This window comes from Microcebus murinus, chromosome 14 (assembly GCF_040939455.1).
Source record: "Microcebus murinus isolate Inina chromosome 14, M.murinus_Inina_mat1.0, whole genome shotgun sequence".
In the NCBI taxonomy this organism is placed as follows: Eukaryota; Metazoa; Chordata; class Mammalia; order Primates; family Cheirogaleidae; genus Microcebus; species Microcebus murinus.
Window position 1 is genome coordinate 53155786 of NC_134117.1, and position 59141 is coordinate 53214926.

Genomic DNA, 59141 nt, shown 5'->3' on the forward strand with positions numbered 1-59141 from the left:
TAGGGTAGCACTGTCACCGGACACCTGTAGGTTCTGGTCTCATTTTGGGGGTGGGGTGTGGAGGAGAGGATGTGGATGGTATTTTCATTAAGTGAGTTTTCATATCCCCTTCCTTCAGGCTCCACGGACCTTGATGGAGAAATCAAGTTTCCGACCCAGGAAAGAGCCAAGGGGCAAATAAGTTTTAAGGGTCACCCAATAAAATCTCAAATCCCGCCTCTGGAGACACATCTCTGTGGTTTGTACAACGATCTGCAGGCCGACTCTCTCAGGGGCTCCAAGTGACCAAATGTGACCAGAAAGTTGGTTTTGCAAAAGGTAACCTGAAAGAGAGGTTGGTGACCTGGCGCGGACTGCGGCCCAACACCGGGCAGGATGAGACACTTACAAGGGGGCCTGGGTGCCGCCCCCGGCCCGGCCAGTAGGCGGCGCGCACGCGCCGTGGGGCTCGGTCGGGCCGTGCGCGCGGCCGGCGCCAGCGGGGCCGCGCACGCCGGGGTTCGGGAGCCAGGCCGGCGCCGCCCGGAGCCATTTCCGGGAGGGGCGGGGCCGCCGGCGGCGGGGCCTCCAATCTCGGCGGCGGCGGCAGGAGGAACCCGAGCCCTGCGGCCGGCGAGTCGGGCGCGCGCGGAGGAAGGGGCGCCGGAGGTGGAGCAGGGCCGGCGAGGCCGAGTGCCTGAGGGAAGGAGCGGGGAGCTGGTTCCGGCGTGAGGAGGTGGAAGGGCCGCGGCGGGCTCCGGAGGAGCGGGGAGGGCCGGAGCTGGGGAGCGGAGGCGAAGAAGGGTCGGGGACCGGGAGGGTCGGGGGTCGGCGCCCCGGGGCGAGGGGAGCGCGAGGGCCGGGCGGGGTCGGGCGCGCAGACGCGGCCGGCCGAGCGGCCTGGGGCGGGCGCGGGCTGAGGTCGGAGGAGCGCGAGGCTCGCCGGTGCGCGGAGGGAGGCGCGGGCCGAGCGGGGGGCGGGTCTGGACGCCCACTGCCCCGCGGGGCCGGAGTGGCGCGGTCGGCGGGATTCGCTGGTCCTTCCGACGCTAGGGCGGCGTCCTGAGGAGGGAGCGGCGGAGACGGGAGCCGGGCCGGTCTCCTTCGGGAGGGAGTCCGCTGGAGGCCGGACGCGGGTTAGGTTGAATGGGCTGCGCCGGGGGCTCGGACCCGGCTCCGGGCGGGCGGGCTGGGCGTTCCCCCAGTGTCTCCCGGGCTGGAATGCTTTGTGGGAGTCCGGGTCTGGATTCGTGTCCTCAGCTGTGGGAGGGATACCTCGTTGCAGCCGGGTTCTGATTCGCTGGGTTGGGGTTGAGTGTGATAGCTGCGAGTGAAATCTGAGTCTTCAGAGGAGGCAGAGAACCATAACTCGGCCGCCCTGGCGAGCCGAGGCGGGCGGGCGAGACTGTTGGAAGCTCTGGAAGTAAACAGACCTGGTTGCCTTTCACAGACACTGAAAAAGGGGAGCGCCGAAGGGACACGGCTGGAAGAGCAAGATGCCTAGTACAGACCTTCTGACGCTGGTGAGCTTTTGCAGACATCCTCCTGGCTAGATGGCACTTGTCCCCTAAGTTTTATTTTTAGTCCAAAGATGAGAATGAGTAGATTTCACCTCTGATGCTTGCTTTTGGTAGCTTTGCACGTCTGCCACCATTTATTTTGGATCAGAATGAATAAATGACTGAATTAAATATATGAATACGGTATATACAAGACTTAAACATTATTGAAGAAACCTTTTCAAAAATTTTTTATTTATTTTTTGTCCTCACTCTGAGTGCAGTGTCGTCATCATAGCACACTGCAGCCTTTAACTCCCTGCCTCCACCTCTGGAGTAGCTAGGACTACACAGGAGCACCTGGCCTGGCTTTCTTTTTCAAAATTCTTGCAGTTGGTTTTAATTTCTCCTTTCCCATACTACCAGAGCACTGTTAAAAAACCTCTGTTATTATCTTTTATCAGGGTCTTCATTAAGTGCTGGTCTCCCAGACTAGAGTATGATTCCCTGGAAGGCAGATATCATGTCTTATTTGTTTAGAGATGAGTAAACACCTATCATGGTGCTCTGAATATAGTAAATGATTAACAAATGCTTGTTGGATTGAACTAGTCTGCATTTAAGTTCTTTTGTTGGGCTGACAAGTATGCCTGCTTTGGTAGAGGCTGTTTTCTCTTCCCCTCCTGAGCTCTTTCTGTGCTGTTTGTTCACTGAGCAGGGAGAATAGCATTTCCAAATGAGCGTTTACCAAAATGACATTTTATTCTTCAGACGTTTGTGATTCTGTATTGGCTCTTTAGTGTGAGAATTGTGGAGAACCTGTAGCTTTCAAATAGCAATATGGAAGAAGTGTTTGTATTTAGTTTTTATTTAATAAGTTACTTCTGTGAGTCTGATATGTCTCTTTGTGCAAACATCAGTGATTAAAAAACAATTCCTTTCTCTATCCTTTTTTTTTTTCTTTTTTCTTTTGGCATATTATGGGGGTACAGATTTTAAGGTTTCAGTAAATGCCCATTTCCCCCCCTCCCCCCAAAAGTCTGAGTCTCCATCATGACCATCCCCTAGATGGTGTGCATCTCACTCATTATGTATGTATATACCCACCCCCCTCCCACCTGCCCAATACCCTATTACTGTAGTACCTATGTGTCCACTTAGGTGCTACTCAGTTAATACCAGTTTGCTGGAGAATATATCTGGTGCTTGTTTTTCCATTCTTGGGATACTTCACTTAGTAGTATGGGTTCCAGCTCTAACCAGGAAAATATAAGATGTGCTATATCACCATTGTTTCTTAGAGCTGAATAGTACTCCATGGTATACATATACCACATTTTATTAATCCATTCTTGGATTGATGGGCACTTGGGCTGTTTCCACAGCCTTGCAATTATGAATTGTGCTGCTATAAACATTCGAGTGCAGGTGTCTTTTTTGTAGAGTGTCATTGGACTTTCTCTATCTTTATCTTACTATCCCGAGACTTTGTTGTTGTCACTGGGAAATTGGCAAAAATTGGTAGTGATATTTTCTCATGCTTGGTGCTGACTTCTTATAGTGGCAAAACCTGTCAAGGCTGCAGGAGGAATAAAGGAGAGGAAAACTAAGCTGTAATCCATTCTGATTTGAGGTGGGCAACAAGAATGATTTTAGGTTGTATGTGAGAAACATAGATAAATACTTGGTTTATCCACAGATCCCAATGAAAAGTTTACTTAAAATAGTTTCTTGCCTCAAATTTGATGGATTTCCAGTGCCTAAATAGCCTTATATAATTTAAAATTATTGTTACAAGAGCACTATGATAGAAACATTGGAGATTATGAATAAACAAAAGAAACAAATTCCCCAACCCCACTCCAATAATTCTATCACCCAGAGGTAATAGATACTCCTAGTATCTTGGAGGGTTAATGCAGAACGACTTATAACAATTGGAAGTTTCTGGTTTTCCTCTTACAGCTCAGTTTATTTAGGTAAATTATAGATTCTTATATGTGAGTTGGATTTTTCTTCATGCACAGAGATGTGCTTATTCTTGGGCTCATGGGTTTACTTGAATACTCTGAGCAGTGATTACTTTTATTCAGAATATAAACTTTGAAATCAGTTTTGTTTTGAGGTATTTCTCTAGCTGTTGCTACTACCTTTCACTTCTCACTTGATAATCTAGAATATTTAGGGGTGTTACTTTGCCTGTGCTGTAAGGAATTAATTCACATACATATGAGTGGCCCTCGGCAATTATTTCTGAAGATGACATTATATGTTACATGAAGTGCTTTCACTAGAAAAGTTGTCATCCCTTCCTTGACTGTAATGTGCTATTTGGGGCTAAATGGTAAAGAACCAATGACCAGGGCTGGGTTTTCAGTAGGATACCAATCATCATGATCTGAATTCAAGATGTTTCTGTAACTGTTTTATGTGGTGTGTAAGAGGAGTTCTTGATGTTCCATTGAGAAGAACGAACCCAAGGGAAAGAAAAAATAATCTCAGTGCAGTGTAACATTTCATAGAGTCAGAATCAGAAATAATCTTAGAAATCATATGCTGCAACTTCTTATGTTGTACACACGTTGTTAAAAATGTTTCTGATACATGAGTATCCAGTCACGCATCCTTTCTGCTAGTGGAGTAAGATGAACAAAAGCTAGGAAATAACTCAGAGTAGACTCAGGAATAATAATTTAACTCTGGTAGCTAACATTGAGTGTATTTTACATGTTAGGTGTAGGAATAGATACTCTACATACTCAGTTGTCACAAAAACTCTTTGGAAAATATGCTAGTATCTTCCTTTTTTACATAAAAAACTAGACTTATAGAGGGTAATCACAGCAATTAAGTGGTGAAGCCCTCCCTTTTACCTGCTTTGTGACACTGCCTCTGGCAAGGGACAGAGGTTGCTGACCATTGCAATTGATGAGACAGGGTTTGTATGGAGCAGGAGGGGTAGGGTAGCCCCTCACTTAAGGTGCATTTGGAAAGTGGGGGAGAGAAATCGTTTGTCTTCTAGTATAGCCTTGTCTGAAAATACATGTTTTATTAGAAAATGTTCTTATTTTCCCTTACATTACATTTAGGGAATTATATTGAAATTAAGAAAAATTTGTCTATAGGTATAATGTGATAATGTTTTAATTTCACTTCGGCATAGTAAAAGGGCATTACAAGATATTTGTAACAAGAAGGCAGCATTGGATCATAGAGTTGAAAACCACCTGTGTGCCATGAGGGAAAACTTGAAGATCACCTGGAGTCTTTTTATAACAAATTTCAAATCTAGACTGAGAAGCTTGGGCTGTCAGCCCTCAGTGCATTCCTGCTCTTAATTTTGTCCTCATTTGGTTAGGGTATTTAGCTGGCCTTTTTTCCCTTTGCTCCTGTCTGACATGTCATGGACTGTAATACTTTCCACTTAGGTCTCACAGAGAATAAAATGAGTACATGTGTTCATCTATTGAGAGTTGAGATGCTTTCAGAGGGAATTCAAGTCCAAGGATTTTGTAGCCAGCCTTCTCCACTGTGGCAACTATTCATTTTATCCATGTTGTCCTCCTCAGTGCCAGGGCGTGGGATCACTTTACAAGTTGCCAAATACTTGTAGTTTTTAAGGAAAAGGTGCTTTATAAAGCCAAGTCTACCCCCTAGGTGTCTTTTCTCTTTTCCCATCAAAGGTTATGAATAAATTAACTGGTATTCATAGATGAATCAAAGTTAGCATATATAGGCTAGTAGTGCTGAATGGAGTTTGAGTGATACTTGTTTATCTAGGGCAGTGTTTCTCAATCAGGGGTGATTTTGCCCCACAGGGATATTAGGCAATGGCTAGAGACATTTTTGGTTGTCACACCTGAGGAGTGCTGCTGCTATCCAGCTAACATCCTGTGATGCACATAGTCCTCCCCAACCAAGAGTTATCTGGCCTAGAACATCAGTAGTGCTGAGGTTGAGAAACCCTGGTCTAAAGTTCTTTAACTTAGATAATTGGGTATCTGTGTAGTCTATGCTTTCATATGGGTGGGGGAATGAGTCATTCCTTGCAGTTTAATGGTTCTCTTGCAGTGTTACTTGGGGTTATTTTGCCCAGGGGTTAAGCCCTGCCGCTCTAGAATATGTGTTAGGGAGTAGATAGCATGCCCTTCTGCTGCAGAGCAAAATTCTTAAGAAATGCTTTGCTTTGCAGTATTTCTATGGTCCTCTTTTCATGTTTTGAAAGCAGCAGGCCTTTCTCAGTTTTGTTTTTTGGGTTCAAAAATCTAATCTTTCCAGATCTTTGAGCTTTGTCTTTGATCCTGGAATCTTTCTCAATAAACTGAAATACTGACATTAAAAGCTCATTTCTATTATTTCAACTTTTGTCTTGTTTGTAGGATTAGCTAGAAGAAAGGGAAAATTCATTGGGACTGAGAGATAGGACATTTAAAATTTTGTTGACATTTGAGTGACCATTATAGGATGAGCACTGTATTTGGCATTCTCCCAATCTTATAAATGATAAAATAATTTCTCTAGCCTTTGATCTAATGAAAAGGGGAGTTATTAATAGATAAAATCTAAATCCTAGTATTTGGCTTAGTTTTGTAATCTTTGTCAGGAACTTTTAGTAACATTTACCTTTTTAATTAGGTTTTGCCCAATCTAATATTACATACAGTTTGTACACATTGGTGGCAGAATTGAGAATCAGCCAGGGCTTAAGAATTTTCCATAGAGAATTGATTTGTAGTGAGTCATTCTGTATGTGTAAATATACGGAATCCAATTACCATGTGGTGTGGTGAGGGAAGCCATCTGGGAGGATGGAATAGTGAAGGCTGAAAGTAATTTGCTGGATATGTCAGTCATTTCCTGGCACACTTCAGCAGTGCAGTTGAGGAGATCTAGGGCCTATTTACAAAGTCTGAGCAGGGCTAAGGAAAACCAACAGGGGATGGTGAAACATCTCAGGGCTGGCCACAGGGGAGTTGTTATTACTCTTAGGCCTGAGAGGGCAGCGGTGGGAGTGGATTCTGGAATGCTGAGAGAGTTCTGCCAAAACAGGGGGTACCCTGTAGGAATGCAGTCACTGCCTACCAGTGGCCAGCAGGAAGGGAATCAAAGGGAATGAATACCTCAGACTCTTTTTCCACCCTCTCATCTCCGGCTGGAGCCTTCCCTTGGTCCAGCCTAACTGGAGATGAGAAGTTAAGGAAGCGTGGTTGATTTAATTCATAGAGGGCAGCCTCCTGAGGCACATTGCAGAGTTGGGGAAGGCTGGATAGAGGATCTGGAGAAGAAAGGGAGAATACCCAGCATGCCAAAGTAGAGGTCAAGTTAATTTTAAAAGGCACAAGTGAAGAGAGCATTCAAGCAGAATCTTGAAGACAGATAGGGTATTGATTATTATAGAAAAGGAATGTTCTCACTGATACAATAACAGAAGGATAGATTCAGAGGCAAAGAGTTGCTGTAGCTTTGGCAAGCCCAGAGCTGCTTTGTGCCAGTAGTAGCCTTAGAATCTTAATTGCTTGAAGGGCATTTAGAAGCCCTGTAGTCTAGCTTTCTTGCTGCCTAGGAATCCCTGCCACAGTGCCCTGTCAGGAGTGCATGCTGAATACTTTCTCAGGGAGTTCTTTCCACTGTTGGACCACTTGAACTTTTAGAAAGCGTTTCATTTGTCCAAATCCATGAATGGATCAGTTAGAATTAGATTTGACTGTATGTAATGGAAAAACTAAAGTAATAGAGATTTTTAAAAGATATAAATGTATTTCTTTCTTTGTTTTTTTGCTTTTTTGAGACAGGGTCTTACCCCATCGCCTAGGCTGGTCTCAAACTCCTGGCCTCAAGCAGTTCTCCTGTCTTGGCTTTCCAAAGTGCTAGGATTAGATCACAGGTGTAAGCCATATTTCTGTCCATATTTCTTTAAGAGAAATGTGGAGTAGGCAGTTCCTGACCACCTATCAGGTTCATGTTTCATTCAGCAGGAAGAGGGAAGGGAAGAAAAAGGGCTTGCCTTCCTTTTTAATTAAAATGCTTTTGGAAGTTATATATACAGAAGAGTATATAAAGCACATATCTACATTTTAAAGGATCATAATAATGCAAACAACCATAGCAGGTTAGGAAATGGAACATTTACCCTCAAACCCATATACCCTATCCTGTTACAGACAATCCCCTTCCCTCTTCTCTGGGGATAAGCACTCTCCTGATTTTTAGAATAGTTATTTCTTTGCTGTTTTTCCCTTTTTTTTCAATAATGTTACTACTTGCGTATGCATCCCAAGTTTTGTTTTTTAACTTGATGTAAATGGATTTATATGTATTTTTGTGATTTTTCCTTTGTTGCTCAGTATTTGTGAGATTCGTCCTTGTTGCATGTAGTTTAGTTCTTTCATTTTGATTGCTGTGTGGTAGTTCATTGTATTACTAAACTGCAATTTATTTATCCATTTTACTTATAAGAGACATTTGGGGCCGGGCGCTGTGGCTCACGCCTGTAATCCTAGCTCTTGGGAGGCCGAGGCGGGCGGATTGCTCAAGGTCAGGAGTTCAAAACCAGCCTGAGCAAGAGCGAGACCCCGTCTCTACTATAAATAGAAAGAAATTAATTGGCCAACTGATATATATATAAAAAATTAGCCGGGCATGGTGGCGCATGCCTGTAGTCCCAGCTACCCGGGAGGCTGAGGCAGAAGGATCACTCGAGCCCAGGAGTTTGAGGTTGCTGTGAGCTAGGCTGACGCCACGGCACTCACTCTAGCCTGGGCAACAAAGCGAGACTCTGTCTCCAAAAAAAAAAAAAAAGAGACATTTGGGTTGTTTCCAAGTCAGGGCTTTTTTGAACATTAGCATTACAAAATTTCTTGTATATAACAAGTGATAACAGGTGCAAGAGTTTTTCTGGGATTTATACCTAGGAGTAGAATTTCTGGATTGTAAAGCGCATATATCCATCCCTACCTTCACCAGACAATACCAAACTTTTCTAAAGAGGCCTGTACAATTTAGGCTACAATCAACAGTATATGAGAGTTCTTGTTTCTACCCAACTTGACAGATATGATATTTATAAGGCTTTTTGTATTTTGCCAATCTGCCAATTTAGGTAGGTGAATCTAATTGTGATTTCCATGTGCATTCTCTCTGATTACTAATGAGGTTAAATACTCTTTTTAAATGTTTAATGACCATTACCATCCTGTTTTGTGGCTGCCTCTTCAAGTCATATGCCTTATCGATTTTTTAGCTTTTTCTCCTTGTTCTGTTAGATTGTGTTGTATATTTGCTGAGATTTTGTTACTAGGTGCATACATATTTAAAATTGTTACATCTTGGCACTCTAGCCCCCCACTCCCAATAGAGTGAAACTCTGTCTCAAAAAAAAACAAACAACCAAAAAAAAAACCAAACAAAAAAATTGTTACATCTTATTCAGTAGGTTGAGCTTTTTATCTAATGCTTTTTAACTTAATACAATATAGCTACTTTAACTTTTTGTCATTAAATAGGCAAACCATAAATGTTTGATGAATGAATTGACAGTTATATAGGCAGAAACTGCAGAACAGTCCTCCTAGTCCATTATTCTGGCACAGTCATTTATACATCAGTGATTTGTTCTGTTCTACCATGAAGTGAATAAATCACTTTTTTAAATAAATCAGTTTTGAATAAAAAATACCATAGGGCTTTCCTTTTAGAGGCATAATTTGCATACAGTAAAAGGCACAAATCTTAATTATACAGGTCAATAAATATTTGTATATGGGTACACTGTGCTCACTACCTAGATCAAGATATAAGAAATTTCCAGCATTCCAGCAAATTTCTCATGTTCCTTCCCAGTTGATACATGCCAAAGGTAATCATTCTTTTCACCATAGATTTGTTTTGATTTTAAACTATATAAATGGAAACGTACAGTATATCTTTTGTGAGTGGCCTTTTTGCTTAACATTGTCTGTGAGATTCAGTCATGCTCTTATGTAGCAGTAGCTTTTTTCTTTTTTGCTTTGTAGTAGTATAATACAATTGTTTAAATATATTTCAATTGATTTGTTCTATAGTTGGTGAACATTTATGTTTCTAGTTTTTTGGCTATTATGTGACATAGCTACATTCTTGAACATACCTTTTGGTAAACATAAAACATAAATAAATCCGGTGTAAGGCAGGAGGATCATTTGAGTCCAGGAATTTGAATCCAGCCTGGGTAACTTTGCAAGACCCCATATCTAAAAACAAAAGACAAAACATAAATACAATTGCTGTGTCGTAATGTTTTCTGTCAAACAGGTTTCCAAAGTGGTTGTACCAATTTATACTCCTATTGGGTTTTCATAATAGATAACTTGTGGATTTAGCTTTGGGCAGCAAATATTAAATTTCTTTTATATGCACACTACACATTGGCAAGAGCACTGAGATATCTTTCCTGAAGCTGTGTAGGCACTTTAAAAATGTGAAATGCCCTTCCTTTTCTGTTATTTCTTCAGAGAGTATAGCTTACTGCATTCTTTTTTCTCTCTAGTCTATAAATATTGATAAATATTTCATGGAAACAAAGTTTTGTTCTTTTTGAGTATTAAAAGGGCCCTGTTAAAGGCAGAATTTAGTTATAAAACAATATTTATAAGTTAATTCTGAGGCTAAAATCATAATCCTCTGTACCTCTTTAGAATCTAAGTAGCTGTTGTGATATATCACACTTTAGGCTCAGTATTTGGGAGACTATGTTCTCTGGAGGCTTTCTCTGGAGGATTTAAGTTCATTCTTTTGAACTGCATTTTGGCAGATGGGTCTAAAAAGGAATAGATCAATCCTGTATTGAATTCCAGTCTAAATGGCACAGAGTCTTTGAGAGAATTATGGTAAATAGAAAATTCTGTTTTCAAACTCTATTAGAAAGGGATTTAGGGCAAATATGAGAATTCCATGGTAGGCCTGCTGCTTGTCTGGCTATTGAGCCAGGGTAGAAGAAAGCCTAGGACTATGTAACACAGCCCTTTTTGAAATCATTTTCAAATGCCTTCCTAAGAGTCATCACCATAGCAGTCAACAGCAGTCTATTTGGAGGACTGAAAATATATAAGTTTATGATCTGTAAACACAGTAGGTAACTGATTTAATCCTGTTCTGTAGGTAGGTAAGAGGGCACTGCAATCTTCTGATTGATATAGTAGATTGTTGAAGGTTAAGAGTTGACTTAACATCTTTCTTACAAAACTGAGGAGCAGCTCATTACAAGATGTATTTTATTTCTACTGTCTATAAGAAAATACAACATAGGCATGGAAATCAAACAACTTATAGCCTCTCCCATCTCCTTTGTGACTTTGCTTGGACTCTGGGAAGGTTGCTCTTCCTTGCTATTTAGTCAAGAGGAAAGAAAAATGTTTATCTTCACAGAATTCAAATTCACTAAATGTTCATTATCTGAATTAATTTTCTATTACTTTATTTCATTTACTATTCACAACAACCCTGTGAGTGGATAGTGTTATCTTTTTTCCTTGAAAAACTTTTTGTTGTATAAGAATGGCATCTATAATATTTTTGCAAATGAGCAAAATCCAGTTGCATAGAGGTTCACTGAAGTGCCAAAGGTCACACAGCTTCTAAGTGAAAGCTGAAATTACAGTCGAAGCTTTTGATTACCAGTCTCGACTTTCTAGAACACCACAGCTGCCTTTCTGTAGATACATTAACATGACTCTCAGACCACAGGAGTGGTGATGATGTGTCAGTTTATGGCAATTCTCAGAGGTGATGGTCTTTTTTGATATCTGGGTAGTTGCTGTAGTATATGCTTAGGAATTGCCAAAGAAAAATAGTGGTTTTTAAGAGTTTCATCATTTACTAGTTAGTAATTCTGTTTATAAATTCTTTAAAGATATACCTTTAGACAAGTTATTCTTAGATATTTACGGTTGCTTTCATTTGGAGTCCAGAGCTTTACTCTCCGATTCTGGAATTGAAGTTGCTGCTATCTTTGGCCCATTTAGAAGCTAGAAGCTTTTTCAGAAGGCCTTTTTTTTTAAGCCTGTAAATCCAAAGAATCTTAGGTGATTGGTCTTAGCTGAGAAAACATTTGGTGAACACAAATGGAATTGCTGGGTCATGATGCACTTTTAAGTGTATAACACATTGTTTTTTTGTATGTTAAGAATTGTGCAGCCATCACCACAATCAATTTTAGAACATTTTCCAAAGAAACACAGTGCTTAGCAGTCACTTCCTTATTTCCCTCCAGTCTTTAGTTCTAGACAACTCTCAGTCTTCTCTCTGTAGATTTGTTTAGGATAGTAAATGAAATCATACAATACATGGTCTTTCATGATTGACTTTTTTCACTTATCATAATGTTTTTCAAGGTTCATCCCTGTTGTAGCATGGGTCAGGACTGCACTTTTTATTGGAGTTATAGGGCCTTTCCTACAGAATCTTAAGTAATGGATATATCCAATAGTGTCTCTTTTGTTCTCGCCTACGGGAGACATAGGAATCTTGGGTTTACTTCACATATAATGGGACCCTTTGTCAATGCTAAGACCACTTCTATGATTCATTGTAGAGCAGAGGGTATTAACTAGGCAATGTGGACCCCAGTGACTGGCTTTGAGGATGTCTTGAACTCTTCAACTCTTTGTAGTTATTTACTAAACTTTATGTTTGCACCCATTTTTGGGGTTGGAGGGAGTTTGGGGAACTGTGAAGATCTCTAGCTTTTGTTAAAAGGTAATTTTAACAAAATAAAATCCTGACTCTTGTACAGATAGAAAATGAACACACATTAAAGATCATAATGAGGAAACCAGGCAGCTATTATAACTGGTTCAAAGGTAAAGTCCAAAGAACAGACATGTGTATAGATCAGGAATATTGAAATTAATGTACGAGTGGAGGCAAAACTTTTTTCTTTCCTAGGGAGAGGGAAGTCAGTTCAACCTTTACTGGACCTCACAGAATTTGCATAGTTATAGATGAAGATTAGTTTGCATTGCTCATTGCTATCTACTTTTAGATATATAAACAGCTTCCTTATAATCAGAATCAGGTAACCTGGAGGGATGTCCTAGATAATGTATAATTTTCTATTGTAAGCACATTTCCCTCTGCACTTTAAACATATTATCAAAAAGGCTGAAACTCTTCTAATTATTAATTTTAAATTAAATTCGCTCAACTGTTTACTTCAATTTTTAAAAGCAGCTCTGTGGTGATTTTGAAGGTAGACTTTCCAAAGGGTGTTTATGTAGGTTAAGGGTCAGTCGGGGACCCAGGCATAAACTGGTCCCTGTTTTATTCTTTATGTGAGAAATCTCCAGAGAAATAGCTTTTGCAATTTAGTTAAGCCGAGTTGCCAGCCATGAGAAGGGAGGTCAAACATGCCCAAGTATGCCCTATTCCTTTTGGAGTTATTTTTTGTAACAATAAGACACAAAGTCATTAATAAGCCTAAGGCCATGTAAGACAAAGGTTAAGCCATACCTGCAGGTCATCAATTTACTTAACAGATCATGTAAGTCTTAGAATATGTGCTGTATACATCCAGTGACTTGTCTCTGATTAACAGACTTCCTTAACTTAAAACATTCCAAGCCTGTAGACAAAGCTTCATTTCTTTAACCAATTACAAATCAAAGAATCTTTGACCTACCTATAACCTGTAATCCCCCGCTTTGAGTATCCTGCCTTTTGGGGCCAAACCAGTGGATGCCTACTTATGCGTAATTTCTGTCTCCCTAAAATGTATAAAACCAAACCACGGCAAGACCACTTGATCAAGACTTTTTGGGCATGGCTCTCTGGGCTATGGTTGCATATATTCTGCTCAGGATAAACCTCTTTAAATTATTTTACAGAGTTTGGGTTCTTTTCTGTTGGCAGGTTATACTTCTCAGCATATATTCAATATTTCTCATCTCTTATAGCAGTGTGACTATTGTAGGGAAAGGATTTCTATAAATGGTTATAAATTTGGAAAGTCTAGGTGTCTTAACTCCATGACAATGATAGATAATCCTATTATCATAGTGAGATAAGTATGAGAAGGGAGAACCTCAGATAACTTCTTCTCCAATTGTGATATACTTAGAGAAGTCAAGACTTCTCCTTTCTGTGTGAAGAATATGGAATTATTTGACTAGATCTTATTCAAGAAATTCTTATTTCTAGTCTTCAAAGGATGATGATCTTCATTTATACTTTGAAATACCTTTGTGCATGTGCACAGTAAGTTATTTAGCTAGTTATTGTCAGAGACTCCAGAAGTTCATAGCAAATTTAGCAACATACCATGTACAGATTTGCATAGAAGTTTTCTTCCCTTACCTCCTTGCCTTATTCTGAGAGTATATTTGCCTACAAAACCTATAATTGCTCTTTTACCTCTATCCCTCAGCATGTTCCTCTGCTTATTAGACTTAGGTTTATATGTTTTACCTTTCTCTTCTATTTTAAGCTCCCCCTCCTACTTTCTTTTGATGTATTTCAGAAACGAAGTGCTCAGAATTGTTACATGACAGAATCAGCACCTGTCTTTATATGATGCCTTGTCCTGACCACAAGTAAATAAAATGACCATTTAGCTGAGGGCTGTCATCTTTTATGAGCTTAGAAGCTTTGATTCATCTGTGAATGCACTCCTTGTGATTTGGGAACATTTCATGTATGTCTCATTTTTGTGGCCAGGATTGTTTTGCACCTCTGGAAAGGTGCTTTGCCTGAATACTCCAGTGCTAAGTCTAGAGCAGTTCGACTTAGTACTGCTGTGGAATAGTACTAAGCATACATATCTGACTCTTGACAAGGCGTGGCTGGAAGGGAAAATGTACAGTGTTAAGCTTTTGAAGTGAACTTAAGATGTAGATTGCTCGACTCACCCATAGTGGCATTTTGGGTGAAGTATATGTGGTTTGCTCTATATCTTCTAAGAAATGATGATTCAGTCTCTTCAAACAATTCTGTATCACAGTCACTACTGGCTACTTGGAATGTCTGTTTGGTCTTGTTGCTCAATTCTTACTTCTTCTTTAATGACCCAGGGGACTTTTCCCTTTGGGATTGTGATCTGGTTTTGATGATAAACTTTAGTGCCTTTTGAGGCTCCGAGGACAATAGTGTTTTCTTACCTTTTTACTTTGCACTTTGAAGTTCTGCAGAATGTGATATGAAAGAGAATCAGATTCAGTTAGCTTTGTTTTCTGTTTTTAGGGCAGAAATGAAGTAAGAATAAATATACTAACCTTTTGGGTCTCTCTGTATTTTAACTTCACTCCCTAACCTGAGTCTCAGTCCTTAGAGTACCCTTTGATTTTAAGACTCTAAGGCAGTGGGTGAACTGGATAAAACCAGTTTTTCTTTTCCTCAACAGCCCATTCCTGCTTTAAAGCTCAGATTTCTGGTTCTTCTGGAAAAAGTATTGGGTGCAGTTATATTAAAGGTGAAGGAAGGAAGAGGAAAACAAATACTTTTTTCTTTGCAGGGTTGCAGGGTGGAAGATTTTGATTTTCATTAATGTCTGGCCAAAGAATAAATATTAACCAAGAACAATTAGTTGATTTCTAGTGTATTGACATGACTGGGCCCTGACTTTAATGCTTCCCAGGAAAGCTTGGTGGATACCTTTTTCCACCTGTCTGAATGCTGGGAAGCCACTAAGTTTGGTGACTAGGTCTCAGTAGTATGTTAAGTCAGCTATTGGGTAATTCTTTTGTAAAAGAAAGGGATGGGAAGAGAAGAGATTCTTAACCAGAGATGCCTGTCAGAATCACCTGGGGGAGGTTTTACAAAATACACATTTCGGGGCTCTATCTGTACCAAATGAACTTCTGAGTGGCATATTCTGAAACATAATACTTGGGTGATGTTGATGTACCCCACTGGTTTAATGGAAAGAGTATTGAACAAGAACTTTGATTCTCTTTGCCTTTAGTTTGACCCTGGGGAAGGCACATTTTGATATTAGTCTTTGTGCCTCAGTTTCTTCATCATTGAAATGGGGTTGGACAAGGTGTTCTCTAATGTTCCTTCGAACAGTAACATTTTGTGATTTTGAAGACAACTCTTTGAAGTACTTTTCAAAATAATTTCTTTCAGTCTTTCTTTTGGAAGCAGATTAAGTAATGTGAGTGTAAGTCTCTAGCTGAGAGAAGAATGAAGTTTGCAGTTTGCGAAAGTCACTTAATAGCAGTCCACATCCTAAAAGTACGTAGCCTTTGTAGGACATTGTTCAGGTAATTTGGCAGTGTTGTTTGTCTTAGTTGGAAGAGTAGTGATTAATCACTTCTATGAGAACTGTCTATTTAGAACCTGTTTATCTTATGATTTGTACCACTGGTAGTTTGGTTCTGGAAAACTGGGCAGTGGAAAATATGGAAAAAAGAATGTATTTTGAGCAAGAAGATTTGAATCCTGGCTCTGCCAGTTCTGAGTTGTGTGATCTTTGGGCCTCAGTGTCTTCATCTGTGAAGGATGGATTCAGCTCTGATAGCCTGCTATGTAGCATATCTTGTGAGTTTGTCATAAGAGTGCTAGTGTGTGCAGAGTCTGGTTACAGATAACCAGCCATTCCCCTCTGCAGATTCAGTCCACTGCCACTGTGTCTTGTTAAGCTTGAATGGGAGAGATGTGGGAGACAGGACGCAGAAACTTCCTAGGAGCTTGCAAAACAAAACTGTCAAAAGTATATACAGTATTGTAATTATTTCACTTTATTTAAATAAATGTTGATGTCCTACTAGGGTGGAGAAACCTGTTTTAGGCAGCATAGGAGATATAGATAAGAGGGAGGTATGCTCCCTCTTATTTGTATTCTTTTCAGCTCATGGTACCATAAGAGAGTTCATATATTACAGTTGGATTATTCTCCCTTACCAGGGTTGAATGCTTTGCCTCTGGGACAAGTTAACTCACCATACAATTGGCTAATGCAGTTTGGCCCTGATTGACTTTTGAGAAATAACCTGAATTGAGGCCTACTGGATATTTGTCACATTAGAGATACAAAAAAGACATTGTATTATGGTGTGAAAGTGAACCTTCTGTAGGAAAGTAGCTTTCCCAGAACCTGATTTTACAACGAATCTCCAGAGAGCAATAAAATCGTTAAGGCATTGCTGTTTTGAATGCTTCCGGTTCCAGGCGTCTGTTGTGGCCAGTAATGCACATTCAGACAAGCAGGCAGTTTCAGAGTACAAGTTGTTATAGGAGCTGAAGAAAAGTAGCTTGTGTTTACTTTACTTTTGACCATATAACAGTCACTTACTTGGTGCTGTAATAATCCACTGAGCAAAATTGCTACATTTTCCTTGGCAGGAACTGTCTCTGTGGCAGTCCAGAATTGATTAGTGGAGTGAATCAGCCTGACAGTGGGGATGTTTTTCTTTGATCTTCAGCCTGATTTTCTTTAATGTGAGCAGAGCAGTAAGGAGAAAATACATTAGAATATCTTGTTGGTTTCTCTACTGTATAACTCTTTAGTTTTCTTTGGTACTCTTCTTTTAGGTCATACTTTTCTGGTTAATGTTCAGATATTAACATTGTTTTGAAGCCCTGAGAGATAGTCCCAGGCATCTCTTGGAATTCAACTCAGAGTGTCCCGACTCTGCTGCTTTCTGTCAGTTTGACAGAGCAAATCACTTAACCTTTCTTGACTTCAGTTTTCCCAGTCTATAAAGTGATACTGTGTGTCCTTAATCTAAGAGCCTTGTGAGACTATAAAATGCAAATAAAATAGCATGAAAGCCATTTAAAGTTTTAAGTTGTGTAAATATTACCATGTATTCTCTCCAAGTAAGTTAATGCTTTTGAAGTGCTTCACCCTTTTCTGTGCATGTTGTCATGGCCCGTTTGAGCCTTCTCTTTCTAAATTAGTTTTAGTCTCTCTCTAGTCAGGTGGTCACCTAATCTTTGAGTTTTAAAGAGAAAAGAAAGTTTTCAGTGAAACAAATGGCTGAACTCTCTGATCCTTGTAAAATAGTGTCTGCACAGAGTAGGCACTTAGGAAATAATTGTCAAATGACTCAAACTCCTAAATAGCAGTAGGCATGTCTATACCAGTGACAGTATTGCGGGGTAGAGCTCTTTCTAGGTTGGCATGTCTGAGGGGCTGCCTGAATGGAGATGCCATTGCTTTTGAATAAAACAAATACAGGTGGTGTCTTAGCCCATTTTCTGTTGCAATAACACAATACCACAGACTGGGTAATTAAGTTTATTTGGCTCACGGTTCTAGAGACTGGAAAGTCCAAGAGCATGGCACTGGTGTCTGATGAGGGTGTTCTTACTGCATAATAACATGGCAGAAGGACAGATGAGCATGTGAGCCAGAGAGGATAGGGCCAGAACGTCATCCTTTATCATTAGGACCCCACTCCCATGATAATGGTGTTAATCCATTCATGAGGCCAGAGCCTTCCTGATCTAAACACCTCTTAAAGGTCCCATCTCTTAGCACTGTTACCATGGCAGTTAAATTTCAACATGAGTTTTGGAGGGGCTATTTAAACCAAAGTGAGTAGTTAGCCCTATTGCTTAATGGAGAAAAGACTGTATTAGCTCCAAGGAAAGACACATCATCCAGTGTGGGTCTGGAAATGTTTGCCAAGATGGCTTTTCTCTTTTAGTCATATTCATTTGTAGAATGTCTCTTTAGGCATTACTTGGTAATCAAGAAATTTAATGAGGAAGAAATATCACTGCCTAATTTTTAGTTGATCAAGAGCTACATCTGTTGTCAAAGAAGGTTTTTAGGAGGGGTGGGAGAAGGGGGTGGAGAGTGTTATAGTGGGATGTTTCCTTTAGGAATCTTTTGCTCTTTTGAAGTGATATGGGGACTTGGGTATAGCTGTGGGATAGTATCGATAGGAAAGTAACTCAAGACTGGTTGGAATGAATTATCTCCTGGGCTTATTACTGCATATCATAATCCTGGCCTCACAAAAATGTTAAGAGAGTAAGTCATAAGTGCAAAATGCACTGAAATTGTGTAGAGTGGAAAATAACGTTTGTATTATCTTCCTTACAGCATTACACAGTCACATTTTAAATTTAAGGAAGCCAGAAGTGAAATCACTCTGAGGCACTCACTGGTTTTAAGAGTGCAGGTCATGATCCATTTAGAGGGACACAAAATCAATTTAGTGGGCGAAGCATTGAAAAGGAGGAGGAAATAGAACAGAAATGTGAATGTATCACAAGTAATAAGATGTTAGGTATTATTTTGGTTTTATATTTTTCTGTTTCTGTGTGTCCTGGGTTATGTTGTAAATACATTTCTATGGGGCTGTATTGGAATAATTTGAAACTCAGTGGTCTAACAAGTGTCATGCCCTAGATTTACAATATTTGTAGACTTCTGCTATTGTGTACATTCATGAAAGTGTCTTGCTCCCTTGAAGTAATTTGGGGGCTGAAAGAGTTCCTTATCATTGAGTCTCATAAATTCTAGCAACTGCTTTTTATCTAATAATGACTAGGATTATTGAGTACTATTTCCATGTGTTTTAGGCATGAGTTGAAACCTAATCATTAGATTGGAAATAGAAATAACAAGAGAAAGGCTGGTTAGTTTATTTATCATTTGACAGTATCTTCTTAAAGTAGTTAATATTTTGAATCTTTATACTACGAAGGTTATCAGAAGTTTTTTTTTCATTTAATATTATACTTTTAAAAAGATTTATGATATTCTGTACTGTCATTCATCAGACAAGATGTTTTTTGTTTTTTTGTTCTAGTGGCACATTTCTAGTTTTGTAACAGTGAAGGATGAAATGCTTTACTTGTGGAAGCTTTACCAAAAATACTGTTCTATTAAATAGGGGCTGGACATAATACGCCACCCCCCAGGACAGGCATACACAGACACAATTTATTTGTTTTGTGACTGTATTTTTCTTGTGTTTCCTCTTCTAAATAAAGAAATAGAAGCACAAACTGGTGACATAATTTGCCTGGAGTTACACAATATGCTAGTGGCCTTTGTGGATGACTATTTATATTTCTTATATCTCCAGAGACACACATAGATTAAGTTGAAATAAACATAAGTCTAAGAATTATAATTATATGTGCAGTATATACAGACAAAAAATGTGTTGTTATAAGCAAAAAGACATGGTGAGAAGCAGTAATTATAATCATATTATGTGTCATCTCTATGTGTTATCTCTATCTAGCTGTTTATCTGTAGTCATGACCTGCTGTACAATTTTAGTTTGTTATGAACAGTACCATGTATCCAAGGTCAATTCTGCCAGGAACATAAATTGAACAGAAAACTTGTGGGATGCTGCTGGATTGTAATATGTTAAATGATCCTGTGCCCATGAATACTAAGAATCAGGAATTGAAACAGAGTACTTAGTACTGAGTCAGGAGGCTTTGGTTTTTAGTCACCACTCTGTCACATGCATGTCTGTATGAGCTTAGACACGCCATTTCACTTTGGATCCTCTGCTTATAAAGTGGAAATGTTGATTTTGACCTTCTAGGTTCCCTTTAGCTCCTGGATTCTGTGTTTCCCAAGGGCTGGAGTATTGCATCAGGACCCAGCCTGGGGTTTGTGCTGTTTTCAAGGCCCAGAGGAGCTGCCTCATCCTTTTTTTCCAAAGAGATAGGATACATTACCCCACAGAGCCTAATAATGCATAAGCTTCCAGTGTTGTGAGATGCTTCTTCATCAGGGACTGAGCCTAGGTTGTTTGTAGTAACCCAGAAGGACTTTAGGATGATGCCAGGAGATGTAATTTCTGTGATCAGGCAGTTGCCTACTCAGAAAGTTTGTTGGAACCCATACAACTACAGTGTTGTTCTGTCTTTGGAGGTGGAGAATTTATAGATAATATATTTTCTCTTAAAGTATCCTCTTTGAATCCAAAGATTCCCATTATCTTCTTAAGAAACAAAGCAATTACCAAGAAAATATATTCTTGCTGAATACAATTTTATAAATGTTAGTGAGGAATGTCTTTATATTTTAATTTTAAGGCTTTAAAAAAAATTAGTTTATATTTTCTGGGGTTTTTTCTGTCTCCTGATACTAGTTACATTACTTTTTGTTCAGTGCTGTGAAGAGTTGGTACTACCTGTAGACATCTTTTGACATTTATATCCTCTATTTTCTGGGTAAATTAGGAATTAGTATTACCAGAAGACAAGCTGATCTGAATGATTGTTCTTTCATCATCCCATTCATTATACACCATTTAACCATATGGTTTGACCACAGTTGTAACACTAGAAGATTCTTTTAAAAATTTTTTTTAATAAGAGACATGGCCTTGCTTTGTCTCCCAGGCTGGTGTGCAGTGGCACAGTCATAGCACCCTGTTACCTCGAACTCCTGGTCTCAAGCAATCTTCCTGCCTCAGCCTCCCAAGTAGCTAGGACTATAGGTGTTTACCACCACACCCAGACAATTTTTAAATTTATCTTTGGAGGTGCGGTCTTGCTATGTTGCCCAGGTTGGTCATGAACTCCTGGCCTCAAGCGATCCTCCTACCTCAGCCTCCCAAATTGCTGGGATTACAGGTATGAGCTAGAAGATTCTTTATATGATGGAAATAATGACATATCTCTGATGATAGACTCCTAGTCTTTCACAGGTTTTGACTGGTACTGCGACTGCTTTGTAGGATTGAAGTTGTTGATGCAACAGTGGACTCTGGGGAATTGCCACCAAGAACTATTGGAGGGGTTGCAGATAAACTGTTTCCATGGATAGTCCTCTAGGGAACCCAATGTTAATCACCTTATACCACAGTCTAATTACTAAGGGTATTATCTTAATCTGTTCAGGCTGCTGTAACAAAATGCCTAAACTGAGTGGCTCATAAACAACAGAAATTTATTTCTCAGTTCACAGAGGAATCTGGGAAGCCCCTGATCAAGGCAGCAGCAGATTTAGTGTCTGATGAGGCTCACTTCCTAAAAGGTGGACCTCATAGAAGTTGCTCATAGTCAGTGCATTCTCACCATGTCCTCAAGTGGTGGAAGGGATGAATTAGCCCTCTGGGGGGGTCTCTTTAATAAGGGCTCTAATCCTACTCCTGAGGGCTATGCTTTCATGGTCTAATCACCTCCCAAAGGCTTCCACCTCCTAATAAGATCAGCTTACAAGTCAGGTTTTAACATAGGAATTTTGGGGGGACATAAACATTCACTCCATTGCAGGTATAAATGTTTTCAACAAACATTTGTTGAGTATCTATCTTCCTTCTTAAGCTTTCACACTGCTACTATAACATTTCATATGGATATCCAATAGGGCATAACTCAAACCAATGTCATTATCTTTTTCTCAAAGTATCTACTACCATTTTTAGCTTCCCTTTGTCTTCTAGTCTTACCATGGTTAATGGTGGCACTATTTAACCAGTCTCTCAAACTTGAACTTGAAAATCTGGAATTATCTATACTTCTCCCACTCCGTATTTCCCATATCTATTAATAATAAGTTACCAAATCCTGTTTGCTCCACCTCCAGAAATGTCTTTCAAATCTATAGTACTTTTTTATCCCCAGTGTTGTATTGCTTAAGGTCAAACTCAATTTATTTCTCCCCTGGACGTTTGCAGCAATCTCTTAAGTAAAATTTTTGTCTCTAATCTCTGACTTCCTCCTGTTTATCTCTCACAAGTTATCTTAAAAAAAAAAATTACTCTCATGCTCAACAGTTCATGCCTTTTATTTTACTATTTTTCCTTTTTTTTACTCAATATTATGTTCTGGAAAATTTTCCATGTAGTTCATGTAAATCTATCTTTTTAATATTTCATAGTATGGGTACATAAAATGTGTGTATTATAGTTTAACCATTCCTTTATGGATGGATATTTATGTTATTTATATTTTTTCTTTTGCTGTTACAAAGAATACTGAAATGAATGCTCTTGGACATGTCTCTTTGTACACATGAATAAGTATGTAGATATCAAAAAGTGGAACTTCTAGGTCAACATGAGTAAGAATTTAAAATGTTAATAGATTCCAACAAATTACTTTACAAAATGTTCCTATCACTTTATACTTCTACTTTCCATGCTTTTCTCTCCCCAAGTCCATTTTTAATATGGACTAAGTGTACTTCTCCCAGACTCAGTCCTCTGATCGACTTGTTCACTCATTTACTTGGGCACTGTCAGCCACTGTCCAAGTGTGTATTCAGTACAGATTGTGCGCCAGGCACTCTGTTGGGGAATTAGCACTGGATAAGACAGATGTGGTCTCTGCCATCAAGTGGCTTATACTCATAACACATAGAACTGTGGCTATCCCCAGATCGTTTTTATGTATTTGCAGCTACTATTTTTTTCTTCTTGGTGTGACTTTTTTTCCTTTTAACTTTTCTGCCCAGAGAATTTTCTTTTACCATTTAAACCAGGGATCCTCAAACTATGGCCCGCATGTGACCTGCTGAGGACAATTTGTTCCAGTTTTGTTTTTTTTCTTCAAAATAAGATATGTGCAGTGTGCATAGGAATTTGTTCATAGTTTCTATAGTCCGGCCCTCAAACGGTCTGAGGGACAGTGAACTGGCCCCCTGTTTAAAAAGTTTGAGGACTCCTGGTTTAAACTATCTTACATTTTATCCTGTCATTGTCATTCCCTCAGACAGAGTTAGATGGGCCTTCCTCAGTACTCTCTCTTAGCATGCATTTTTTTATAGCTATTTCCCTGAAGAGTTTGAATTATTTATTTATATATGTATGTGCCTGTGTATCTATGAATAGACACACATACATCACTCCCGTTAGACTGTAAGCTCAGTGAGGACAAGGAAATACATTTACCTGAATACTTTCCCAACTTAATGCCTTAAACATTGGAGGTGTTTTAATTTTGTCACAGCCATTTTCATTGGAGATGCTTAATAAATGTTGAATAAGTGAACAAATAAACTATCAGATGACCTTCTTTTATGCAGGGCACTATGTGGCATCATTAATATGACTTTGAACTACTCTGTCTTTGAGGACCTAACCATGTAGTCAGGGCGATAAGAAACAGATGAGTAGACTGCAAGGCAGGTTGAGATAAGCTCTTAGCAGGGCTTATCACAAATGAATACTGGAGTAGAATTTAAAGGGAGAGATGAATTCTCATGAATGAGGTACTGTGGTGTGTTTATAGATGAGAAGATTTTTTTCTTGCTTATGCCCTTGTATTTTGAAGGATATACATGATGACAAGGTATGATCCCTGACTTTAAGAGATTTATAGTCAAGTAGGGCCTTGGAGTAGGGATTGGCAAACAAACCCCATGGCCTATAGGCCAGATATGGCCCTATGCCTGCTTTTGTATGGTCCATGAGCTAAGAATAATTTTTGCATTTTTTAAATTAAAAAATAAGAATATGTTGCAACACATGGAAATTATATGAAATTCAGATTTCAGGGTTCATAATTAAATTGTGTTGTAACACATCCATTTTCATTTGTTTACACACTATGACTGCATTTGCAGCACAGTTGAGTAGTTGTAATAGGATGGTTACATAACCAGTTTGCTGACCACTGGGTTAGATGAGGGGAAAGATTAAAATAAAGTAGAGAAGAAGAGAAATGCCATTCATATTGGGAGGATTCGTTTGTGTTAAAGAGAATAGGACAGTGAATACTGGCAGTCATATAGAAGCTTTAGGGCTGGAATGATGATCTAGCTTAGCTCTCATTGTATAAAATAGGCAGATCAGAGGTCTCATCAAAGTGCACATGACTCGTAAATGGCAGTATTACACTGGAATGACTGGTGTACAAGTTCTGAGGGCTATGGAGGATGATAGGATTGTTGCTGAGATGGGGCCAGATTTGGAATGAACCTGCCCTTGAAAAATGAGAGTTATAGAACAAACTAAGAATAGACTTCCTTTTTCTCACTGAATGTAATGTTTCTATTTTTCTCTTATATTTCTAGAAGGCCTTTGAGCCCTACTTAGAGATTTTGGAAGTATACTCTACAAAAGCCAAGAATTATGTAAATGGACATTGCACCAAGTATGAGCCCTGGCAGCTAATTGCATGGAGTGTCTTGTGGACCCTGCTGATTGTCTGGGTATATGACTTTGTCTTCCAGCCAGAGAGTAAGTACATGTTCCCCCTGTAAAGGTATGGTGGAGTATTACTAGCCTTGGAACCCAGTGCTGACGGACTGGATTAATTTCTTGCCTTTTGCATTGGTTTTGATTTTTAAAACACTTAAATGGAAAGTGGGACATTGTCTTCTGATTGGTGAAGTTATAGTAAGATGCTTATGTATCTTTTGGTTTTATAGCTTTTGTAAACACTCCTCAGAAATTTGTCCTTGTAAGGATCCACAGATATCTCAGAGTATGGCTTAAACCTTAAACTGGTAAAAGTATCAGTTTCTTCCCTAGAACATAGTTGTGTCATCTGGAATTCCTATAGCAGGAATTTATTGCTTTCATTTTGGGCCGTCTTTTTCAATGAAGATTAAGTAAGATTGGAGTAGCACTTACGTGGTGACTGTTTAAGTATCTATTATGTGCCAGGCTCTGGGGATATCTGCACAAGCAGTACAAGGTCCCTGTCCTCTTGTAGCTGAACTTCTTGTCAGGGACAGTGCACCTTGAACTTCCTGACAGCTACTCAGAGCTATGTGGAGAAGAAGGAGACCGCTTCACAGGGTGCAGAAGATGAAAAGTCTCTTAGTGATCTGCTGTAAATCCTCAACCCTTCCTTAGGTCTAAGCCCCTCTCCTGCCCACCCACCTTTTCCCCACCTAGAAACCTGGATGCATGTTGCCTTCTTTGAGTTATTTCCCCCTACGCTGTGCTTATAAGTTTTGTTTACACCTAAATACAAAGAATAGGTTTGGTGGTGGGTGTTCTCTAACACTCCCCTGCACACCTTCCCCAATCTTAGTAGGGTATCTGAGTTAACTTCCTTAGGATAAGAAACCAATAGCATTGAAGAAAATCATTAGTCATTTCTCATTTGTTTGAATGTTCCACAAAGCTTTGCTTCCCTGATAATATCTGTTTGAAGGAGTTCTTTAACTGTACTTTCTTTCCTTTTCTTCCTCTTTCCCCAGGAAAGGCAATTTAGAAGCCAGATTCTGTTTTTCTCTTTTTGCCATGCAGATAGCATTGAGTAGTAAACATTATGGCATAGTAAATATTGCAAAACATAACAACCAAGAAGCAAGTTCCACTGTCTAGAGCTTTTTAATTCAAGTGGAAATGAGACCTCACTGTCCTAGCTAAAACTTTTAATTTGTTCCAGCTTTAAAAATGCTGTCTTCAGTTGCTGCTCCTAGTCCTTGCAGGATTTTCTCATAAACTCTGACAAGTTAGACAGGCCCTTGTGCTGCATGTGTTCGCTGGATTAGGTATGGACGCAGGCCATGTCATTCTGCTCAGGGTCACTGCTTTCCCAGGAAGTACGTGATTCATTGCAGAAGGAGCCTGTCATCCTGGCAGGTGAAGTGCCCCATTTCAGAGGACTCTAAGGAGTAGCAATAAGTGTACTTTTCTTTCTTTCTTTTTATTGTGATAAAATATATATAACATAAAATTTACCATTTAACCATTTTGAAGTGTACAGTTCTGCAGCATTAAGCGCATTGACATTGTTGTGCAACCATCACTACCATCTATTCCCAGATCTCTTTCATCATCCCAAACTGAAACTCCATTTTAATAAACATTACATAATAACTCCTCATTACTGTCTCCCCCAACCCCTGACAACCACACTTCTGTGTACTTTTCTTTTTAAGGTGGAACATTTGTGAAACCAGACTAAAGTTAGAGATCTTGAGTTTTTTTTGGCTACAATTGGTATTAACTTTATTTACTTCTTTTAAAAATAATTTATTTTAATTGACAAATAAAAATTGTTTGTATTTATTATGTACAACATGTTTTGAAATATGTATGCATTGTGGAATGGCTAAATTGAACTAATTAACATGCACATCACATAATTTTCATTTTTTGTGGTTAGGTATTTACTCCTGTTTTTAGTTCTGCAGCTTACTGTGCCAGGCATTTTGCTTAACTAGTAGTAGGACATGGCCATCTTGGGTCCTGGTCCTTACTCGCCTGCTTTCAAAAGGAATATGCTGGCCTCTGTGCATTCCATGAGAGAATTATTAGTAGCAGTATATTAATGAGATATGCCATCTAAATCTTCATAGGCTAAGTACAAACCATTTTAGTTATTTTGTTTCTAATATTTTTTAAATTACAAAAGCAGTGCATGTTCACTGTAGAAAATTTGGAGAATATGGATAAGCAATAAGAACAAAATTAAAATCTTGCTGCTGAAGAATGCCATTATTTGTGTCTATTTCTGTATCTGAATCAGTTTGAACCATACACAGTGTCATTGTTATAGCTCAAAAATTGTTGAATATTGACAATTTCATATAGTTCAGCACACACACACAACATGCTTTTTTTTTTTTTTTTTTTTTTTTGAGACAGAGTCTCGCTTTGTTGCCCAGGCTAGAGTGAGTGCCGTGGCGTCAGCCTAGCTCACAGCAACCTCAAACTCCTGGGCTCGAGTGATCCTTCTGTCTCAGCCTCCCGGGTAGCTGGGACTACAGGCATGCGCCACCATGCCCGGCTAATTTTTTATATATATATCAGTTGGCCAATTAATTTCTTTCTATTTGTAGTAGAGACGGGGTCTCGCTCTTGCTCAGGCTGGTTTTGAACTCCTGACCTTGAGCAATCCGCCCGCCTCGGCCTCCCAAGAGCTAGGATTACAGGCGTGAGCCACAGCGCCCGGCCTCACAACATGCTTTTTATTTTATAACTTCCAACTTGAATTATAGACATAGATAAGAATATCTTTCCTCCAGAAATCAGGGATAATTTTGATAGAATTGCCATTTTCTTAGCACCTTGCTCAGGTAGAAGTATGCTGTATATTGCTGAACAATCAAGTTCTTTTAATGTATTATACTAGAGGAGTCTGAAGTTTGGACTAGTGATAAATTTTGCTGATCTTCAAATTCTCAGTCCTTCCTGGGGAGAAAGGGTAGTTCTAGAACATAGATGGAGAGAACTATGGGGTGGTTAGCAGCTCTCCAGGGTGTTATCTCTCCCTTAATTCTGCTCTGATTATCAGCTCATCTTACTGCTTTTTATTGTGATACTGATTTTAATTGTGGGTTGTCCATAGTTCATCAACAGAAATCAGCTTTATGTGGTGGGAGGAGACGATAAACTCTCAGTTTCTTTCCCTGGCACCTTGGGCAACACTCTTAAGCTCTCTTATCCTATCTCCTCACAATAAAAGGTACATAATAACACCTGTCTTACCTAGTCACAGGGATATGAGGATCAAGTGGCATCATTGTCATGAAAGGAATTTGTCAAGAGTCTTGCATTATTGTTCTTACACTGGCATTTCCTATTTTGTTATCTTAATTCTTTTTTAATTCTATACAAATAAAAATTGTGTATATTTGTGGTTTACAGCATGATGTCTTGAAACGTGTACATTGTAGAGTTGCTAAATCAAACTAATTAACATATGTATTACCTCACTTTTTTCGTGTGGTGAGAACACTTAAAATCTACTCTCTTGGCAATTTTTAAGTATCAGTACATTGCTATTTATTTACTGTATCATCATGATCGCTTGAACTTGTTCCTCCCACCTAACTGGAATTTTGTATCCTTTGACCAACATCTCCCCAGTCCTCCCACCCCCCAGTCATTGATAACTACCACTAAAATATTCTAACTGCTTTTACTTCTGTACCTCTGGGGACTTTTGAGATAATCTTTTTAGGTCATGACCACATGATTTTTTTATTTTAAATTTCTCCATCTCTGATCCTGTATTTTGTTCTTTTCATTCTGCATAATTTTTTTCTGACAACTTTCACAGAATTAGTCTATTCTTTTATCATCCATCTAGTCACATTATTATACTTTTGGACAGCTGGCCCAGTTTGCTGATCTTTAGACCTCTTTTCCCTAAGTAATTACTTCATCTATTAAATAAGGAAGCAGTTCTGAATCTTTACAGCTTTAACATTTTTAGAAATAGGTGAATAACAATCAGCTAAAATATCCAACATTAGGTTGTAGTCATTTAATGGACTGTTATGATAACATTTAAAAATATGTTTAGGAAGAATTTTTAGTAATGTAGAAAATGCTGTAGGTGAGAAGAGAATATAGTTATTTTACATAAAACAAGATCTTGGCTATATATTACAATGTGTGGAACATAAGACTAGGAGGAAATACTCCAAAATTCAAACAAAAAAGTAACTACAACAAGTGGTTTCAGTCCCTTTGTCTCAGTTACTTGGTTTTGTCTTAGGCATTTATAGAATCTTGGCTGTAGGGTGAAGTAGAAAGAGACAGATGCAGCCTAAGCAGAAACAACTAGCAGAGATGCCAAGCGTCAGGTCATGAGTGGGAAAACTGAGTGCAGACACATCCTGTGGTTGTTGAATGGAGAGAGAGCTCCTTCTGGCCAGGAAAGTTGGAATGCCCAGATTTCCTAGGAATGCAGTAAAGGTTCATATTCAGTTCATGCCTTGGGTAAAAGCTCGATCTAGATTCTTATAGACTCATTTGGGATAACAGAAAATTCCTGCTGTGCATTTGAAGCAATGTAGAGTCCTGGGAGTCCTGGACTGACAAAATGAAGATTTCAGTTACATCTCTATTCCATCTCTGATTTAATCTTTGGCTTTGAGCAAATGTTGATGCTCTGACCTTCCACTGCCCTTTATGTCACTTGAGGATAATATATAATGCCTTCTGTATTGACATCAGAATACTCTTGTCACAGTCAGTTGAGGTACATTGAATATGAATGCATTAAATGGCATATCAGTCTGTTTACATGCCATGTATTTATAATTATTATAATAAGCATGATTGGAATTCCCTGTTTGTCCTATGTACCGCCTGACAGAATAGACTCTGATTCATATCCACGATTTCGAAGGCCTTTTTAGATCTAGAAAATATTGCTTGGATCTTTGTTGTATGAGAGACTGGAGCATAGATTATGGAAAAAACCATGGGCTGTCCATTTGTTTTGTGGGAAGGAAGAGAAATGTTAGACATCTGGAAACTTTGGCAAGGTCAAGAATTCTAGAATACATATATCATTTGACCCAGCAATTCTGCTTCTGGGAATTTATCTTGTACGTATACTTGTATGTATGCAAGATGGTGTTTGTTACAAGGTTATTTATATCAGCATGGTTTGTAATAGCAAATATTAGAAACAACCTATATGGATGTCAGTAAGGGGCAAGTTAAATAAATTATGGTACATCCATATAATGGAATACTCTGCAGCCATAAAAATGAATGAGGAAGCTCTGATCTTTAATATTCCTAAATGGAAAAATAAGGTTTAGTACAGTGCTAGAGTATGCTACCTTTTGTGTAAAAAGGGGAGACAAATAGGAATATATCTTTACTGTTGCTCATCTATGCATAAAGAAACTCTGGAAGGGTATACCAGAAACTAATAGTAGTGTTTACCTGAGAGTAGGATGAGGGTCTGAGAGATAGGTGAGAGGGGAAAACTTTTCTCTAGATGTGTATTTATTTTAAATTTTGATCCATGTAAATATATTACTTATTCAAAATTTAAATTTAAAAGTGTTTGTTTTGTTTTGTTTTTGTTTTTTTAAAGGAAAGAAACTCTACCTTGGCAAGCTGAAGGCAAGTGAGGTTGTGGGAGACACATTGAATGGTTGCTACATTAGGACTAGCAGGTCATAGCTGAGGAAATCTATTTGAATAATAGAACCATTTGTTTCTTTTAGGTTTATGGTCAAGGTTTAAAAGGAAGTGTTTTAAGCTCATCAGGAAGACACCTATTATTGGCCGCAAGGTAAGTGGAATCTGTATAGGTCTTTTTTTCCCCTCTTGATAACTATACCTCTTTCTTTCTATTTACTAAACCTGATATTCTCAAGAGGGAAGGATGGTTTTGTCCCTAACCTCCAGGAGACATTTGGCAATGTTTGGAGACATTTCAGGTTGTCACAACTCAGATGAAGTGCTATTGGCATCTAGTGGGTAGTGGCCAGGGATGTTGCTTAATATCCTACAATGCACAGGACAGCCCCAAAACAGAGAATTATCTGGCTCAAAATGTCAAAAGAGCCAAGGTTGAAAAACTCTGACTTAACCCTTTCTTCAGTATATTTGGCCAAAGGTGAGATGAGAAGCCTGTTAAGGAAGAAGAATTTGAAATTAGATAGAAAACCTGGTTGTAGTATTATGGTGCTTTGGAACAATATTTGGCTGGCTGAATTTAGATATTGGGTTATTAAATATGAAATATCCGATTTCCAATCGAAAGTGTAGTTTATTATATCTTAAACAAGAGGCAGTACAATTAATCAAAGTATGTGCCTAAACGATTGACACAGTTTTGCCATCTTAATGGCAGGTTGCTTATCCCAGCCACAAAGAAGCCTAGGAAGCGAGTAACGATGAAATCATAAAAGGCGATTACCATGGCTTGTTGAGAATTGAATTTTTTCCTTGGAAGAAGTGGTAGTCAGCTGGGGCAAGGTCCGGTGAATACAATGGATGACAGAAGGTGTCCAAGTCCAGCTTCTGTAGTTTGAGCAGTGTTGTTTTTTTGTGACATATGGTCTTGCATGAGAATCAGTTTGTCTCTAGTGACCAATCTCAGTTGCTTAATTGCAAGCATCCTCATCATTTCATCCAGCTGGTTTCAGTAGACATCCACTGTAATTGATTGACCAGGTTTCATTAAGCTGTAATGGATAATACCAATTCTGGACCACCAAACAGATACCATTAGCTCTTTTTGATGAATATTCAGTTTTGGACTGTGTTTTGGCACTTCGTCTTTATCCAGCCATTGTGCCAAACACTTGGGATTGTCAAAAAGAATCCATTTTTCATCACCCTTTAACAGTATGGTATAGAAGTGGTTTGCCTTTATGTCGTGACAGCAAAGAAAGGCAAGCTCCAAGTTGATTTCTCTTCTGATGTTCATTTAATTCATGCAGAACCCATCTATCCACTTCTTTACCCTGCCCATTTGTTTCAAATGGTCCAATATTGTTGGAATAAAAACAGCAAACCTTGCCGCTAATTCACCAGTAGGCTGAGATGGATTCGCTTCCCCTATAGCTTTCAACTCATCATTATCCACCTCGTTTTCAGGTCACCCACATGGCTCATTTTCTGATTAAAATCACCAGAATAGAACTTCTCAAGCAAGCGACATACTGTACATTCATTAGCCACATCCTTCCCAAGCACTTTATTGATATTTCAAGTTGTCTGTGCTGCATTGGTTCCACAACGGAACTCATATTAAAAAATAAGATGAATTTTTGACTTATCCATGGTTTCACAAAAATTGTTGTAAAAAAATTGAAAGATAGTCGCAAGCCAAAATGTGTGTTTGAAACAATGAGGATGTACCTTCACAATAAAAAGAAAGAAAGAAAAAAAAAAACACAGAACAAGAAGTGTTAAAGTGAAATGTCAGAGATATTAACTCAAACTCTAGTACTTAAGGAGATTGGACATTCCATACCTAATAACCTATTTTTATCTAGAGGTTGGTTTGGGTCAAGGGTTGGCACACTTTTTCTATAAAAGGCTAGATATGAAGCATTTGGGACTCTGTAGGTCATACTGTGTCTCTTGCATCTTCTCACCTCTGCCCTTGCAGAGGGAAAGCAGCAAGAGGACAGGTTAAGAAATAGGCCTAACTGTGTTCCAGTGAAACTTTCTTTATAAATGCAGGCAGGCCAGAGCACAGGTGGGCCCTGGCTGTAGTTTGCTCATCCCAGATTTAGAAACTTAAAGAGATAATAGAACTATTTTCTTGTTCTCTTTGCCTCTCCGTGGGATAGTATGTCCCCTTTATTGTATCCTCTTTACCCTCACCTACGTTGAGGATAAGGTAGTCACCTCATTACCCTTCCTCTTTGTCACAGATGAAGATAAACAGGACAGGCCCCTTTGTAAGCCTCAAAGGCAAATGAGTCCTTGATGTCTTCATTTCCTCTACTACCCTGCCCTGCCCCTCAGCTTTACTTTGGTCTTTCTCAACTTTACCTGCCTTCAAGTTTTCTTTCAATTCTGTTTCCCCTTTCTTGGCCAGAGCAGAAGAGATGGCAGTTTTCTTTAGCCTTTTGCTGAAATCCATTCAGACCACTGTGCTAACTCCTAAAAATATGTCTTTTCAGATTCATATGTTGTAGAGAAGTAGAAGCAATAACTGGGATGGTGAAGGGAAATGAGAGGAGATGGGCTTCTGTTTGTTCTACACATTATATTATGCCCTAAAAGTAAATCTGCTTTAGTCCTTACAGAGTAAGAGGAGGGGTGGGGGATGTTAAGATGTTACAAAGGCTGGGCTGTAGCACAAAGGATAAGAGGATTTCCCTTTTCATTCCCTGCATTGTTTCTGTCCTATTCTTCTTACTCTTCCCCTTTAATTTCCAGATTTTGAGACAAATGAATGCTAGGGTTGCAGAACCCATTCTTAAATTTATAAAATAACAAAATTAGAAGATCCTTAGAGACTAGTCATCCTCCTTTTTCCAGGAGCAAATTCTGAGACTTAGAGACAAAAAGCAGTTTGTTACGCACGAGCGTGTGTGTGTGTGTGTGTGTGTGTGTCTCATTTATTCACTTACATTCACTTAGTCTACACATGTTTACTGAGCACCTGCTCAGTGTCAGTTGTTTTTCTGAGTACTGGGGATATAGTAGTGAATGAGACCAAGTCTTTCCTCTTGTGGAACTTATATTTTAGTAGGAAAGATAGAAAATAAATGAGTAAATAAACACATAAAAATTTCATTTTGAAATAAATGCTATGCAGAAATTGGGTAATATGCAGGCTCTGAGGCAAGAATTGGGGGTGAAGAAGTATTTGCCGTGCTTTCTAATAAACTTCTCATTGTCATTTTCTGTCCCTTTCATTTTATTAAAACAGCATCTTCTATGCATGGAAGCTCAGCTTTCATAGTTTGTTCCTGCTACATGGTCACCATTTATGTGGCGTAATTTTTTACTTACAACTTTAAAATATCTCCATGTCCACAGCATGCCCTGCCATTGCCCAAGAGTGTGGACTCTGTCCTGCAGACCTCTTTTAGAGGAGTAGTTTTCCCTGTGGTTTCATGGAGGGCTATACCTAAGAAGATCGTCTTGTGTTCTAATCAAACATGGCTAGAGATGAGAAAAATCTAAATAGTTTGGAGTGAGATCTTGGGCACCAAACTTTAAAAAGCATATTGCTGAAACCATAGCCCTGCAGCACACACAAATTATGACATGTAGCCTCTCTCCCCACACCTACCTCTTGAAAGTCTCTTGTCATAAATAGCAGCCCCTGCCATTCTGTCTCCTTACTCTGCTCTGGTTTTCTCCCCCTGGCACCTGACTTTTATTTTCTGGCTCTCTTGCTAAAAATAAGCTTCATGGCAACAGGAGTTGTTTTCCTTCACTGTGTACCCTACTGCTTAAGCTTGTTTTATTCGCTGTGTATTCCTAGTCTGCAGTAGTCAACAGATATTTGCTGAGTGAGTGAGTGAATGAAAGAAAATGTCTCAGAAGCTATGGCTATGATGATGGAAAAGAAATAACAATAGTTGATAAATTGCATAGCAGAAAAAACCTAGTATTTTGGGAACAGATAGTACAAACTGTTGACAGCAGCTTAAGGAGATAAAATGCAGTCTTCCTCAGTGAATTCTTAAAATGCCTTGTGCTTGTATGTGGAGCATTGTATGGGGCCTCCAAATTCCTGGTGTGCTCTGTGCATGTCTGTTGCAGGAGCTTATCACTTGTACAAAGACGAGAATCCCTTTTACTGCAGCATGGCCGATTTTCTGGCTACTGTTCATAGTTCTACCTTTGACTCTTTGCACATACACTGTAGCTGCTGCCAAGGCAGGATCAAGGTCCAAATATTGCCCTCAGGGAAGTGCTGACTTTTGCGAATGCAAACCAAGTGGTGATGTCAACATGGCAGAGAAAAGAGGTATGGGGAAATTGAGAAGGTTGGCTTTTCAGACTTCAAAGAGGCTGTTGCACATGTCAGAAAATAGCTGATCAATCAAAATATCACCACATTACTTGAAGAAAATATATCATCCTAGTTTAGTAGTAGCATTTGTGCAGTGCCCAGTGGTGAGCAGCTGATTGTCATAACTGGTGCTTCTCTCTCTTCTATACTCTTGTATATTCATGTTAACTTTGTCTGTCTTGCCTTTAAAGATCCAAGACAAGGTGAACAAGGCTAAGGATGATATTCACAAGAACATGTCATTCCTGAAAGTGGACAAAGAGTATGTGAAAGCTTTGCCCTCCCAGGGTCTAAGCCCGTCTGCAGTTCTGGAGAAACTCAAGGAGTACAGCACTATGGGTATGATGCCTGGCATATGCATTCTATCTGCTTCCTTAAAATAGCTGGCTTTGTCTTCGTTTAATGTTCATATAGGTTAAGAATAATTCACCCTTGGTACTTGTATGCTTAGGCGGGACTACTCCCTATTTCAAAGGCTGAATTTCATATTTTAAAAATTATGTTTGGCTAGGTACGGTGGCTTATGCTTATAATCCTAGCACTCTGGGAGGCCAAGATGGGAGGATTGCTTGAGCTCAAGAGTTCGAGACCAGCGTGGGCAAGACCGAGACCTCATCTCTACTAAAAATAGAAAAATTAGCTGGGCATTGTGGTGCGTGCCCATAGTCCCAGCTACTCAGGAGGCTGAGGCAGGAGGGTTGCTTGAGCCCAGGGGTTTGAGGTTGCAGTGAGCTATGATGATGCCACTGCACTCTACCTCGGCAATACAGTGAGACTCTGTCTCAAAAACAAAATAAACAAACAAAAAAAACACCAAAAAATTATGTTTAGATCTATCCTTCATCCATAAAGCTAGTAAATCTCAAAGACAGTGGAACTTGGTTCCATCTCCTTTTCTAAGCACAAATAAAATAAATACATTTGTGTTTTTACAAAGAGAACATAATATATATAATACAAATGAAATATAGATTCATGTAAAAATTATGAAATCTGTATAAAGACGCAAAAGGCAATAAAAAGTCACTGTAATTCCATCATCAAAATATAATTCCATTATCTGTATCTATTTGTATCTGTATATCTATCTATATGTTTATTTATGTCTCAGAATGTTAATAGTGTTTATGTGTGTATATATATACACATTTATGCATGAGCACATATGAGAAGGCTAAATACACCAAACAACTAATGTTAAAGCATGTAACCTATAGAATCAGCCTGGATTCACATTATGATTTTCCCACTTGAAGTATGACCTTGGGTAAGTTACTTAACTTCTGCATGCCCCAGTTTGTATCTCTCTACGATGAAGATGGTAATAATAGTGCAGCAGTTATCTGAAAGGATGATTATGGGATTAAATGAGATCATACATGTAAGTGTTGTGTAGTCCCTGGGATAAAGTAAGTGTTCAATAAGTGTTAACTATTATTGCTATTATTATTAATACAAACACATGCGTGTGTATACAGATTAAGATCATATTACAAATGCTGTTTAAAAATAAGCTTTTCACTCTGGCATGATTTTAGATTCATAGAAAAGTAGCAGAGATGATAACAGAGATTTCTATATGCCCCTCATTCAGCTTCTCCTGGTGTTAACATCTTATATAACCATGGTACATTTGTCAAAACTAAAAAAATTAACATCAGTACAGCACTATTAGCTACACTACAAAGTCTATTTTATAAATTTTTCTACTAATGTCATTTTTTCTATTCTAGGATTCCATGCTACATTTTGATAAATACCCTTTAAAATGTCTAAGTGACATGTGTTAAGATCTTGACGTTGGATGGTACAAAATTAGATATATCCTAGGGTGTAGGTGATATAAAGCAGTAGTTAGCACCCTAACACCTTTGTATTAAAGAATTCCATGATTATGAGGGCTGGTTGCTGCCACCACTTTGCCTTCCCTTCAGTTTTTAAGTCACTGTCTGTCGATGGCCATTCTCTGTAGCGCCAGTAAAAGAACAGGAAATGAAACCACATACCCTAATTTTGAAAGGCTGGTGACCACTGCTCTGAAGATGTGGATGGTACAGAGCAGTGTCCTTGAAGGAAAGAGTGAAAGTCAAAATGGCGATAAGCCAGAGCTTGGCAGATTGCTGTGAGAATGAGGAGTTTGTCTGTATATTTATTACCCAGCCTTCTGCTGTCATTAGAGCAGGAGAGCTTTGCTTTGGAGAACCATGGCTATGTGCAGTTTAATAGGGCACAGCCACGTCATAGCAAAAGGACCTGAGACACCCACGTCAACAGATTTGTTGGTACAATGTAGAACATCTCTGGGGAGCACCTCAGACAGGAAGTAGAAAATCTGACCTTATATTCTGGTTGGGAACCTTTCTTCTCTTTCAGCATTGGGATAAAGGAGCTTTATCCCAGGGTTGACTGTGTTCCTGATCTTGGATGCTACAACATGTGCTGCTGGAAGCCGGTGGCTAGTACTGCATGGGTTTCCAGGCTTGGCTGAAGGGAGGTGCCCCTGACACCAGGATGTTCATAGCTCGTACCTGATAGTGGTTTGTTCCCTGGTTCTAGCTCTAATGATCGTGTACTGAAATGTCACACTTTTGTCTTGCGCTTTTCTGCTAATTCTGCTGATAACAGTTCCCACATTTTGTATGACTGAAGGGAGAGAAGGAGGAAGCTATTGCAGAAAAAGAAAAAGGTCATACTAAAGCCATACAGAAAACAGAAAATAAGTATAGACAAAGGAAAATTTTTCTGATGTTAGAAGACAGTTGAGGATAAGGATAGTATTATTATTGGACTGTCTTTATTGTACTTAGATGCTGTTAATATCTTTTCTACACTGTTGTTGATAATAATTAATTTTTCATCTTTATTTTACTGTGATAGCTCTTTATTGAAATTCTTTCTTTCTTGATTTAATATAGAATGCCATTGGGTTTTTTCTTTTTTTTTCTTTTGTACCCAGAGGAGTTTCTTCTGATTTCTTCTTCTTTTTTTTTTTTTTCTATTTTTGATAGAGATGGGGTCTTGCTCTTGCTCAGGCTGGTCTTGAACTCCTGGCCTCAAGTGATCCTCTTGCGTCAGCCTCCCAGAGTGATAGCATTACAGGCATTAACCACCATGCCTGGCCTTCCTATTTCTTCTTTATTAGAGCCAACTGTCTTCCCAAGGTTCCTGCTTACTGACCCAGTGACCTTCACTTTCTCTCCAGATGTCTCCTGGCAGGAAGGGAGAGCCTCCGGAACAGTGTACAGTGGGGAGGAGCAGCTTACTGAGCTCCTCGTGAAGGTGAGTGTCCAGTTCTGGCGGGAAGCGTGGGAGGCCTATGCCAGTATATGTGACCTCATTTATTTCTCTTTCCTTTGTAGTTAGAAAAATTACTTGAGAAAAGCTTATTGTTTAAAAAAAAAAACATAGAAGTTTTGGAAGTTTCTCTTCACCCAAACATAGGCAAATATGCATAATGTTGTCAAAGACATCTTCAATCTATGCAATAGTAAAATGTTATTTATGTTTCTAGGCTTTATAGATGTCCTGTGTAGAAGGCAGATTACTGGGGAAGGGAGTCTGGTCATCTGAGATTATTAAAGTAAGAGATTTTTATTTGCTAAGAAGAGACAAGATAGGGAAACTCAGTCATAATTTCCTCAAATCACATGGCCTGAGATGAGCAGTAGTCTCACTTAAACTTCAGATAATTCTCATTCTTAGCTTCTTCTATTTCTAATCACATTTATTTTTGAAATCCCACTTCATCATATGAAATTCAGGTTACACTGACAATCTTTAAGGTTTTTTTTGTTTGATTATTATAATTATGAAACCGCTCACACCTTACAAAGTATTAATATTACAGGTTTTGCTTAGCCATATCTTTACATAATGGTCTGATCTTACGTCTGTGCTTAAAATATTATGGTAGCTTCCCATTATCAACAGAATGAAACAAACCCAAGTTCTTTATATAGCAGAGAATACAAGTCTCTTCATGAGCCAGCTCCCATCTGTGTTTTCTCAACCATTCCTGTTAGTTTCCCATGTAAACACTAATCCTGCCTTTTGTTTTTACTAAATATGCCATGTGCTTATGTTGTTTTCCTTCCCCTTTTTAATTCTGCGTGTTCCTAATGATGCATTCCTCATCATCTCTCCGGGTTCCACTCAACAGACACCTCCCAACCACTCAGGATGTTAGTTATTTCCTCTTCAGGGTCCCTTAGCACTCTGTACGGAAACCCGGTATTACACTCAATAGCTACTTTGTGCTACACACTCTACTAAGTGCTTTGCATACATTATGTTATTTAATTATTCCTAAAACCCTGTCAGGTAGGTACCCCAACTATCCCTCTTTGCATATGAAGAAACTGAACCATAATGAGGTTTATCGACCTGCACAGCTAAACGTGATAGGCAAAGCTAAGACTTCAGATGGGGTCTGTTTGGTGTTATGGTCTATGCCATTAATTAAATTTACACTTCTTCCCTTACCACATTGTAAAATTGTTTATTTGCATGTCTGTCTCCTCTACTACATTTTGATCTTCTTTAGGTTAGGGATCATACCTTCTTTTTTCCAGTTCCTAGTGTTGTTCGAAATACCTAGAAACTGTTGTTTAGTGCATGATTCTTTGTCCTATATGGTATAATAGTCTTATTTCACATCTGCTTGCATTTCTGTGCAGGTTTATGGAGATTTTGCATGGAGTAACCCCCTGCATCCAGATATCTTCCCAGGACTACGTAAAATAGAGGCAGAAATTGTGAGGATAACTTGTTCTCTGTTCAATGGGGGACCAGATTCCTGTGGATGCGTAAGTATATGCAAGTAGCATCCAAAAGTCTTATTTTTTAGCTTAAAATAGAAGAATTTATTAAAAATATTTTATTACACAAGTACTTTAGTACACAAGTACTATTTGATTATTATAGAAAGATCCAGATTAACTGCAGTTTTAAAATGTGACTTGTAATTTTGTAATCCATGGAGTATCAATGTTTTGGTATATATTCTTCTGGATATTTTTCTCTTCACCTTTTTATTTTGAAAATCTTTGAATTTATGTAAAGTTGCTAGGACAGTTGAAAGAACACCTTAGGGTTTCTAAATGTAAATATGTTACCATATCTGCTCGCTCTACTCCTTCCCTCCCTTCCCCTCTTTTCCCTCACCCCCCATCTGTATACCTACTACCGATATATTTATCTATGTATACTTTTGTTAAAACCATTCTACAGTCTTTTTTGATATACTTCTCATTTTATTTCAGCTAGAAGTTTACTTTATTATTTTGCTATAAACTGACTCTGATTTAGTTCATATTAGGACTAAAGAAAGAGGAGATATCATTATATTTAAAGACAGGAGGTTTCCTTGTTTTACCTGTTCTTTCAAGTAGGTGGCGGTTTTCCTAAACTGTGATGGATATTCTATTTAGATTTGTCACTAGAAACTGACATTGTCTTCTCTAGAAAAAATGAAATCTCAGCTTTTGTAGGATAGATAGATTTCATTCAGTACGCCATAATGGTAACCTAGAGGTGCTAATCCTATCAGATACTCTTACAATCATTATAAAGCCTTCAAATTTAATTACTGACGGGCCCATTTGAAGACAAGAACACTTCATAGTTTCTTTTTTGGTTTTTTTCCAGCAAACAGTGTTTTTTGTTTTTTATTAATACTAATATGTTGGCACCATGAAAATCTACATGTTCAAATATTCAGTAGCTAACAAAAGTGGTATTCCTGGCATTTTCAAAACAAAATGTCAAAACTGTTAAAAAACTGAGCCAGACATAATATAGCAGGGGGTTCCCATATGGTATTAGGATGAATGGGGCGACTAATAGAGGGGAAATGATGATATACTTACAATTGGTAGGTACTCTCCTGTGCTGTTTGACTCTTTATGAACTTTCAAGAGACCACAGGTTAAACAGCCACAAAACAGTTTGGCCTTATCTGGTAAATTTGAAGATACACATATCTTATGACCCAGAAGTTCTGCTACTCAGGACATACCCTAGAAAAACTAGTACACATATATATCAAGATATATGTACATGAATATTCATAGCAACATCATTCACGATAGTTAAAAACCGGAAAAACTAGAAATAATCCAAATGTCTATCAACAGCACACATTTAGATGGATAAATTGTAGGAATACTGTATGTGCCTCAATCCATTGTAGTTGTTATTTGGATGGATGCTCGGATTACTTCATCTTGGCCATTGGGAGCATCTTCATTTTGGCTCCTGGGTCTTTTTTTTTTTTTTTTTTTTTTTTTTTTTTTTGAGACAGAGTCTCGCTTTCTTGCCTAGGCCAGAGTGAGTGCCATGGCGTCAGCCTAGCTCACAGCAACCTCAAACTCCTGGGCTCAAGCAATCCTCCTGCCTCAGCCTCCCGAGTAGCTGGGACTACAGGCACGAGCCACCATGCCCGGCTGATTTTTATATTATATATATTAGTTGGCCAATTAATTTCTTTCTATTTTTATGGTAGAGACGGGGTCTCGCTCAGGCTGGTTTTGAACTCTTGACCTTGAGCAATCCGCCCGCCTCGGCCTCCCAGAGTGCTAGGATTACAGGCGTGAGCCACCGCGCCCGGCCTCCTGGGTCTTTTATATGACCAGGAAGCTTTGAAAACTTCCTTTCTCTATCTTTCCTTTTCCTTTTGTTTTTTTTTTTAAACAAATATTCCAGGTTCAGCTTGTACATTTCCTGCTCCAGACCTAGAATCCATTTATCCAAGGAGCCGTGCTTTAATTAAAACCGTATAAAATAATTACACGATTCCAAGTCACATTTATGGAAAAAGACAGAGCCAATAATATTAACCAGAATATAGTCCAGAGAGACAAAGAAAGAGAGGTTAAGAGACACGAAGAAAGATAGAATGAAAGGGCTAACACACATCTGATTGGTGTTTGAGAGCAGCCAGAGAAAGTAGACAACCTGTAAAGGTATAACTGTTTGAACAGCTGATACTCTCAGTAGCAGCAATGGCTGGGGCAGGTGGGGGTGGATGAAAGATTTGCTGTGAGTCGAAATTGTTGAACTGGGTGATAAGTAAAAGGGTTTTACTAATTCTATCTTTAGCTGTGTCTAATCCATTTTTTATTAGTAGTTCTTCCATTTTGCTTTTAAATTTCATTTACTGTATTTTTCATTCTTGAGAATTGTTTGGTTCTTTCTTTTTTTAATCTGCTTTGTTGTTCTTTATAGTCCCTTTCCTTGGCTTATATTTTGTTTATTTAAATACATGGCACATAAATATTTTATATTCTGTGTCTGATAATTCTAATATCCATGAGCCTTACCTGTCTGATTCTGCTGGTTTCACTCATATGTCTTGTTTCTTTATATAATATTTATGATTTTTGTTTTAACCATAGGAGCCATTCATTTTTCTGGGAACTTACAGGGATTCTTTTCAGGCCTAGATTGAAGTTCTTCCAGAGAAGATTTATAATTCTTTTTGCCAGCTGCTAGAGATTGCCACTATACTGGAACCAATTTAAGTCAGATTCTCAGCTTATCATTTTGTACTACAGAGCAAGTATGGATTCAGACCACAAACTCACATAAAGGCTGTCTTGTTATACATTCTTGAGCGATTCTTATTTTTCTTTGAGTATCAGGACTTAGAAAGCAATTTTCCTTGCTATCCTCTTCTGTGCTAGTGGGTTTTCTTTCTTATACACTTAAAAGTGTATGTTTTTTCAGCCATCTCCCATTGGACTTCTTGCCTTGGGCAGGCCCTAAATTTATCTCCTGATCCATACTCTGTTGGTCAGTGCGGGAGTTTGAGATCTCTAGGGGTGGCACCACTCTCGGGGGTGAAAGCTAGCTTTAGAGCTCAATGATCTTGCAGGATTCTTGGTTTTGATTTGATTTTTTTGTTTGTTTTTTTTTTAATTTTTTGAGACAGAGTCTCACTTTGTTGCCCAGGCTAGAGTGAGTGCCATGGCGTCAGCCTAGCTCACAGCATCCTCAAACTCCTGGGCTCAAACAATCCTGCTGCCTCAGCCTCTCGAGTAGCTGGGACCACAGGCATGCGCCACCATGCCCGGCTAATTTTTTCTATATATATTAGTTGGACAATTAATTTCTTTCTATTTATAGTAGAGACAGGGTCTCGCTCTTGCTCAGGCTGGTTTCGAACTCCTGCTCTCAAGCAATCTGCCCGCCTCGGCCTCCCAGAGTGCTAGGATTACAGGAGTGAGCCACCACGCCCGGCCAGTTTTGATTTGTTTTGAAGTTGAATGTATTTCTTTATTTTAGCTCAGTTATGGATATAAAAAAGTTTTTTTCTGATGTTTTATCAGGCTTTCTAGGTATTTCAGTTAGGAGTGTTGCTTGAGGTTTATAACCTATGTTGCTGGAAATAGAAGTTCCATAATTTTTTTTCCACATGACAGACCTTATATATTTGAAAGCCCCTTTCCCCCTGAATCTCTCTTCCCTAAATTTTTTCTAGATTACTCAGCTATTCATAAACTCGAAAAGATTTTCATCCGTCCAGGTCATTCTCTGAATGCCTTTTGGTTATCTCTGGTCAGATGAACACTATTCTCCAAGTTAGGAGTGGCATTAATCTCTCAATCTCCATCTTTTTTTTATCTGATTCAATAACTAAGCTTATCTCAGAACTTATCCTCAAAGTCAGTATTTTTATTCTCGGCAGTATTTATTCTGTTCTTGCTATTCCTAATGCAGGTATTAGTTCTTTATGGGTGCTGTTGCTAGCTCATTCTGTTGTTTCATTGTCCAGTTTTTGAACTCTTGTTTTCTTGAGTTCATGTTCTTATGATATTGTCCTATAGTGAGAAACAGTTACGAGACGTTTCCTTATGTCCCTTAGCTGGTTTCCATCTAAATTGGGCTTTTATTTTGCACACTGCATACTACTTTTTCCCCCTTTTAGTAGGTTTGCATAGTTGCAGTGCCATTTTCTTTAGTCCTGTCTCATCCTCTCTCTGGAGGTTCTACTTGTTCTCGTGCATGGTGGGTGGTGTCTTGTCTGACACCATTTGGTTAAGAGCAGGGGGCTCAGCTAAAGCTTTGTTCTGCCTGTGTTAGAATATCTAGTTCTTTTCTTCTGAGATTCTGTTGAAAGTTACCTATCAGAGTTCACGCTGCCTACTTGAAAGAGAATAATTCCCTTTGAGCTTTGATTATTTCTTTAATCAACCTTGCATCCCTGAATTCTTCACTCTGAATCAGTCCTAATGTTCTTTCCTCATTTTGCTCCTTTTTCTCCAGCAGCCACGCCCACTGCTACTCACTGATTAGAAGAGAAAGAAGGAAACACCCCTCCCCCTCTGCTTGCTTCTTTGCAGACTAGGGACTATAAATGAGAATTTTCAGATTTTGCTTACTCCCTAGTACAATTTCCAGGGCTGATTAGGAACTATGAATACATTTTGTACCTCTGCTGTCTGCTGTGCCTCACTGTTTCTTTTTTTTTTCTTCCTTTTTTCAATTACCAATATTTGACATTTATTGTATTACATTATCTCTCTTTTCATGTTTTTATTGCAGGTTTTGACTCTTCTCCCCGCCCCCTTATTCTTTCAGGTATTTGGGGAGAGAAAAATCTGAAGTAGTTTCAGTTTTCCATCTTAATCCAGAAGTCCAATCCGAGGGGTGTTTTGCATTGCTACAATTAAACCATGTGTCTGCCATTATGATCTTCTTCAGAAGATGTGTCAGGGATCAGGAGAAGGACAGAATCTGAGTCCCAGTCTCTTCGAATATTTAGACTTTTATAACCAACCAATTAGCTCTGCTATTATATCCTCTCTCTTTCCCTCTCTCACTCTCCCTACTTTGTCTCTGTCTCTCTTTCTCTTCATATATGGCTCTGTCACTCTCTCTCAGTGAGCTGCTTTCGGTGAAAAAAGAGTTCAGAGGTAGGAAGCAAGAAGACGGGGCCAAATGGCTGGGCAGTTTTTAAACTGTTCCCAGCCAAGGGTCCCAAGCTCTTCTAATTCTTTGTTCATCAACCTTACAGTATCTTTCTTCTGTTCATTTGCCTCAGTTGCAGTGACTGACAGGTGACTTCATATACTAAAAGAAATTAGGTTACCATGTGAAACATTCTTGGCTTGTGCTAATATCATATGTTAGAGTGAGAGTTTTTCTACATGTTGAAAGAAGTTGAATAATATAACAAGTAGTTGCTAAGGCCTCCATTTTCTCACTTCACAATTTTTGTTTTTCTTTGGTTAGTAGGGGTAGAGAGAAGTGGGAGAGGAAATAGCCTTTTTAACCACTTCAGTATGGCACTTACCGGCCTGGAAACCTTGCCCACAGCCGGCACTCATAGTCGACGCTCAGCTGTGCGCTTTCATCTGTGGCTATCGACTATAGTTGCTCATACCAAAGTGGTTAAACACAATGTGGGTGGGGATCAGGAGTAAAAATTAGAAGTAGAATTTAGGTATTCCTGCCTTTACTGTACACTGCTGTTTACCTAACAAATAATGATGTTGTTTTGATTAGTTATTGGACTAAAAATAGCACAAATGAAGTGGCTAAGTAGGAATTTAGAAATATTATTTTTTTTTTAATTATTTTTTTTATTTTGGTATATTATGGGGGTACAGATTTTAAGGTTTCAATAAATGCCCATTTCCCCCCCTCCCCCAAGAAATATTTTTGCTTATGTCATTACTGGACCTTAGTAAGAGATTGATGCACTGGAGATTTAGACTTTTCTGGTCCTTTCCTGAGTTTCTTCACAGCTGGTTTGGCTCCTCATGTGACATTCTGAGGTTTCATGCTAGATCACAGGACATACTGCTGATTTGCACAGCTGACCTCAACCTCAATCATAAGCATTTCATTTTCTCCAGCATAGAAATGAAGAGACCTACAAACCAAACAAGTGTCCCATGCCCAAGTTCAGTGCATTGTTTTGTGGGTGATGGTCATGTGTTTCATAAAGACTTCTTGAGTCAAAAAATAAATTAACTTTTCTCAGCTGATCTTTCATATAACTCCTGATGACTGGAAATTTGTACCTAATGGTATTTTTTGCCCTACATGTAGATTTCATTTTAGGAAAGTTCAGTAATCATCCCTTTCTCATTCCACCTTATATCAAGCTACACTAACATAAAAAGTTTTGTTTATCAGCAGATGCTAATGTATGACGTTGGGTGAATTGCTTTAATCTCTCGGGGTTCAGTTCTCTCACCTGTTAAATGAAAAACCTATATAAGATTGTATGAATCTGTAAAGATGGTAAATCTAAGAAGATATCCAGCTAGCTCAGTGGTATGGTTTTTTGTTTGTTTTGAAATTATTCATTCTCATATATTATAAAAATTAGCCAGGTGGCCATGACATGCCTGTGTTGGTCATGGTTTACTGAGAGTCAAGTTAGGTGTCAAGAAATGTGGATTGAGGGTCTATTAAGTGTCAGCTACCATGCTAGGCAGTAGGAATATTGTCATGAACAGATTGGTCCCCACCTTAATGAGTTTGTAGTCCAGTGAGAAAAATAGGATGAATGAAAAGACCTCTGCGTCTTTTTGTTTGAACTGTGGTAAAGAAATTTGTTTATCAGAAGGACTAAGTCTAGCTTCAGGGCAACAAACATCTAAGTAGAAACTTCTGCCTTTTTTTTGTCATTCAAACTCATTAAAACCACAAGTTCACTTTGGAAAGTCTGAACGTTTCTTTTTGATCTTCTAATGTATTGCACAGCTTATTAGAATTGTAATTTCACAGTTTCACATTCCTCAACAGGCATTGAAAATTTAAATTAAAATCAATTATCCTAATCCTTTTGAATGACATAAAATGCCCTACCCTATCTGAAAATGGATGAATTAATGTGGAAATATAAATGGATTAGGAACAGGTGGGATCTGGGCAAATGCACATTTGTGCAGATAGTGCTGAGTTTCTGCTTTTTTTATTTTTAATGGAGATGGGATGTTGCTGTGTTGCTCAGGCTAGTCTTCAACTCCTGGGTTCAAGTGATCCTCCTACCTTAGCCTCCTGGGTAGCTGGGACTTCAGGCGTACCCCACTGCCCCTGGTTCTGTTCTTTCTTATTTAGTAATTTTTATTCTTCTCTTGAACCAAGATTTGGCTTAGCCAACAAAGCCAGATTTTCCTGGAAGACAGAGCAGGATCTGCCCTGCAGCATGCATCCAAGTCCTTATCTGTTTCTTCATCACACATTGTTAAGATGAGGGCAAGAAGCACATGCTGATGCCTATCTTTGACTCTCCTCCAACAGATGGCATCTCTTCTTTATTATAGGTAACCTCTGGGGGAACAGAAAGCATATTGATGGCCTGCAAAGCTTATCGGGGCCTGGCCTTTGAGAAGGGGATCAAAACTCCAGAAATGTACGTATGTGTGGCTGGTTTTCCACCTTCTAGATTTGTCTCTTTGTACTGCTGTATGAAACTGAGACTGGTAATTTGTTCAGTTTCCTGCTGCTTCTCTTCCTCTAGCAATTCCAGTCCTCTTTCCCCCTGTCCTGGCCCCTCTACCCTTTCACATTCAGTAAAATCCTAAATGGATCAGCTAATTATTTTTAAAGATCATTCCTAAGCCCCCACATTTATACATGGCATATACTACAAGCAAGAATGAGATTCTTTTCCCAAAAGTGACAGAGGACTACATCTCTGAATCCTGTGGTATTTATTGTAAATTATCTGGAGCCTGAGAAATGCTCTCTACTTCCTTAATTCAGTGAAAGTCACTTAAATATTATTGGCTGCCTCAGGGTGCTCTCTAGGAATATTTTTCTGAGGGCTGTTTTCTGGGGAGAAAAATAAAAATATCCTTTCGAGATTTACCCACATTGCCACCATGAACATAATTTTGATGTTTGATTACATTTTTTTCTGTAGACCCTCTCCTTGTACAGTGTGTTTATGCTACATCTTTTGGGTTAATGTCTTCCACACAGGTGTCAGTGACTAAGGCTTTTGTTGCTTGTGGTCTCATGCTCTGATTCATATTTAGCAACTAAGAGAATATGTCAGGCTGCCATTCTTTCTTCTTACGTAAATCTTCAGTTCTTGGTACTTAGCAATAGAGATTTTTTTCTCCCTTTTGGGGAATAGATGAATTGTAAGAGTGGAGAAATTGAGAGAAGTCTGAAAGCAAGTATTTACCTATGACCCCATTTCCTCTTTCAACAGTATTTGAAACACCCAAATGTGTAGGAGAAATGGGGATTCTAGTTTCTTGCAGGTTCATGGTCTTTCAGAGTGTTGGAAGGGCCCACTGATCTGAAGCTTGCCTGATGCTTTAACGTGCTTGCCAGCAGTTGTATGTTTCCACTTGAACATGTGCTGTGTTGGGAAGCTTGCTTCTCATCGAGGTGCCTGTCTTTGGATAGCCAGCCTTTAGAAAGCTCTTTATCCAAATTCTCTGTCCCTTAACTTTCACCTGTCAGCCCTACTTTATGCTTTGGATCCTTCAATGTGGGATTACTTCTGAGTTCTCCTTCATGTTGTCAAAATGATTTCCTAAATAGTAGGGAGAAGGTTTCTACGGTAAAATCAGTTGGCTTTTTTTTTGTTTATGCTTAAAAAGAAAAGTGGTACAAACAGTTAAAATAATTTGAGGAAAAACAATCAGAAGTTTACTCTAGGTGATTTAGATTAGCTGCTGTGTTCTCTCTTGAATCCTATTTTGGCCTGAATTTAATTTTCCTCTTCCCTGTCATCTAGTGTGGCTCCCCAAAGTGCCCATGCCGCATTTGACAAAGCAGCCAGTTATTTTGGGATGAAGATTGTGCGGGTCCCACTGAACAAGATGATGGAGGTGGATGTGCGGGTGAGTACCCCTGGAGGGCCTTGGTCTCTAAGAGCAGGAAGTATATCTCACTGACTGGCTTCTTCCAGTCACATTCAGACTGGCTCTGAGCAGCCAGAATATCAAAAACTGCCACTGGCAGTGGTGATCAACTCCAGCTTCAGTGTTTTCATAGATCCATGAAATCTAAAAGGGAAATGATCTTGTCCCTAACTTGGGACTTCAAAGATCTGTGTTTTGCTATCAATATCATCACTTTCTTTTCTTTTCTCTGTTTGTAAAATAAGCATAGCCTAATTTGCCCTAAGACTCTCACTGTGATTTTAATTGGCCTGAATTAGTATCATTGTCATTATCATAGTAATTATTTTTATTTCTTGCATTTGTATAGAGGAACTTTCAAGTTTCACAGTGCTGTCAGAATCACACTTGAGCCTTATGACAGTCCAGGGAGGTTGGCAAAGCTATCATATTATTGCAATTCATAGATGAGGAAACAGAGTGTGAAGTAAAGTAGTTTACTAAGGGTGTCACTGCTAGTGGGTTGTGGTGTAAGATATTGGACTATAAAAACAATAGACACTTTTTAGCTTTTGTTTATTGCTTGTTTGTTAACCACAAGGTATTATGAGTACATTATGGGATGCAAAGAAAAAAACAAAACCAAAAAACGCAAAAACCAGAGTTTCTCAGCTAAAACCCAAAACAGGTCAGAGCCTATCAGGGGCAAGATAAAATAAAAATCACTGTGGAGGCGGATGCATGATCAATATATAAACAGCTTAGGTATAAAAGGGTCACTAGCACACAAAGGGGGGTCCCTGCCCGAAGAAGAGGCCACTGCGCTGGCACTCTGGGGGCTCAGACCCTAGCTCAAGCTAAACAATAAAACTCCTTTTGATAATTACAGCTTCAGTGACTCTCTCTCTTTCCCTCGGCCCTATAAATCTCAGCTATATAACAGTGGGGTGGGGACTTACATTTGGCTCTTTTGCCTCTTAGCTCATATTGTTTCTACCCCACAGTGACTCTGTTGTTCTTATTTTGTGCTCTCAGACTGTTTCCCCCAAATGGACCTGTCTGCATTTGTGTGCATCCTGATGCCATGGTGGGGAGGCAGTCTTCTCCCTGGTTGGAGTGGTGAAGACATTAGTGGATCTGGAACTCTGAGCTGGCAGCCCACATTGTTCTTGACAGAAGAGGATAAAAGTAATCATGACATAGATTCTCATTTTTCTTTAAACTTTAAATCCCTAGGCAATGAGAAGAGCCATCTCCAGTAATACTGCTATGCTCGTCTGTTCTGTCCCACAGTTTCCTCATGGTGCGATAGATCCTGTCCCTGAAGTGGCCAAGGTACATGGGCGAAATGGGCTACCCTGGCAGTCAAATTGAGATTTTAAAAGTAGAAGCTAGTGGTGCAGTACTTGGCACATAGAAGTGATTTTGATTCTAGGTTTGACTACAGTAGTGATGCATAGCTCTCATCAGCCCTAGGGTAGGCTGTGCAGCTTTGTTTGGAACTTCTGATAGTTGCTAGCCTCTGCTCTACAGGAGGGATAATACAAGGCCTCGGCCTTTCTTTAAGCTGGATATTCAGAAATAGTATTCCTTTTAGATTGAGGTCAGGAAATAATCTGCATGTGGGAACGTGCCCACTAGAGGGTGGCATTCCACAGGCCGCCCCTCAGCACCTTCTCCTCCCTCCCTTGCACCTGCAAAGACTAAAGCAGGACTGTTTCCCCTGCTCCAGAGGCAACTTCCATCAGAGCTCTACTCATCTCCTGCTTGATTTTGCAAGGAGTTTGAAGTCATGAATATTTAAACATAAAATAGGTATCACATTTCAGATGAATTATTTTGAAGGCAAAATAAATACATTTGAAAGATAAACTTTGTTAGGAATGTCAAAAATAGCTAGTTTTTTAAATCATGGGGTCCTAATACAAAATAGCCTGTGTTTATAGCCCACCTTTCTACCCATGTCCTGCAAAGTTTTTGTTATGGGGTTCTAAATGAAATTCTCTTATGTTCTTTGTTTTTTCGAACAAGCTGGCTGTCAAATACAAGATACCTCTTCATGTAGATGCCTGTCTGGGGGGCTTCCTCATTGTCTTTATGGAGAAAGCAGGATACCCACTGGAGCAACCATTTGATTTTCGGGTGAAGGGTGTGACCAGCATTTCAGCTGATACCCATAAGGTGAGCTAAGGAGGAGATCAGGTGCTAATAATTGGTTATTTTGACTATTACTGACAAATTAATTGGCTAAAGCATTAGCTTCTCCCAGAGTGTGAAGTCTGGCTCTTTGCTCTCACCAGGCCAGCTGGTTCAGCTCATGTGGTATAGGAGTAGAGGTGATAAGCAAGAGTGAAAAAGAACCTAACCTGTTACCTTGATCTCATTGGCTAAGAGAAGTACTATATCCACTGTTCTTATGTAACTGGAGCACACTAGTGGTGTGGCCTTTGTTTAAAAAGAAAAAAAAAAAAAAATTCCCAGAAGCCTTGAAAGTATTTGAGGTGGATGGTGGAGGAGGTGAGGGTTCATATTGGAGTTCCTAAGAAGGTGGATGTTAATACTGCAGCTCCTATGCCACTGGACTCCTAAGCCTATGTGACAGGAGGATGTTGCTGGAAGAGTCCCTTGGGATAGGGGAGGAAGCCTGTGAGCTCAGGAACATTCAGCTCAAAGTGTTGGAGATGTCCATGCCTGCCACCCATGGGGGACTGAGAAGAAGTCTGCATGGCTAGGAAATCTTTTGAACATATATTCAGATATGGAAGAAGTATTAGTAACTTAAGGACTATGTGCCTTGTTTTGATTGCATTTTCAGGGTTTGTTTCAAACATAAGTATAGTGAAGACTTGTTTTTCAGACTCTAAATGATCTGCAAGCAATAGCTTATCAGTCAGAATCTGGTTTTGCCTTCCACTCAGATAGCTCCTTTGCCATTTTCCTTAACCATCCATTTCTGTGTGGTTTAGAGAATGAAATTCCATGTGAGAGTTAATTAGGCAGGTGTGTTTTCTATAAGGAAGCCAATTACATAGTTAATTTTAAAGCTGGATAAAGAAGCTTTAGGAGTGTAAGTATCATAATGTTCATAAAAAGAAAGTGTAATAGTAAGCAAAATACATGGGAAGGGGGTCAGGTGGTGAGTTTAAAAGTCGCTCCAGGTGACTTAAATTCTGTCATTTCCTGGCTAAAACCACATGGTGGGCAAGAACTGGAGTAAATCTATTAACTAGGGCAAGACACTTTTTCCCTGGGCCTCAGATTCCTCATCTCTAACATAGAGAATTTAAACTTCATGCCTTAAATTCCTTCTACCCACTATCATTTTAAGTTTGAACCTTTAAAGTGAGTGGGAAACATTACAGGGAAACTGACAAGTGAGTAGGAGTAGGAATTCCTTTGCATGATAAGAGTTTTGGGACAAGGTCTGCCAGACAGAACTGGACTCTCACCTCTCTGCTTCTTCCTCCTCAGTATGGCTATGCCCCCAAAGGCTCTTCAGTGGTGTTATACAGTGACAAGAAGTACAGGAGCTATCAATTCTTCGTTGCTACAGAGTGGCCAGGGGGCATCTACGCCTCTCCAACCTTGGCAGGCTCAAGGCCTGGTGGCATTAGTGCAGCTTGTTGGGCTGCCTTGATGTACTTCGGTGAAAACGGCTATGTCGAAGCTACCAAACAGATCATCAAAACTGCTCGCTTCCTCAAGTCAGAGTATGTGTGGAAGATTGGGATTCTGCCTTGTCTCTTGCTTTTTCTACTAGCAGGCTCAAGGCATCTGCCTGGCTAAGTACCCATACCTTCGCCCATTTGCCATTTTCAGGAGAGTAGGGCTTTAGTTTAGGACAGCACCTTGGAAGTGTGGTACTGGCCTGGGAGAAGCTCCTTTTGTCTGCTGTGACTTTTGGAGGGTCTTCATTTGAAGGTTGTCTCACCTCTAAGGATGTCTTAACAACTGCCTTCTCTTCTAATGGTTACGTACAGTTTCATGATTAAAATAGAGGTTCCCAAACGTGTGCATGTATCCCAATCACTGGAGTGACTGGTGAAGCAAAGATAGCTGGGCCCCACTCGTAGAGTTTCTGATTTATTAGATCTGGGATGACATGTGAGGATTTCCATTTCTAGTAAGTTCCCAGGAGATACTGAGGCTACTACCAGTCTAGGAATCATACTTGAAGACTTATTGGAAAAAGAAAAGAATTGGAAATAGGTCAGAAGGAAGAGGGAAGGGATGGTGATAAAATCCAGGTTTAGGCCGGGCACGGTGGCTCAAGCCTGTAATCCTAGCACTCTGGGAGGCCGAGGCGGGCGGATTGCTCGAGGTCAGGAGTTCGAAACCAGCCTGAGCAAGAGCAAGACCCCGTCTCTAAAGAAATTAATTGGCCAACTAATATATATATATAAAATTAGCCGGGCGTGGTGGCGCATGCCTGTAGTCCCAGCTACTCGGGAGGCTGAGGCAGCAGGATTGCTTGAGCCCAGGAGTTTGAGGTTGCTGTGAGCTAGGCTGACGCCACGGCACTCACTCTAGCCTGTGCAACAAAGCGAGACTCTGTCTCAAAAAAAAAAAAAAAAAAAAAATCCAGGTTTAAGCCAAGGCCAGAACTGGCTGCATGCTGTAACGGATCTATTCCTATATGACCTGCCTGGCTGTCTGTCACCAGGACTGCGAGGCTTTTTCAGAATCTTGAGGGGGAAGGAAAGCTGCCAGTAGGCATTTCTCATTTGAAAAAGGTCCTTATATGGTTCTGATAGGGCCATCTTTTGAGAACTGTTATACCATTTCTTGCTTTAGGAATTAAATATAATTTCTTAGAACTGTAGAGATGGAGGGATTATTTTTCCAGAAATTTTTTAAGTGTATCTTTCATGCTTCAGATGCGCCCAGAGGAATATAATTGGGAGTTGGGTAGACAGGTTAGAAGTCAGTGATTCTGATTCATTAGATCCAGACGGGGTTTGGGCCTTGGGATATTTTTCATGTTCTGTCTGTGATTCTGATCTCCATAAAAACCACTGATCACAGTCTAGCCTTCTTATTTTAGAAGATAAGACTAAAGCCCCAAAAGTTTAGACGATGTTCATTATAAGGGAGACTTTGGATGATTTAAGAGATGATGAACAAAGGAATATATGTGGCTGAATTTCCTTTTTCTTCTTCTTTTTTTGTATTTGTTTTGTTTTAAGACTAGAGAATATCAAGGGCATCTTTGTTTTTGGGAATCCCCAATTATCAGTCATTGCTTTAGGCTCCCGTGATTTTGACATCTACCGGCTGTACAACCTGATGACTGCTAAGGGGTGGAGCCTGAACCAGTTGCAGTTCCCACCCAGGTAAGCATGAAGAAGCCTCTTTCTCTTCCTTTGCTCCATGACTTTGGAAGAACTTGGGTAGCAAGGTGACCCTGAGGTACCTTAGAGTTTGACTCCTCGAGCCTAGCACTTTGGTAGCAAGTGTAGGATCTAAAGGATTTCTGTCTTGTCACCCAGAGTTATTAGATATAAAGAACAAGACCATTAGCTTTAAATTCTGACAGAATTAGGTGACAGTCCCTGAGACCAGTGGTCACTCATGAGGTTTTCCTCCCACTCTCTAGCCTCTGTACTCTCCAGTCTGCCTTGTACACAGCCATCGGATTGCTCTTGTAAAATACTTGTTACCTGGGTAATATATAGTTCAAAACCCTCCAGAGGGTCTCTAATCATTCAGGCCTGCTACTTTTTCTTTAATATGCTATTCTAACCTAATCTTCCATCATGCCTTTAGGTAAATACTCCACTTCACCTGAATAGGTCTGTGCCTGTCTTCTATGTAGAGCTTCCCCTTTCACTTGTTGGCATGTTGCCAATCCCATTGAGACTATCACTTTTCCTCATCACAACTTCACTAAACCCTGTCCTCCCTCTAGGGTGAATTAGAGAGTTTCTTCTTTGCCCTGAAGTCCTTCTAGACCCCAGCCATGTGGCCCTGTCCCCACAAAGGCCCCATGAGTGCTCACCGTCTAAAGATTACAAGTGTCCCATTGGTGGTCCTACATTGCAGGAGTAGTGATGGGGAGGGGAGGAACAGACAACCAGCTGTGCAGGATGGTTCTTGGTCATGGTGAGGAGTGCCAGCCCGTGCTTGGCGGCCCAAATATTTGACAGCCTGGACTCCCAGGGCTGTGAGCAACTTGGATGACTATGCTTGTCAGAAGTAATGCAAAGAGGCAACCAATATATTCTTGTATTGAGGTTGCTTTGTTTTAGAACATTCTTTATTTTTTCAAGGTTCATCCATCTCTCTTCCCCTCTCTCCCCCTCTCTTCCCCTCCCCCCACCCTCCCTCTCCCCCTCTCTTTCTTGTCCCATAGTATTCATTTCTGCATCACATTAGTACACACCCGGAAGCGAGTAGCCATACAGTTCCTAAAGGACATCCGTGAATCTGTCACTCAAATCATGAAGAATCCTAAAGCGAAGACTACAGGCCTGGTAGGGACACTTGGATCTTTTTCTTCTCTTGGAAATTCAGGTATTGGTAGAGGGTCTGAAAGGATCAGACGACATGGAGTCTGTTCCTGCCTCTGTCCCCTTAGCCACAAACTCTTTTTATCTGTTAATTGGAGCCCATGATCTCTGCCTCACCTATTCCCGGAGGTTTTGGAAGTCTCAAATGAGACACACTATATATAAAGCACCCTGTAAATTAGAAATGGCTTTATAAAACCAGGTGGTGGTAGTGTTCATTTGAAAAAATTTTGACACAGGGAAGGCAATAAACATGTTTTCTCTGGAATTTTCTACAGAAAATCCCATAGGATAGTTCCTTTATGTAGAAAGACAGACTGGAAAGTACCTATGAAAAATTTATTATACCGGCTGTTTTTCTGACAGAATGATGGGATTCCCTGGGTGGAAATGGGCAGTGGGTAGGGGCGGTACATGTGGAAAGCTGGGACTGGGGGAGGAGGGGAGTGTCACCACAGCCTTGTCCTTTCCTGCACCCATGCTCACTAACAGTGCCATTGTTGGATTTGTAGGGTGCCATCTACGGCATGGTCCAGACAACCGTCGACAGGGATCTGGTTGTGGAATTGTCCTCTGATTTCCTGGACTGCTTGTACAGCACAGACACTCTTCTCCAGGGCAGCCAAATGAATGGCTCTCCAAAGCCCCGCTGAGCTTGGACACTTCCTAGTCCCTGAGGGGCTTCTGGCCTTCAGAAGGTTCTGGAGTATGGAACAGGTCACGCACAACTTTGACATCTGGTCTTGCTCCATAGAGCACAAAACAGATCATGAGATAGCTTCATCCTCAGGATTCTTGTTCCTCCTTTTGTCACCTTTTTGTGGTTTTTAATTTGAAGACTTGGAAGGATTCCATTATGTAATGATTTTGCCCTTATTAGACATGTTACCCTAAGAATTGTTTTAACCATTTCTTCCTCTAACTTCTCTAGCTTTTAGCTTCACTTAATCATTGTGTGGCAGCTCTGACCTGTCCTGATTCCTTAGGGAAGCTGGGGTACAGTTTATGAGATAGCAAAAGAGTTTATTACCTCAGGCAGATCTTTTGGCTGGTCAGATAGGAAGATTTATGTAACAGATGTTTCCCCAGGTGGGTGTTAGGTGTATTTTAAGCAGGAGGCTTATTCAGCCTTCTTCTTAAGTTAGTTGTCTCTCTTAGAATCACTTGTAGTGTAATTTGTTTTATTTTTCCAGGACACAGACCCACCAGGCCATCGTTCTCTATTATGTAGGATTGGAGTGGTTGAGTCTGTCTGCTCAGTCTATCAAGGCAGGGTTTGGGTTGGTCCATTTGGAGTGGTCTCTTCTGTGCTTTTAGTCCATCTTTGGAGATTCTTGTGTAAGGTGATGCTCCCACTGGTCTGTTCTGGTTTCCATGGACTTGGAAGAAAACATGGTTTCCAGAGAATCTAGGACCTTCTCGCAGTGGTGCTGCCTCCCTGAATTGGCAGTAGTCAGAACATACCTGTGCCCTCTTCTGGACTGGTGATGAGCAGAAACTAGACCCTTTTCTATACTTTCCTGAATATCAGAGTAGCATGATACCCATATTGAAATACATGTCACCAAAGTTGGTGGTGGTCCTCCCCCTGCCCCATTGCTTTAAGCCATCATGTAATGTGAATATGTTTGCTTGAAGGCACAGCTCAAAGCACCTTCACAAGTTGCCTTGACTTACCCCAGGTGGGTGTGTGAGGTTTTTCTCTGTTAACATGTTCTTTCTGCCCTCTCCCCTTTATTCAGCTTCCAAAAGTACTGTGGCAGGTTAGCCTCAGGTACTGGGCGCTTCTCAGCCCTGAAAAGGGAGCAGCATAGGGACATAAACATTTGGGCAGGCAGCCATGGCCTAGGGCCTGGAATTCCTTCATAAGACTAGTTGCTCAGGGTGGTGCAGGGTCAGGACCAAACCCTGTGCCCACTTCCTACCCTCTTCTCCCCTGTAGGGGACCCTGATCTAGGCCACTTCCTGCTCTGATGATGATATCATATCATGTGCCTTTCTGCTCAGCAGTGAGCAGTGAGCTATTCCTGGCCCCGGCCCCGGCCCCAGGGGGAATGGATCATGAGTCTTTGAGGTTTCTGTTTGGGTAGGGGAGACTTAGGACAAGTTAGGAGAAACTTTCCTCTGCTCCATTCCCTATCTCAGGGACTCCTGAATATACAGCCTTATCAGGCTGGTATCCTTTAGCCTTCTCCACTGGGAATGCTGGCTGGGAGAGCCAAGACTACCAGACTGTTCCTCAAGCTCCTTAGCATGTTTGTCCGAAGTGCTCCTTAGCACTTACCCAATATCTGTAACTAGCTGGCCATGTTACTGCAGGCTGATATGGTATATACGTGTGTGCTTACTTCCTGGTTTTTCCGCAGTGCATTGTGGGTTCCAAAAGTGGTTGATGTTTGTGTGCATGTGTATCAGAGGAAGAAGCTGAGATCTGTAGGACATGGGAGTCACATGTTTCTCCCAGTTGTTGACTTGGCAGGCACCTTCCTGAGAGAGTAGTTGTGGTTGGAGCTGTGTGTGAATCATCTTGGGTCTCCAGCGCATTATGCTGGAGGAAGTCCAGGGACCTAGAACCTCAACGCTGGTGCAGCAGGCACCACTGTGGCTTGCCAGCCGCTACAGTGGAGACGCATGTGCCCTGCAACGTGTGCAGATGCTTCCAGCATCTCCCCAGGACCAGACCCCTGAGCCACTCACTTCCTCTGTGCTGTGACAACATTGGTGCCAGGGGGGCATGGTATTTTTCAAAGGGACCTACTGTAGCCACTTTAATTTGTGATTAAGAGCCTTAGTTTGACTTAACACTCTTGTAGGCTTTTCATCTTGTGTATATTTGTGTGTCTGTGCCTGTAGTAATATCTAGTCTGGCAGAGGTGGGTTGAGAGTCTTTAATAGTATCCTATTGCTTGCAGATGTCAAATTGGCCTCTGCAAACACTGTACTGTCTTGTTTCTGCGTTAGAAGTAGTTGTGTGAATATACTGCCATGTCACTTTTAATATTACCAATTTTATACTTGGAAAATGGTACTTCTTTTAAATCTTCTCTCCATCTTTTCTAACCTCCTCCCTTCTCATCTCAATGCTCCCTTCCTAATTGCAGCAATAATCTCTTAAAAAGCAATTAAATAATTAAATGACCCAAATTGTAATCACTGTGGATGGTTGCATTCATTGCATTGCTTGGGCACACAAGCGAGATCACAAATGGGGCCCTGGCGGAGTTGGAATAGGCTACTGATGAGGGCTCGCCCCCTGGTGGTGAGATGGGTGTGTGAGACCACTGATATTAGGGCCAAGAAACAGACAGAGAGCAGCAATCTGGCTAACTTCCATGTGCTCTCATAGGTGGCTGATTGGTCCCTCCCTGAGGAATGGTGGTAATACCTCTTTCAGGGAGGTCTAGAGTTCAGGTCCTTAGTTCCCCCGGGCCAGAGCCCTGTCATGTTTTCTGCCATCTTCATCATCCACATCTGCTTAAACCTTCATGATGGATTGAGCCCATCTTGGTGGTCTCCAGCCAGCAGGGCGCAGTGTGTCTTTGTCAAACCAAAGGACACAGGCCTCAAGTCCTGCATTTGGTTTAGGAGCTGATAGTGCTCCTCAGATGATCTTCACACATGTAACCACTGGGCATCTTGTGCCATGATAAATAAAAAGTCTTTCCAAAGACTCAGGGTCTGAAGGCTGTCATTTGGGTAACCCAGCTTTTCATTTTGGCTTTCAGCCCATTCAGACTTCGCCAGAATCAAGACAAGGAGAGCTGTTTTTGCTGTAGTTTTTGCCAGGTGGCCTCCTTCCCTTGAGCACCTATAAACCCTAGCAGGGGTGGAAAACCTGCAGCCTCAGGGCCACATTTGGCCTTCTGGGTCCTTGAGTGAGGCTTTTTCACTGAATCCAAATTTTACAGAACAAATACTTAACAAAGGGATTTGTTCAGTGAAGTTTGGATTCAGTCGAGGGGCCGCACTTGGGGATCTGGAGGGTCATGTGTGGCCTTGAGGGCACAGGTTCCCCACCCCTGCACAGGGATGGAGGGGCAGGGCATGCCTGGAGGAGGAGCCCTGGTCCATCCAAGGAACCATATCTGGGATGCTTACGGCTGCTCCATGCAGCTGTAGGTCCCTTTGCCTTCTCTGTGGGATCTTGGTAGCAATGAGAGCTTTCAGCTCCACTCAGGAATGACAGAAATAATGACTGGGGTCTAATTTGATAGCCACCAACTATAGCCTGGGTAAGCAGAAGTCAGGTTTTTGAGAGTCTTCTTGATTTGGCACAAATGAAAGTTATGTCTTAC

The 59141-nt window shown here is 40.0% G+C and overlaps 1 protein-coding gene across 1 annotated transcript; it reads left to right on the forward strand.

Annotated features, from left to right (window-relative positions):
* Nucleotides 1-536: 536 nt before the first annotated feature.
* SGPL1 (sphingosine-1-phosphate lyase 1) lies at nucleotides 537-58516 on the forward strand. Its single transcript, XM_012762596.3, has 15 exons — nucleotides 537-715; nucleotides 1430-1502; nucleotides 24394-24559; nucleotides 30256-30323; nucleotides 34715-34862; nucleotides 37726-37802; nucleotides 39200-39328; nucleotides 46802-46890; nucleotides 48232-48337; nucleotides 49574-49672; nucleotides 50369-50518; nucleotides 51809-52047; nucleotides 53524-53670; nucleotides 54690-54810; nucleotides 55359-58516. The coding sequence occupies exons 2-15, from the start codon at nucleotides 1476-1478 to the stop codon at nucleotides 55497-55499; spliced, it is 1707 nt and encodes a 568-aa protein (XP_012618050.2). The 5' UTR covers nucleotides 537-715; nucleotides 1430-1475; the 3' UTR covers nucleotides 55500-58516.
* Nucleotides 58517-59141: the final 625 nt, after the last annotated feature.

Coding starts and splice junctions, on each gene's coding strand:
- SGPL1 (XM_012762596.3), top strand. CDS start 1,476: ATGCCTAGTACAGACCTTCTGACGCTG. Junction 46,891..48,231: donor GGGATCAAAACTCCAGAAAT/GTACGTATGTGT, acceptor CCTGTCATCTAG/TGTGGCTCCCCAAAGTGCCC. Junction 54,811..55,358: donor AAGCGAAGACTACAGGCCTG/GTAGGGACACTT, acceptor TTGGATTTGTAG/GGTGCCATCTACGGCATGGT.